General features: G+C 31.2%; 6 protein-coding genes across 7 annotated transcripts; 1 reads left to right on the top strand and 5 right to left on the bottom strand.

Moving 5' to 3' along the window:
- Window positions 1-16,645: 16,645 nt before the first annotated feature.
- Window positions 16,646-28,679, bottom strand: LOC125810883 (transcription factor EMB1444-like). Of its 2 annotated transcripts, XM_049490382.1 has the most exons (11): window positions 28,031-28,679; window positions 27,084-27,245; window positions 26,697-26,781; window positions 22,966-23,007; window positions 20,730-20,789; window positions 20,267-20,383; window positions 19,022-20,188; window positions 18,837-18,938; window positions 17,982-18,122; window positions 17,752-17,874; window positions 16,646-17,179 (listed from the first exon to the last, which is right to left on the bottom strand). In XM_049490382.1, exons 1-11 carry the CDS (start codon window positions 28,123-28,125, stop codon window positions 17,099-17,101), a joined length of 2,175 nt encoding a protein of 724 aa, XP_049346339.1. In that variant the 5' UTR covers window positions 28,126-28,679; the 3' UTR covers window positions 16,646-17,098. The 2 variants fall into 2 exon arrangements, with proteins under 2 accessions (XP_049346339.1, XP_049346348.1); XM_049490391.1 differs by lacking the exons at window positions 16,646-17,179; window positions 17,752-17,874 and having other exon boundaries at window positions 18,857-18,938.
- An 11,340-nt stretch (window positions 28,680-40,019) lies between these two features.
- LOC125810900 (protein KINESIN LIGHT CHAIN-RELATED 1) lies at window positions 40,020-46,651 on the top strand. The gene is made up of 2 exons (XM_049490401.1): window positions 40,020-41,815; window positions 46,260-46,651. The coding sequence occupies exons 1-2, from the start codon at window positions 40,113-40,115 to the stop codon at window positions 46,495-46,497; spliced, it is 1,941 nt and encodes a 646-aa protein (XP_049346358.1). The 5' UTR covers window positions 40,020-40,112; the 3' UTR covers window positions 46,498-46,651.
- Window positions 46,652-47,949: 1,298 nt separating this feature from the next.
- On the bottom strand, window positions 47,950-49,005 carry LOC125811060 (RING-H2 finger protein ATL16-like). Its single transcript, XM_049490554.1, has one exon. It carries the CDS (start codon window positions 49,003-49,005, stop codon window positions 47,950-47,952), a length of 1,056 nt encoding a protein of 351 aa, XP_049346511.1.
- A 461-nt stretch (window positions 49,006-49,466) lies between these two features.
- LOC125813624 (protein MAIN-LIKE 2-like) lies at window positions 49,467-58,512 on the bottom strand. Its single transcript, XM_049493098.1, has 4 exons — window positions 58,159-58,512; window positions 54,300-54,418; window positions 50,246-50,324; window positions 49,467-49,505 (listed from the first exon to the last, which is right to left on the bottom strand). The coding sequence occupies exons 1-4, from the start codon at window positions 58,510-58,512 to the stop codon at window positions 49,467-49,469; spliced, it is 591 nt and encodes a 196-aa protein (XP_049349055.1).
- A 2,021-nt stretch (window positions 58,513-60,533) lies between these two features.
- Window positions 60,534-63,236, bottom strand: LOC125811069 (hyoscyamine 6-dioxygenase-like). The gene is made up of 4 exons (XM_049490565.1): window positions 63,042-63,236; window positions 62,282-62,523; window positions 61,454-61,772; window positions 60,534-60,971 (listed from the first exon to the last, which is right to left on the bottom strand). The coding sequence occupies exons 1-4, from the start codon at window positions 63,234-63,236 to the stop codon at window positions 60,735-60,737; spliced, it is 993 nt and encodes a 330-aa protein (XP_049346522.1). The 3' UTR covers window positions 60,534-60,734.
- A 2,550-nt stretch (window positions 63,237-65,786) lies between these two features.
- LOC125813623 (hyoscyamine 6-dioxygenase-like) lies at window positions 65,787-67,960 on the bottom strand. The gene is made up of 4 exons (XM_049493097.1): window positions 67,766-67,960; window positions 66,805-67,046; window positions 66,148-66,463; window positions 65,787-66,023 (listed from the first exon to the last, which is right to left on the bottom strand). The coding sequence occupies exons 1-4, from the start codon at window positions 67,958-67,960 to the stop codon at window positions 65,787-65,789; spliced, it is 990 nt and encodes a 329-aa protein (XP_049349054.1).
- Window positions 67,961-72,089: the final 4,129 nt, after the last annotated feature.

The raw sequence follows: 72,089 nt of genomic DNA, 5'->3' as shown, positions 1-72,089 counted from the left end.
TTAAAAAAAAAAAGGGAGTACTATATGCTAATTATTATATAATATGGAGAAAGAAAAAAAATAATAAATGACTTATGAGGACAGTGGAATAGAACTATCCAACGTGGGGAAGCACGTATAAACTGAGTTAAAATTATAATTAAAATTTCTTACATCATTATCAAGTTACTTTTATTTATTATTTAGCTTAAAATTATAAATTTCATTTTTTTAATAAGTTGTATTTGTAGGTATTATCTAAATAATCTGATAGTGTAAGAACTTATTTATACCAATGTTGTACAATTGTACACAACTTAAATTAAGGACGGAGTTAAGGTGTATGGTTGCGGATTAGGCCATATATTTTATTCAGATCCTGTATTAGGGTGGTTCAAAATTGAATCGAAATCGATAATTTGGTTATTGAGTCAATGGTTCGGATTAATGGGTTGACAGTTCGGGTCTCGATTTACTATAAACTTCTTATCGGGTTATTGGTTTGGCCATATTTCTAATGGGGTGCCCCGATAACCAATAAGAAGTTTAATTAAGTACATTTATATCACTTAAGGCCATAGGCACTTTTAGCCTTTAGGGTTTACACTTCAAGTCTTCAGACTTTTTACTGTGACTTTATAGTTGACACTCAAATTTTACAATAATATTTCAAAGCTACGACATCACTCATTACTCATTGATTCACTGTCACTGCTCCCACGCCGGCGAGTTATCTTCTCATTACAGTGAATGAGTCAGTGAGATATGCCTGCAATATTGCAATACTACAATCTGCAATCAAAAAGTTTTTATTAATAATGGTTTCATGATCATTAATGGTTTTCGTTAGTAGTGTTGTAGTGGTTTCTCTTTATACTTCAGATTGAAATTGACTTGGTTATTATGAGGAATCCTTTTGAGTTTGCCAGTTTGGACAATATTGACATCTCTGTCCAGGTTAATATGGAGTTTTATTACTAAGTTTTTTATGTAGTAATAGACTAATAGGGAAAATTCCATCAGGGACTATTGGCTACTGCGTACTGTTAATTAGTGATTAGTCCATTAGTAATTCTCAATGAAAACTGTGTGAACTTTTAATGGTTAACCTGATAACCAAACCGGTAACGATCACTAATCGATAAACCAATAACCGATAAACCGATAACTTAATGGTTCCATAATTGTTTAAAATGATTACAAACCGATAGTCGATAAATAAAATCAATAAATTTTAAAATTGAACCAAACCGACCGATATGCAGCTCTATATTTATATAAATCATTAATTTAAAACTTAGAATAATATGTTAGAATTTAAAACTCATAAGCTTTAAATTACGTCTTGATCTGATATAATTTTGGTAAAGAAGAAAGGCTTTTTGTAATTCTCTTTGTTTAAAGCAGGGAGGTCACAGCTTGTCGAGCAATAGTGTATTTGTTATGATTAACTAATCTTATTGTTTAATCATTAATCACTTTCAATCACTATCTTGTGTCACTCTCAGCCACCAACATGTAGACCTTACCCCAAATGTGCATTTTGGACCCACTCTTTACAACTCCTAATTATGACCCCTCACTCCACTTTTTTTATTGTTATATACATACTCCGCTTGTTTTATTTTATATGATATAATTTGACTTGATACGAGTTTAAAAAAGAAAGAAAAAAAGATTTTTGAAATGTTGATCTAAAATAAGTGATGAATGTTTCAGTAATGGTAAAAAAATGAATATTTTACTGTTATTAAATATAAAAATATATCATTTTTTAAGAATGATTTAAAAAAAAAGTGAATCGTATGAATTGAGATAAAGAAAGTATATATCATTGTTTGAAATTTAAAATTTAGTGACTTGATTACTTTGAATGAGTTGAGCTAAAATATTGATTAAATAATCATTCATCTAATTGTTTAAACTAAAAATTAGTCAGTAAATATATAATTTATGTATAATTATTTATAATCAATATATAATTTATCTTCTATATTGATTAGAAAAAGTAAATAGTAAAATCTCTTCTTTTTAAAAAAAATATGTATGAGTGAAGGGATTTTGGTCTATCTCACTAGGTCTCTACTTTTAATATTCATTTCCATCTTTCTTAATCTTTAGCAACTACTAATTGTTTTATTAACCAAATGCCGAAAGGCACACTTAAATTGTTACAATAAGATATATATAATTAGCAACATATGTGGAATTGGAAAAAAGAAATGATTAGCTTTATTACCGTCATAATGGAATTAAATTATCTAGCACACAACGTATATAGATCATGAATATACTCAGGTCTAGCTAGGTATAAAAGTAATTTTCATTTGATTTTCTATATTTAGCATCAACATGGACTTTAATTATATGTGCTTAGTGCCAAAGTCATTTTTTTCTTATATTGTTCAAATTTTATCAAGTATTATATGATGATCTTAATATGATCATTTTGTATTATCAGTTGGTTTTTCTTGTTTTGATCTTTTCCGTAGTTTTGGTATATCGTCATTTGTGAGTTGTGACTTGGGGGATGAATGACTCAATTATCGAGGTGATTGGATGTATTTTTAAAAATATTTTTAATTTTGAAAAATTTGATCAAAGTTAATATTTTTGTTAACGAGCTTAGATTTGAATTCTAATCGTTTACGAGGTCTGGAAGGTAATTTTTGACTTAGTTGAGTGATTTGCACAGATACAAAGGCACTCAAGTTGGCAAAGAGTAATGTATACATGGATAGAATTAAATCTCATTTCGATCTTGGACTTTTTATTTTGATTTTGGGAGCTACAAAGCTCTGTTTTGAAATTGTTGAAGCTACTTAAAGGTTTTTTTTTTCTTCATGGGATTAAGATTCTAACTTTCTACTTGGTATTTTTTTTGTTGATTTATTGTTTGTTTTATTGTTTAATCGCATATTGATAATGAAATTTAAGGATTTTTCTCTTAAAGTTAAGAAATCATAATTTGTCGTTTTGAGGGTTGATTCAAACCACGTTATCGATAAAATTTTAGATTTGAATTTCTTCTCTTATGGATAAATTGATTTTGAGTGAAAACTCCAGTTTTGATTTTGAAAATTAGGATTGACTTTTTGAACCCGATTTTGATCCAGACTTTTACATTTTAAATATGTATATTGATGGACTCGTACGCGGTACGCCCATGAGTATGACTTTCATTTCATTCATACATGGTCAATTCAGCCAAGGGAAAAGGTGTATGATCGATCATAATTTACTTGTCTTTTATAACCTCATTTTTATCAATTTACATGTCGTCCAAAATAACGAAATTTTCAATTAACGAAAACCACGATTAAAATACTAAGAACTTGCAAAGAAGTGATAGAAGTTATAGATGTTCACGCCAAACATTAGTTTTTTAATATTATATTTTCTTAACGACATGCTATAGCTTAATTCCAAATATAGCACTAATTTTTTTCCCCACAAAGTATAACACCACACTACTTCAAGAACCAAAAAAGTGCATGTCACACCTAAAGCAATCGACTTGACATCAAGTTTAAAAGCAAAACTTAATTTAATATAAGATTGATGAGTAGGCTAATCTATAGTTGGGTGTTTTTGGGTGGGATTTGTTCTACATACATTGTTAGTATAAAAAACAAACTAATCCTAACATATATTTTGATAAAAACTCATTTACTTTATCGTTTTTTAAGATGACTAATCTATATATTTACAGTAGTAAGTAATAAAGTTACTTAGTATTATCTTTTAAGTGATCTGATCATACCGAAAGCATATGAGCACTAGTTATTATCATTTGTGCATGGGTGGCCTTTCTGGTTGGCATTATCTCACTGCTTATATCAATGGCTTACTTTAATTTGTTTCATTATATATAGTTTGTGTACTTGTTGGCCACTTGTATAATTAAGCATGAAGAGGAAGAGTGATTTTTGCAGACAAGAAGACATGTTAACCAATGTCAAGATAATAAATTATTTAATTCTTCTTTTTAAGCAATAATGCAGGATTCATTCAACTTCACAACCAATATTACACATTTATCTATCTCGTACAGAGTTTTAATTGGAGTACGTACATATCTTCCATATTTATTATAATAAATAAATAAAATAAAATACACGTATGTTGTCCTTTTGGCATTCCAAAGGCACTTTCTGAATAGACCATTTCAATGTGGAAGTACCATTTGGATTATAAACACCTTAATTATTAGCTTGATGATAATTAACAAATTTCATTGGGTCAAATAAACTTGAATAGGACATGCGATTTTATCTCATAATATGAAATTTTGAGATGAAATCAGGGTGAAATCATGCGATCTCATCTCATGATTTCAATCCAAAATGATTGATATGTGAATTTCATATCATGATTTCACATTTTTCAAATACAAAAATTGACTCATACATTTATATTTTGTAAAAAAATCCATTATTTTATATTTACATTTTTTTTTACGAGAATATCAAAGTAGTGATGAAATATTTACGGAATATGAACATGATAATATAAAGTAGTACACTACAACTCATGTTTAATTTTACCTTTTTATTAAGCTAAAATTTGATCAATAAAAGTTGTATTATTTTTTAGAATAACTTTATGATAGTGTATTGTACTTTTGTTATGAACGTCTTCTTAATTGGTAAGATTGGTCAAAGAATTGAGGTAATTTTGATAGTTTTTACAACTTATGATTTATTTTTTTTATGTTTATGAGCAAAACATACAACTTAAAAAATCAAATTATATATCCAAACAAAACTTTAATTACATCTCATATGATTTTATCTCACGTATATAAACAGGATCATAGTGTTCCATATGTACTAATTATGTTTTTTTTTAAAAATCATTTTTAGTCTGTAAAAAGAGATACTTTTTCATATTTAATTTTAAGTTTCTTATTTATTCTTAATACTTCGTGTTTCGTGTTCAATCAAATAATATTATATAAATTGGGACGGAATAATTTTGAGAGATAAGAGTCTACTAGGAAAGAAAGAAGAGAAGGATCAAACAAAGAAAAATAATAGAAAAAGTATGGATGAGAAGGACGCACGAGGAGAAGATGAAAACGTTAACAAGTGCCACATTCATCAAACTCCCCCGAAAAAAATAATAATGAAAAAAACAGATTCAATCATTTACTTACTAGGAACAGAGTCTGATCCCATTCATTTTGTTCTATACTATATTATATGATTCTTTAATTATTCCTTTTCATGTGACTGAGTGATTGTGTCACTTATGTATAAAGGACATTAGTTTGATTTTTTTTTAATAGACTTATTTTTCTCTAATTCAAGAAAAATATTTTTTCTATCAAAGGTAGAAAAAATATATTTCAAAACTTTCATTCAACTTCACTATCACCTGGCTCTGGAACCCCAACCTCTTGACTTACCACCTCATCACTTGACCTGCCCAGCCCTTGATGCCCACTCCCACCTTCTGCTCAGGCCCACACCCTCTCCCGTGACCCACCACTCACTCAATCCCTTTATCACCCATGCCTCTGCCTTCCTCCTACCTACACCCTCTTTGTAGGGCCCACCCACCCTACATTGAGGCTCGAGTCTTTGGCCATGACCCCACCTGACTCAGGATACAACCTTGATACGATCCTAACACAAGAGTTGACCTTGCCCCAACTCAAAACTCGACCATGACCTCGAACCCAGATCGAAACCTGAACCACGACTTGACTCTAACCTAGAACCAAGACCTGAACTAACATCGACCTGAGACCGTACCCCAACTCAGGAGTCAACCACGACCCTAACTCTAATTCGGGTCCCAACTCTCATCATGACACCCTCTCCAACTTGAGATCTGACCTCGACCCTGACCCAAATGCAAGACCCAACCTCGATCCTACGGTAGGACCTCACCTCGATGAATGACCTAACCCCCGGCCAAACCCTGACTCTACCCCCTTTTTGACCGAACATAGAACTCGACCCCAAGTCAAGATCGTGTCTCGGGTCAAAGTAGGATCCCAAGTAGAGGTCAGGGTTAGGTTCTAGCTTGAGTTTTTCCCTCCAATCAGGGTTTGAGGTTTGGTCTTATTTGGTCAAAGCTAGGTTAGGTTATCAAGTCAGGGTTATTGTCTCGGTCTCGAGATAGGATCAGTTCGGGGTCGGGTCCTAGGTTGGGGCTAGGTCAAGAGATCAAGTTCTGGGTCGGGAATATTGGATCTCAAGTACAGGTCATGGGTCTCGGGTAGAGACTTGGATCAAGGTCATATTTCAGATCTTGGGTCGGGTCAAGGGTCAAATTCTGAGTCGGAGTCTTGTCCTGCGTCGCCGACAGAAGTCCAGCTCTATGGTAAAGGTTGGGGGCCGATCCAGAGTCAAAGTATTTGCCTAAATTATATCTAAATGCTTATGGACAATATTTTCTCCTTACTAATGAAACATTACAAAAAAAAATTAAAAAAAAATCTAGAATAATATTTCCTTGCAAAACATATCCCGTGGAAAACATTTTTTTTTCCTACTAAACACACCCATAATCTTCTTAGATTTTTTTTATATAGGTGATGGTTAGAAAAATAATTGTAAATTTAAGTGGTTTACATGTTGAATTTCCGTACAGTCACCAACTCATACAATATGTATGTTATAGAGGACAGAAAGACATTCCAATCAAATATAAATTCATCTGGTCTTTCATCTTTAATCTCTTTTTAATATCCACCCTAATCAGCTCCAGGTGTTTCAATATTTGTTCAAACTTTTTCAAACTCCCTGGAGATTCTTCATATCTAAAGATGCTTCTAATTTCTTTACTTTAATTATATACTATAGTATAATTATTATTATTATGATTATTATTATTCTCTTTCCCACGCTAAAATGTCTTTATATAATTCACTAACTAGTAACTACACCATATATAATAATTTATTCTCTTTCCCACACTAACTTGTCTCTCTATATTCATTAATTACACAATAAAATCCAATAATTTGGTGAAAATCATTAGTGTCAGTGGCTTTGTTGATGGAATTATTATTTTTGATTGGGTGTTATTTGAAATATAATTGACGAGGACAAGCTTTAGAAGGTACTCCCTTCATCCACTCTTAACGGTTGTATTTGGATTTGACACATCTATTAAGAAAAATAATAATTGACGTGGTTATATTTACCACAGTTTCCCTATTAATTGATGTTTTACTCTCTTGACCAATTCATTATAAGAACATATATTAGATCTTGAAAAATGATTTAGATATAAGTACTTAATACATTCAATCTTCTTTTTTTATAACTTTTTAAAATCTGTATAAACGTGTAGTGTTTAGATTTTGTATAATATAATTTATATAATGTAATTTGTATAACTATTTAAAGTTCATATGTTTATGTTTGTATTGATTCGTTATTTTGAGTTTTATCATATTTGTATAATCCAGATTTTATATTACTCAATTATACAAAAACACACAAACTTACAAACGTACCCGCGAATCATACAAACGAGATGCGAATTATACTAATTATTGCCTCTCTCGGTCGCCTCTCTCCTCCCTCTCCCAATCTCGTTCGCTGATATACAAATACATATGTATACCAGTTACGTATATACAATTATTTTGACAGAAATACATATACAATTAGCCTCTCTCCACTCGTTGCCCTCTCTCACTCGCCTCTCTCCTCCCTCTCCCAATCTCGTTCTCCACTCTCCTCTCTATAACATGTAGCTACGAACCGTAATTTACATACTATAGATATGGAGCATAATTTTACATGGTAGAGGTCTAGTCAAACCCCCCACACTCGTAGGCTCAAAACTTATTGGTGATGGCTTTTGTTAAAAATAAAAAAAATTTAAAAAATGGTTGTATGTGAAAATTCCCCAAGATTTTTTCATATTCAAAACATGAACTCGAGACGTCTAATTAAAAGAGGACCAACTCCATTCACTGCACTATGGCGGACATTAAATTAGACATGGACGTTGTTTGAGTTGAGAAATTCTACACCTTGACAACATTGAACTCTGCGTCTTCCATGAAAACTAGGGAGGAAAACAACAAAGTGGGACTCTCCATACTTTGGAATTTTTTGACATTTGCAAAGTTTGGTTTTTAAGTATCCTCCTTCTATGAATTTAGGTTTAATATGTCATTAACATATTAGAAAAAAATTAATGTTTTATGATCCCAAAGGTTTCCGATAAGAATTTTTTGTTTTTTTTGGATAATTAATTAATCAATAATTGATTCTTGAAACCACTAATTTAAAGTTTTACTGTTATGCGGACAACGAATTGCACGATGTAAACTTATCTAGTAGAATATATATAGTTCAAATCGAAAATAATGAATTTAGTTAAATATGTAGAATTCATTCTAAATTTAGCAACATTAATAGAAAAGAAGGAACTAGTATAAATAAAATTTCATAGTTAAATAACAAAAATCTCATATTAAATTTTATTATCACTGTCTTTTTTATCATAGTGTAACAAAGGAGGAATCTGACACAATTTATATAAGAACTGTTAGACAAGTCTACGATATACAATCGGATGCATAGTGTAAATCTCATAAGTTTTACACATGAATTTCAAAGCATGTTGTCAATATCCCACCCTACACGACGAATCCAAAATTGCCTTTTAAAACACGATGACAAATAATATAATTATTAACAAATAATTGAAAAAAAAAGAAAGTGGGAGATCCAAATTTAGTGATTAAAGGACTCCACCATCATATCAAGAATTCACAAAACACTACTTTATAGCACTTTTGGGTCCACTACGTTATCGGCAACCCCAAACTGACAAATTAGTGTTCGTTTTTCCTCTTTTAGCTCTTTTTTTCCGTTTCTTTCGGAAGTCTATATACATCGAACACAACTTTTCCCGTTTCAATTTATGGGTATTATTAATTTTAGAGAGTCAGTTAAAATTTATTTGAACACTTCTTATTTCAATTTATATGATTTTAGAGTGTCAGTTAAGATATTTTGAACGGTATTTTTTATATTTTTTTAGTTGTCAATTTTCGTGATTTATAACATTTCTTTTAAGTTTTTTTTTTTCTAATATAGAATATTTCAAAAAAATTCAGAGCTTCTTTATATAATTTTTTTTTTGACTTATAGTATACCTAAGAAGATAATTTGGGGCCTCCAAAGCTTTACTCTTCGGCCGGCTATGACTTTGGCATGTGGAATGTTTAGTTATCCCACATCAATTTTGGAACCTGTCTTTTTTATATAATTTTGAACTATTCTTGTCTCATAAGTTAATTTTCATTATTAAATTTCGTTAGCAATGTCCATACCGTAATCCTCACGATCAATTAAAAGAAAAATCGTCCAAAAACTATTTGTTCAAATACATATGGTAGGATAGGGTGAGTAATACTACTTTGCGATCAATCTTTCGAGCTGCACATGGACCATACTTAAAACGTGTGAAACTTATGCTATCTCATAAGGGCATTAAGACTATAACATACTTTCACTAATGTTTATATCGTATATAACACTCATGATCGATTAAAAAGGAAGTCACCTAGAGATATTTGTTCAAATTCAGGTGGTAGAAACCAATCTTCCTAATCGTGTACGGATCAGACTTAGAACGCGTGAAACTCATCACTGCCTCATAAGACCAACATATTATACGAAAGTGTCACTTTCTCCGTAGTGTTTCACATATCTACACTCTGTAATGGGCTCCATTTTACAAATTCAAATTTTGCCTTCTTTAGAAAGGCAACAAATGTCACTCTACAATTGTAATGAAAATAAATATTGATGAGAAGGACTTAGACCCAACATGTTTCCTTAAGGTTACGTATGTATAATTTTTGGTGTTTCTTAATAGTTTTTTTTTTTTAAGGATAAATCATATTTTAGGCAAATTTATTTTCGACAAAAATAAATAAATAAAGTGTTGGAGAATGATGCGGACTTATGTCTTATTCCAAAACTGGTCAAGCAGACACAGAACTTGCACGTGGGCCCATCGCACGTGTACATATATTCTACAAGAATTTTTAAATTTTCCTATTTATTTCTACATCCCAATCTAGTATATTTTTTTGACCAAGAAAAAAAAAACAAGATATTATTGAACCCTACATAATTAAGTTTTCTTCTAGATCTCAATCTAGTATTTAATTAATTGGATGCTAGTTGCTCTTTCATTTTCCATAATTAATTTATTCACATTTTTTTAACAATTCAATAATTGAAAGATGTGAGTTTGAATTTCGAATATGACTTTTAATGAGAAATTTGGAGAAAGTGTTTTTTAGACTTGTCGGAGATATATAATCGAGTGTGGTTGTCTACAAATAGTTAAAGCCATTTTGGTGAAGACTTGTACATACTTTATACACGTTTATACAAGATAATAAATAAATTGCTTATATATAAGCGTATAAATACTACATAATAATGTATAAAGTGTATAAATATTGTGGCAAATAATAACACTATTAGCTTTGCACGATGTAAATTAATTAAAAATATGACTACATGAGTGAATGTATTATTTTGTGTTGGGTTATATATTTGTGTAAATTTATTTCCCTTAAAATTATGATCACAATTTATATCATAGTGTCATGAGTTCGAATATTACATGTCTCCTCATCACTATGTAATCTTCTAATATATGTCCGGAGCCAAAAGGGAAAAAAAAAAATTGTCAAAAATTCCAAAAGGGCACATCAAATTTTTTTAAAATCAAAAGGGCAAAATCGCTCTTGACTAAGCGATTTCTCTCTGACACAATATCTAAAAATCGCTGCCCTATTCATGCCTATTGTTAATTATTAATAATATAAAAATGCCTATTCATGCCTATTGTTAATTATTAATAATATAAAAATGCCTATCCATGCCTATTGCTAATTATTAATAATATAAAAATGCCTATTCATGCCTATTGTTATAAAAATGCCTATTCATGCCTATTGTTAGCAGCGATTTTGAAGAAAAAAAGATTATTTTTTTTGAGAAAATCGCTGCTAAGGCAGCGATTTTTATTTTTTTTATCGGACGACGTCAACTTTTGTCAAAATAAAATCGCTCCTAACGGAGCAATTTTGCCCTTTTGGTTAAAATTCTTTTTGATGTGCCGTTTTAGTTTTTTGAAAGAAAAAAATTGCCCTTTTGGCTCCGGACTCCTTCTAATATACCCCCTTGTTAACAATGTATTCTTTCGGTTCATTTTTACTTGTTCATCATGTTTTAAATAGATTTCCTCATTGCTTGACACGTTTAATAAATCAAGATTCTATTCATGTTTTATTCTTAACATTAATTATTTATTTCTCAAATCATTTTTCAATAACAATTAATGTCGGTATCATAATAAAATACACATATCAATCATTGATTTTTAAAAGATGTGCAAAGTTCAAATATATTAAATATGAGGTTAAAGTGCCGCTCGTGAATAATCTTGAAAGATTAGAGAAGACTAATTAGTTTAGAAATATTATGGAAGTTTTCAATGGGTCACACCGACAAGGAAAAAAAAATACGAATTGTTAGGAAAAATATAGAGTGCCTAATGATTAAGAGACAAAATTAGGGAACTTCATTTTCATAAAAACAATTAATTATAAAGTATATATAATGTCAAATTCACTAATATTAATATGTTTACGTTAAGGTGTAGTTTGAACAGCAGGCAGTTATTCAAAGTCCAAATCCTTAATATAAGGACTTATTTTTAATAAAAATTAAAATTAATGGATTGCGTAATTTAAGCTTATATAAACCAAAGGGATAGTCAGCAAGGTCATTTCAACCTTAAGGTGGTGTATATTTATTTATTGTCTATTTACTGATTCTTTTTATAATAAAAAAAAACTGTTTATGGATAGATTAAACTGGTATAAGAAATTGGAGATGTTATATTTTTAATAGAGTTATAGGTGGATATGAGATGACAATCAACAATAATAATAATGTATTAGTATTATATTAATTAATAATATTGTTGACCAACAATGATTGTGTTGTTGAAGTGAAGTGGTAAGTATTCTTTCCTCCTTAACCAAAAGTTCTCGGGTTTGAAGTTTCCTGGGATACGGAATCACCTAACAGCGCTTTATCCTCTAATGTGAGACTTTTCGATGCAAATCCAAATTTAGTCGGATACTAGATACCAGGCGGGAAAATAAATAAATAAATAATAACATTGTTGGAGTACTGCTTTTGCATTACGTCATAACAAATTAACAATGTATATAATGCAAAGATATTGTACTATATACTTAAATATTTGTACCTTACGACATGTAACTGTTCTTTTATATATTCTCTTCTTTTAATTTATGTTTACATTAAAAATAAATTAATCTTGATATTAATTTATTTTAAAGTTTATAGGCACGCAAATGTTATCATATGGTTAAAATTACATATTTCAAATATCTTTTTTTTAAAAAATTTCTTTTCTAATGAATTTTGGGGTGGCCCAATGTGTAACACGAGTAATCAACTTTCAAGTTTGGAGTTATTGATATATACATATTATATACTTAATGATCCTAAATTATAGTCATAATCGATCTCAAAGCTACCAACAAAGATGAGAAAAAAAATTTATATTTCATAAATCATGATCATCATTTCAAAGTTAAAAATAAGAAAAGGAAAAGAAAACAAGTCATTACAGATCAATATGACTTACGAAATTATATGAAATTGTCACAAGAAATATACATATTTATAAAAGCAAAACTCACAAAATAATTTCTTGAAATTCCTAATATACCCCCGGGCCATACCGACCCAAATTTTAATTTAAAGAAGTAATAAAAGATTTCTTATTCTTCTTTCTTTGCTTGTTTAACTTTTAATAAATGTGTCTCATAGAAAAAGAAAAGAAAATTATATTTTTGTTTAAGGAAATGTATATCAACTTTATTTGACATCCAAACATGAATAGAAAAGGTTGAACATGATTGTTTAATGGGCCGGCAAAAGTGCCCGCATTTAAATGCTTTCATTTTTGGATTATTCCTTTTTTTATGGCCCAACCTGTCTTGTCTTGCCTTATTGTACTTGTAGTTTAATATATAAACTATATCCCACACGAATGGATATATGCATTATTATAGCACTAAGAATAAGTGTTTTGTATAATATTTTTGTCAAGCAAAAGCTAGATATGATTCCAGACAGGTCCATGATTTTGTTAATAAACAAAATTCTTAATGATTTCTACTTTTATGGTATAAATATTAGAATAAATACGGATTGGGCTTCCGCGTCTTAGTTGTTAGCCCAAGTTAGTTTACGCAGAAGTCCATTCTGGCCTTAGCCCAATACTCAAATGCAAAGTTGTAGGGTAATTTACGGAAATCTCACTAGTTTAGGAGCTAATTATTTAGTAGGCGTTTGTCCAAGTATGGTATCGTGAGATGGAATCAACGTTTGGACATGCGATTTTACGCTGATTTCATATCATGAGATGTGATTCCGTATTCTCCAAAAACCATGATATGGAATTATATGGGAATTCCATATCATGATTTGAGATATTTTAATACAAAAATTGATCCACAAGTTTATATTTTGTTAAAAACAACCCCACATTTATATCTACTAACAATTTATTTCATATGATAAAATTTATAATCACATCATTACTTTTTAAAATTTATTATTCTCACCGACATAAAATTTATTATTCTCAACATATAGTCACTTTAACTCACACCAACCGATTGTTGAGTAATAAATTTATTTTATGGCTTTAATAAGTGCACATTTATATTTTATGTGTAAGTTATTAGTATTTAGTTACATATTTCCTATCAACTTTGTTTAAAGAGATAATAGTTATTTTATGACTTTACATTGTCTTGGAAACACTATTTTTATTACTCTTACAAACATTATTTTTATGAAGTGCATTCTATAATGCTTCCAATTTAGTTTATGTTCACTAAACTAATATTGAAGTATTTTTTATTTGATAGGATTGTGTTGGTGCGATTGATGGAACATATATAGAAGGGGAGGTTCCCAAAGCGGTGCACAATTTCCATTTCTGCCATATGGTAACTTTAAATTACATCCTTAGAATTAGAGTTGTCAAAATGGGCTTGGCCCGCTAGGCCGGTCCAACCCAACCCTTGAATTAGATGGGGTTGGGCTCAATTTTTTCAGTCCATATAGGAATGAGGCTTTTTAGCCCAGCCTCATTTGGCCTGCTAGCCTCGTAGGCCCAACCCGCAAGCCTCAGAGGCCAGCCCGCGGGCTGTGAATTTTAAAAATATTTATTATATATATTTTAAGTAGTGTTTTACTTGTTAAGATTTTGTCAATAAATAATTTTAAAATACCAATATAAAATCAAGACTATATTTTTTACATATATCTTTTACAATTTAGGATCATTAGCCCACTAAATTTTCTTATTAGCCCAGGTCCATTACTCCATTATAACTAAGAATCTTTGACCTCTTTTACTTTTATTTTTATGCCTAATTTTTCACTTCTCCTTTATTGTCTTGTTTATGAAAATAGTGATCATGTAATGTTTTTTGCTCGGATGAAACTTATGAATGTTGTATCTTGGCTATTATGTATTTGTTTTGTAAATATTCACTGAAGTATGTGTAATTCATCAACGCTCGCATTCTTTTTTTCTAAGAGGAAAATATTATCCATTTTTTGGTTGAAAGGCCAATCTGTCCCAACCCGTGGCCCAGTTAGGGCTGGGTTGGGCTGCTATTTTATAGGCCCTTCAATTAAAAGGGTCAACCCGTCCCAACCCATTTAACTCTCTAGCCCATTAGGGTTGGGTTGGGCCAGCCCATTTTGACAGCTCTACTTGGAAAAAATATTATTTATTTACACAAAGTTGTCTCATTTACGTCACATATGCTTTTAGTAATTCTTTAAAAAAATATTTGGTGGTAGATAAATATTATGTTGTTGATGCTGGTTTCCGAAATACAAAAGTGTTTTTAGCTCCATACAAAGGACTATGATATCATTTGCAAGATTACTGAGGAAGTGAAAGAGAGCCTCAAAATGCCAAAGAACTGTTTAATTATAGGCATTCATCTCTGCACAATGTGATTGAACGGACTTTTGGAGCTTGAAAAATAGATTTAGAATACTGAAACAAGGCATGAACCATTATGATATTGATACACAAGTGAAAATTGTCATAGCTTGTGCAGTGTTACATAATTATTTGCGAGAATATCAAAGTACTGATGAAATATTTATGGTGTATGAGCATGAAAATATAGTTGTGGATGATATTGACCAGCAAATGGCTCAAAGTAACAATGTTGGTTCGTCTTCTCGGTCACATGATCGAGAAATGCAAGTTCAACGTGAGGAAATTGTCTGTACTATTTGGGAGGATTATATTAAAGACTAGTACACTACAATTTATGTTCAATTTTTTTAAAAATTAAATTAAAGTTAGATGAAACAATTACTTAAGTGGAGAACAAATAGCTTTGTAATAATTTATTATGCGACTTTATAATTTTTTGTTTATTTGATAAGATTGAATAAACAATTGAGGCTATTTTAATAGTATTACAACTTTATGAGAAAATATACTACACAAAAATATCATATTGCATGTCTAAACAAAACTTCAATTTCATCTCATGATACCATATCGCATGGCCAAACGGGCCCTTAGATTCATGTTAGTTTGCAATATAACGAATCTTACTTTGGACTTAGGATACAAGTGTATGGTGTGTCTAGATATGTCTAGATACATGTATTTCATAATACATGGGGGTCAAAATTAGGTATAAATTATTCTAGATACATTATATCCAAGTGAATTTGCATGTATCTGACTCTCTCGCTCACCTCTCTCTTATCTCGCTTGCCACTCTCCAATCTTGCTCTCATCTCTCCTTGTATCTGGTATCCCATATACATGAATCTAGTGTAATTCACATATATCTGGGGATTCCGCTCGCCACCCTCCTATCTCGCTTGCGCCTCTCCCTATTTGAGTGCATCTAGTAGAGAAAATCCATATATTTAGGTGTATCTGACTTGAAATCTGATATGAAATTATTAATTAGTGAGACAATATGTAATTATTTCAAATTATAGAAAGAATTAATAAATATGGTAAGAATATTTGACTAATTAGGTAGTTTTTCCAAAAAGTCAAGGAAGAAGATTAGAGGCGATTTTAACAAGATTGAAGTCAAAACTCACACTTGGGAAAGTGCCACTACTATATGTGTATATCACATTATATATCATGTATATCATACAAATATTTTGTTGTGGATATACATGGTATACATAAGATAAACGGATATACAATGATATACACGGATATGTATGAGGGTATTAAGTAGCATAATAAGAAGTCCAAAATCCTTGATTTGGCCATGTTAGACTGCATTGCTTTGTTTATTAACAGAGTAAAATATCAAATTGAGTTCTGTAATTCATTTCCAATTTTCTTGAAATTTATAACCAAATATTATGAATATAGATTGTAGACTTGTAGGCTGTAACTATGCATTGCAACTAGCTAGTCGTCTTTCTTTTGCATTTTTCTCAAACCAGACAAATTGTCCTATTATTTCGTGGTACAAAACTACTAAGCTGCAATCGTTTCAAATTCGATAAATTCGATTTCATGAATTGCCAAGGCATCTTAGAAGGAACTAAAAAGTAACTTATGTTTAAGGTCAATCAATGATGTACAAAGCTAAAATTCTGGAAAACAATCACACTCTGAAAATGGTTTACATGATGAAGAGCACAACCCTTTACTCTCCATCATCTTGAGGGATCAATACTGATTCATCACTTACCCTCGTTGTGTCTCGAACCACTAATCTACTCTACTGGTTTGACGTGGAGGATCTCTGCGAGAAAGCCTCACCTCATCAAGAGCATAATGCTTCTCCCACGAGAGCATTTCACACATAAAATACAAGAACATATAAACAAACAAACCCGGAAACAAAGAATTTATCGTCTTCACAACTCGTTTAGAAAGGGAAATCGGATATGTTGAACAGAAAACCTTTGAAACATCAGTATCCTGACTCTGAAGATTTCAAGACCTCGGTCTGACTAGTAAAATGTATGTCTATTCTGACCTTCCAGCTCTACACGTTGATCTTTGCTTGCAGTAACTGCATAAGAGACCATAATACATCCATGCGATGCAAGGTTCTATCATTCTGCCCCTAAAGAAAAGGTAATAATATATCAAGAGTCGCGCAAAATAAAAAATGAATTAGTCGATAAGTTAAATCAGATGGGGAAAAGAAAAAAGGAATATGCTAATTCTTGATTCTGCAAGCAGTGTATTGGCATAACAATCTGCAACCTTTCATTTTGGTTGCTTCCATCATATTGCGGACAACATTATCTCCTAAGTCCTAATCGTCTTTCAATTTGGATTTCTTCCTTTTATTCCATAATTGTCTTATTAGCTACGTATGTGTTTATTAAAAGATTATTTAGGAAATACTTAGCATTCTCTTAAAGATAATGATGTATACATTAATGTCAAAACATACTGGAAATATTTTATAAACATAGTAATTCTTTTCATTTTTCTTTCGTTTGATAAAGGACTAGTTGACCCACAGTCCTTATAATATATTGATACGACTCCTTTAAGAGACAATGAGGAATCACACAAGAAGTAAGTAGATAGTGGATACACCATTAGTTGATACGATATCTTGCTGAGCACCAAGATTAATTTCTACTTACGGTTGAGAGAACATCATATCAATAGTCAGGATTGTACCTCAACCACAAAACACATGCGCGTCCTCTCACCATAAGCCTCAGCCAGACCTTTTAAAATTGTAAGACCCAAGCTCCGGATGGCTTCTGCTATGTCAAGGAAATGGCTTCCATCTTCGAAGATCTGCATTGGACTCACATAAGAATGTTTCATCCCTTACTGTTTCACCAAATAGTCTAAACTAAAATTAAAAGATGCTAGAATTCACAATCAAAATTATCATTACTTACTTCGACAAGCATTTGACCATTCATGCCTAAGTTTTCAACCCTCATTGGACAAACTTTTTGGTTATTTCCAACTTCCACTGCCCAGCTTGAACCAACCTCATGGGAGGAAGATCCACAGATATCCGATTCTTTGTCAACCAGCTGTAACATGTTCAACGCAAAATAAATTAGTGGAAAGAATTTGATAACCATAACCAATAAAACTAGCTACTTCCTCAGCCGGTTATAGGCACAATAGAACCATGCAACAGATGCTTAAACTAAGAAACACATTAAAGCACTTCACATCCAATAATTTGGGTCTTTCACAGGGATGCACTTTCAGAAGTCATCACACTGAGCACAGTTTTTCTCTGCTAATTATTTCTAAAGCAATTATTCCCCGGGTGAGGTCAAAAACAAAATAAAACTAAGAGAATTGAGAAGTCAACCTTACAGAAGTCCAAGGACCCGCATTTTAAAAATGACCATATTATTTCAACAGTATTTGCTCCGCCCTTTCCCATCCCCATGTATAAAATGTCAGAAAATATTGATTTTCCTTGAGCTATGATTCATCAGCAAGAGAAGATTGCCACAAAACAAAGAACGGAAGAAGATTTCCATCAGCAAATATCTGCATTTTTTATCTTAGCCCTTCCCCAGCTTCCAATTAGGATATATAAAACAGAAGAAAATAAATAAAAGTACGTTAATTACCAAGGATAAACAATCCGCTTTCAGGTTATGCCTTTCCCTTTCTCAAGGGAAAAAGGAGGTAAATGGGCATCATTTTCAAATACCAGACTTTGACTTAGCATTACTTAAACCATGTCAATTGAAAAAATAAATCACTGACTTGCAAGAGAAGCTCACCTTTGATGCAGAGCATTTACTTAGCTTGTCAGCATGCTTGGTAACACTTTGCATGAAGAGCATGTGTTTGATTGTTCGTTCTAGAAGTGAGTCTATACTGCACTGTGGTATCATCCAAAAGTTTCAGCACATCTGAATAAAAAACTAAGCAACTTCAGAAAGAGGAATATAGCTTATTAGGTTACCTTCGAACCATTTGGAACAAGATCACGGAGCTCCTTGATGCGATCTTGGATCAATTGTCTATCCCTGGGTCTAGGTCGGCAACTTTCACCAGGTCTAGCTCTCTTTTTATGCATTTTAACGGGTTCAAGTGGCCTCTCAACATGTCCGCTACCTCTGCTACAACTGGTTGATGAAAGACCCCTAGAAGACCGAATACTACATGTACCTGATGAGTTGAAGCTGTTCAATGTTTCCCGATCAAATGAATAGGCTGTAGAACTGATTGTGCCGATATCACTGCTACAAGGTTCGGCAGTTATTTCAGTGGTCAAGAGGGAATCAACAGATTTACAGAATGACTTGACACTGCTACAATCATTGTCATAGCGGTTAACATTAGCTATTACTGCTTCTAGAAGATGCTCATTGCCAGTGTTGCTCATTACCAGACTGCTGGTGCCAATTCCCTCAAGCATGTCAACAGCCATTTCTTCCCGCTTCCCTGCCTCCCAGTCCTTGGAAGAATTCCCTTTCTGGAAAACTGGCCCTAATGCTTCATATAGTTCATAGCCAGCACAAAACCTGAAAGGAGTGTCCATTGTGTCATTACACTCGGTCTCAAAACCTAAATTTGTCTCAGCACATTTATCTGCATATGCATTGGGAAGATCCAACAAACCCAACATTCTGTTTCGATCATTGTAAGATTCAGAAGCAAGATTGTTTCTATTTGGCTTAAGGAATTCAGTGACTTGTCCAGCATCATATGAAACACTTCCAACACTTGCATCACTTCTAAACGTTGGCTCACTTTTATCTACCGAGCCCTTCCCCAAGACTCTCAAGTTGCTAGTTTGCCCTTCAAACTTCGGATCAGTTTCTTCCCACATCTGCCCTTCCTCTTGGTGTTTTATAATGGAACTTTCACAGCTTGCCGGAAGCAGATTCTCAGAGTCAACAGATCCTTGAACTGAAGTCCTGTGAAGTCCTTGGTTATGTACCGCTTCAAGTATTTTATTTGGGAAACCTCCAGGTTGCGAGAAGATACAAGAATGGTCAACAGATTTTTCAACAGATGTATACAGAGGAGACCACATATTTCTCCCATCTTCACAAACACTTCTACCTAGATTATTTACGCAGTCTTGAAAAACCTCTGAACCTGAGGTTCTTGTCGATATCTCTGACTGGAAAATGTAACAGCATCAGATAAAGGCGTAAATGATCTGTGATAACAGTAATTCAGTGAGCAATAGGCAATTTACCAAGCAAGAATTTTCCATGCTGTGCTGCATCGAATTCCGCAAGCAACTTGCCATCAACTCCTGGAGCTCAGAAAAGACATCTCTAATATGCTTGATCGCCCTCAAATCCTCAGGGATCTAATAGAAAGAAAATAAGATTTGCAGACAAGGCATATCTAGTTACTGATAGCTGCTGTAGAGATCAATGGTAACATATGATGTTAACTAAGCTAGAAATGATAAAACCAGTTGGAAATTCATTTCACAAGGTGATGAATTTTAAATGGAACTAAATGACGCATTGGAGGCAGTCCAAAATATAGTGAGACATGGGAAATTAAACAAATACAGGTCAAGAAGAGATCAGTCACAAAATTGTCATAAACATTATAAAGTAAAAACTGAAGGTAGTTTGAAATAAAATTCTATTTGTCCTGCACTTTAACCATTTACAGATCTTAAACGATGAGGTTGATCATCTTACACTATCCAAGGATCCAAGTTGTATAACTCCATGTGGAGCAACAGCAGCAACAACAATGGTCTGCATTCAAGAAAAAATGTTTCTTTGAGGCCCCATATTATGTAGCCAATAAAGTTCATGATAAAATTCATACGATAGGAGACAGATAAAATTACAGTTAAGATTGAGAAGTTAAACTATCTTCATAAACTTCACATGTGCAGGTTAGCATCAAGAAGTCAGTTGATGCAAGCCTTGTCATCTCATGCAATGACTGTATTGCCTTGAAGGACTAGCAGCAATGTGAAAACGATCTACTCGTCAGTTGTCACATGCATTTCACAAGAATTTTGTGGAAGAAACTCAATGACCTTCCTTAGAACACACAAAAACACGGTTTACTGATTTAAGTAGGATAAAAATTTAGGAGGTATTTCTTTTCTTTAATTTGACAGTTTTAATACAAAAAACACAGTTCTTCGGCTTTAATCTAATCACTCTGTCAATGATAGAATGTTAGGAGCTCCCTCTATACACCTTAAGTTTAAATGTAACAGATCATCTACACATCATAGTAATGCACAACCATTGCATCCCCTCCATCTCACTCTATTGACCTAAGATGATTCAGCTGAGAGATTTAGAGGAAAGGTTGAATGAAAAATGGTTCAAGTTAGTTGGAAACAATGTTTATAACAGTAAGGGCATCTCCAACCCTATCCTCTATTTTACTCTCCAAATATAAAGTTCTCTATTTTTTCAGACAACCAACTCCAATCCAATTCTCTATTTTACTCTCTAAAAAAGAATCTTTTTCTCTCTCCTCAATATTATATTATTATTTCTATTTCATTCTTATTTTCTTATTTCATAATATATATCATTTCTTTTTCTTTTTTTCCCAAATAATCATTTTATATAATTTTCATGTTATATAATACTTTATTTTTCAAATTCTTTATTTAATATAAATTTACATTTTATTTTAAATTTTTTAATAACATAAATTGCAAGCAAATATTCTATAATATACAAATTAATGGACAATTCAAATAAAAGAAACCATTAATGAAATACAATTACATAAATAATCAACTTTCAAGATTATGACGTTGCTCCCATAAATGCTCTATTAATGCATTACGGAGTTAAAAATGAGCATTTTTGTCTTTAATTTTTCTATGTTTAGCTAAAAATTGTTCAAATCATAGATTTTCAAATTATATTAGTGATAAAAAAATTTAAAAAATTAAAATACTATCAATTCAAGATGAAAATAGTATATATTAAATAATATATTTCTTAAAATATTATATTATATTTAAAAAGAATTACAAATATTAGATATTTAATTAATAGCATTATATGTAAAATAATATGTTCATTACAAAATAATAAAAATAATATTAAAATAATGAAAAAGTGAAATAGAGAGGTGAATAGTAGTTCTCCAAATTAGGAGAACTACTGTTCACCCCTATATAAATAGAGAGTAGAGATTAATATGGAGGTGGGTTGGAATGCCCATTCTCTATTTTACTCTCCAAATATAGAGAATGAAGAGTAAAATAGAGGTGGGTTGGAGATGGTCTAACTGCAATATTTAAAAGGAATTATGACAGAAGGAACAGGTATCACTCAAATACAACTTGTATGCTGATTCTACTTGTGTAGGAAGTAGGCTGTCATTCTTGGTGGTTGTCAATCATCTTTAGAAATGTCAAAATGCCCCGGAATACTCACATATTCTTCGAAATGATAAGTATCAACTCTCACACATTTTAAGTTGCTTAGTTTCTTTATACGCCAAGCATGTTGGTCCCACATCAAGAATTTTTGCACTTCTAACCCTTGCTGGACAATGGGTGATGGACTATCAAATCAAAAATGTTATTGACATCGCAATATTGTAGAGAAAAACTTTTAACTTTTTCCATAAAGTGCTATGTCAAGAAAAATAACGGAAAGATCAGAAGCTGTTGTAAATAGAATAATATGGTGTGAGATATATGCATCAGAGGTGAAGAATACATCAAACACCAAAATATTATAAATGAAAGAAATTCTAATCGAAAAATAGAATGAAAGATTCTAATAAAAAATAGATGTTCATTGGTGCTCTATTAGGAAACAGAAGTGATGCCAAAATCTTAAACTTCCTGACCATCTCCATATCCATATATATGATGCACATGTATGGCAGACTATATCACCATGAAAAATATTACAACTGAGGGATTAAGATAGTTAGCTTTACCTTAATCCCAGCAGAAAATTGAGCTTGCCACCCATCACAGTGCTGAAAATGAAAAACTCATAATGAATAACCATATGTACACAATATACAATCTACCCTTAAATTTACTATCACATTTTCAATTTTAAGCTGGGTAAGTCTGTAATGACCCTAAAGGTCATTTTTGGAAATTTTCATAAAATGACCGTTTTACCCCTCCCGATAGTTGCCCCGAGTCCTAATTGTTGTATTTTCGAAGTTGGTTTGGAGGAAAATTGATGAAAAGTTGAGTTTTTAAGAGTTAAAGTTTGGTTAAAAGTGCTATTTCGAGTCATTTGGAGTTTCGAGACTCGAATTGGATTTCCGTCGATTCCAGCAGTTTTAGAATGTCGAAACGAGTCTATGAGAATTTACGGAGTTGAATTTGGAGTTAAAACGAAGATTTGAGGTCCTAAGTTGCTAAAATTGTGAAATTTTGATCAAGAGTTGACTTTGGTCAACAAACGACGTTCCGGTGCTCGAAATGGAATTCCGAGGGCACCGTTGGATTCAAGGGGTGATTCTAAGTCTAGAATGAGTCTTGGTTGAATTTTTAGAGGCCCCGAGTGCGTTTCGAGTTTTGAGCCTAAAGTTAGTTTCTTGACGCCTTATCGAATACCGGGTCAAGGAGACCTCGAATTCAAATTCCGACGATTTCATTGAGTCCGAAATGTCATTTTCAAGCTAGTAGCATATTTGGTTTGTGTTCGGGAAGTGTCAAATGAGTTTTGGGTGAGCTTTTAAGCTTCATGGATGCTTTGACACTATTTCAGCAAATTGTGGCAACTAAAGGGTTCATTATTAGTTTTAAAGGTCGAAAAATTATTCCGAAGGTTCTGAAATTTTGAGCATGAATTATAGGACTTATCTGCAAATTTTGGTGCATTTTCGCTAACCCGAGATTGGACTTTTATCGCAAATAAGAAATAATTGTTTACCGAGTAGAAATGATATTTGACTGGGCAACGAGCATGAAATTGAGCTCCGATTGAACGAGCAGGTCCGTATCATTATTTAAGACATTTACAAAAAAGAATCGGGTCATTTCACTATCGTATGAGGAAATTACGGCCTTTTTAGTGAAAGATTAACTGCTGTTTTTCTGGTGCATAACAGTCATGTACTGTTTTAAAAATCTCAGACTGTGTTCATTTGGTATTTTGAGCATATCGGGAGTTCTAGAGATCGGAATGGAGTGATTCTTACGGGTTTCTTCTTGAATTAATATGAGGGTTAGTATTCAATCTTCAATTCGACATTTTCTCATAATTTCTTTATCTGGTTTTTTTTTCCCTATCCGTAAACCTTTTGGGAAAAATTGGGGTTTTATCGATTTGGACTCCCTTTTTGATGAAAAAGGTATATTTACGATCCTTATGTTATGGGTAAACTGATTTTAACATAAAATTATTGATTCATCGATTATTTTTCATCATATTAACCGCATACAATTTGGACTTTCCCAGTAAAGTTAAAGTCTGATAAATTGAGAATTTCAAGGTCGATCTTAACTCCGTTTTTGATGAAATTTCATATTTGAACTTATCTAAGCATGGGTAAGATGTTTTTCAAGAGATATTTCATTTTCGAGTCAGGGTTTCGGATCCGAATATTTTAGGCTTCTTCAAGAACGTGAATTTTCCTTCAAATTGAGTTTGTGAATTGATTTCAACTCCGTTTTCAAATTGGTTTTCACCATTAGCTTGCAAATACTTTAAGGATCATTTTACATCAAAAATTTCCAGATTTGGGTATCGTTTTCCGGTATGAGACTTTTGGACCGTTTTGCCCTTTTTCCCTAAATTTCTTGATTTTGGTGTCATTGGACTCGAATTGTGATTGTGAATAATTGTTTGAATAGATTATCGCGATCCGGATTATACTCGAAAAGGAAAGGCTCAAGTCAAGTAACTTTTGGAGTTCGTTTTAAGGCAAGTGGCTTCCAAACTTTGTAAAACTCTTAGACTACGCATGACTACTTTCCTAATTGTGTTGGGGAGTAATGGGTATTGATGATGAGTTTTATTTGTTGATTGAAATTGTTGTAAATGAAAGATGGGGAATAAAACGAGCTAAATGTGTTATATGTGACTTGAATTTGTTGAATAAGTCATGTGATAACTGATATTGAGGGGATAGAAGAGCATGAGTAGGCTATGATTGATACAAACATTGACGTTGAGACAGATGATGTGTAATACTATGATGTGGTCGTGATATGGTTGTGATTGAGACAGGTGATGTGTAATACTATGATGTGGCCGTGATATGGTTGTGATTGAGACAGGTGATGTGTAATACTATGATGTGGTCGTGATATGGTTGTGATTGAGACAGGTGATGTGTAACACTATGATGTGGTCGTGATATGGTTATGATTGAGACAGATGATGTATAATACTATGATGTGATTGTGATTGATGATATGTGCATATTCATTATTCATCCCATGTGTGAACTATCTGTTGCATGAGTTCTGAGACACTGATATAAGGATGGATGGCTATGAGACACAGTTGAGACTAGCTCCGGCTAGAGATATACGAGATGGACTAGCTCCGGCTAGCGATTTGGATGCCGATGGGATCTGGTTCCGGCGGTGATACATGGTCCATGTGTGGCCCCCATGGGTTCTGATTTGAGTATTCAGCGCGGACTGATAACGTCAACAGATGTGTATCGTAGGACAGACATGCATCACGACTACATGACATCATTATTGCATTTTGCATCGCATTTGCCTTATCTTTGTTTGTGATGTGTGGATTGTATCGGTTTACCCTTCTTATGTGGAATTTGATCTACTTGCTCTTATTTGTTGATCTGAGGTTGAAAAGGATATAATGTTGGTTCTGGCTGTTGAATATGATCTGTTTAGTATAGGTTGGTTGGTTTGCTGCTAGATTGAAGTTTCGGTGGTTCGATTGGGATTGAAAGGAGTTGTTTGTAGCTGCTAGTTTTGCTTAGTTTAGAGTTACTTGCGAGTACCTGTGGTTTTCGGTACTCACCCTTGCTTCTACACAATTGTGTAGGTTGACAGTTCTCTCTCAGATTCGGCTTAGTATTTTCTTTAGCAGATTGAGCTTCGGGACATACTCGAGAGGTAGCGGTTCATTCCAAACGTGCCCTTGAGTTATCTTTACTTTCAGTTTTGTTCTATTCGAGAACTATACTCTGAGACTTGTATATTTTTATTCGAATTCTGTATTTAGAGGTTTGTACATGTGACAACCAAATTCTGGGTAGTGTTGAGTCTTAATTAAAGTCTTCCGCTTATTTATTATCTTTTATTCTCGTATTTCTACTTCTCTATCATTGTGGTTGGGTTAGGCTGACATGTCCGGTGGGAAATGGACACGTGCCATCACATCCGGATTTGGGGTGTGACAAAGTCAACTTCTGTAAGATGGAATACCTTTCAAGTTAAAATCAATAAGAAGTCTAATGGAACATACTTTTACTCTATCCACCATCCAAATAGTTCAAGAAGTAAGTCCATTACACAGTTTTGGAGGTAATTGTCACAGAGTAGTTCATATTGAGAATTCGAGTATAATAGATCCTCTCCCAAGTCAATGTACTTATTATTAGAAACTGAAATTTTTTCTATCCATAACATTCACGTTTGCATAAAAGGAAGTATATTGTTGCATCTTAATACATAAATTCATCACAAGCATGCTAATTGTACATACTAAAAAAAAATGGCTCACCTCAGGCGCCAAGCTGGTGATAGCTGCAACTTTGTCTGCTGAAAGCCATAGATGTTTTCCAGTAATTGCAACCTGCCCAACAATACTGTCCAAGGGGATAGTTAGACATTTAATTACCATAATCCACCTCAGAGAGAAATTATATCGTAGATTCAATCTAACTGGAACATATTGCCTACAAAGAATTACTGTGTGACGAACTAACTATACTCTCAAGCTTTCTACTAAAGCTTGCATGCTGAAATGAATTAATCTCATGCAGAAACAGATAGAGAATAAAATGCAATTTCTTCAACGGACATATTTATTTCCTGAAGCTTTAACATCATTAGAATTGACAACATGAGATAAATCATAAACTTGCTCCTGGTCATCTAGATATCATACCCTTCTCCAAGAGAATAAACATGATAGGACATCTTTGCCACAGCTACTCCAAGATGATTGTTGGAATAATGTCCATCATAAAGGTTGCCTGCTGTACTACCAGGAGATTTTTTCCCTGGAAACCCATTGTTATCATAGTAAGCGTCCTCCCAAGTCAACATCCTGCAATGAAATCCACATGATGGACAACAGATAAGAGAGGAATGTTGTTCTTTTATAGTCAAAGGTATTAAATAAAGGCCAAGTTATGCCGGATTACCAACCACAACTAAGAAATCAATTCATCTCAAATGGACCTCGTCCTTGATAAAATCAAGTTTCAGCAATTATATTATAAAATCAATCTTCTAATAAGCTTCACAATCAAGGTCCATTCTTATAAGTCTCATGAAGGCCTAATCAGATGGTGCTATATCCGTAAAAGAGGGATACCAGAATTTTCTAAAGAGGTTGTCTTCGTATGTGTACTCTTTACAAATGCACTAGTCTTGTAGGAGATAGAATTCAAAAACCACAAATAATGTTTCTCTATGGTATGGCCAAAATTTCCTGCAAAGGTAGTTTCTAGTGTATGCAAGCATTTATTTCTCAGTTGAAGGGGAAGCTATTGTAGCTTTATATCCTGAACCTCCTGCTAACTGAGAAAAACAGATTTTGCATCTAGATTCCTTATGTGCATTTTGGAGTCTCAATACTTCAGATTAGATTCTTTTTTCATTAAATGATTATGAAAACACAAGTTGGATGACTCCAGCATTAAATCTGAAAGGAAAAACCTTTTCGTTTTCTGGCCAAGCTAATCAAAGTTCTGAGTTAACTAGAAAAGCAAAAGCATGTCATACAAAAATATATTTTGTTTCACTTTTACCCATTTTGTAGCAATACCAAAAGAAATAATATCAGTAACAGGAAGCTAAAAACTTGATGAATGAGGCAAAAGAACTCACATTCGAGCTCGATATGTGAGCTTCCAGAACACAGCATACTTCCAAGGAGTATTGCAACAAAGGCTCCTCAGTGCTTGTTGCAGTTGGCTTGCCATATTCTTTCCCTAGTCACCAAAAAATTTAACACACAAATCCCCACCACCAACTCTCAAAACAAAACCCAGTCCTAAACCTCAAATAACCCTAACAATCCCCAATTTTCTTCCCTTATCCCAATACCTAACTTCCTCTATATGATCCTCTGCCTGCCTGCTTCCTTCTCAACCCTGCTCGCCGCTTTATTGGCGGTCCTACTGTTGAAAGAAGCAGCATACCATCATCTTTTCCCATTCTCCCTCTTCCCAGAGCTCAAAAAACCAAACCCCACACCAGAAAAAAAAAGGTCAAAATTTTGATTGAACCAACACAACCAACTAACCCTATTCAGTAATCAGCAACACAAAATGAAACCAAGAATCCAAGAAAAGCAATACCCACAAACAGAATTGTACTATCCATGCAAATTTCCATACCAAACAACAATAATCTTGAACAACAGTATCAACTTGGGAATAAAAATCAAATCTTTATTACCCTATAAAGACCAAGAACAAGAAAACTAACAAATTAATTCTTAATTTTTCTACAAAATGACAGTAACACCTCAAAATCTGAAGTGAGTGGATGAAGAAACTTTAAAAAGGAAGAATCTTTAGCTAATTTATCAACAGTAAGCTTTCTGGGAAGAGTAGAAACGGCGTTTTAGAGTTAACTTGTGAATTGCAACATTCACCTCCATCACTATTTCAATATTTTGAATATACTGCTTCTTTGTTTTAAGTTGAAAAGCAATATGTATATAATACTAGTACTAGGAAAAAAAAGTGAACAGATGAGCATATGGACTAGTGATTTTGATTTTCATCTTCTCTTTATATAAAAAAAAAAAACAGCAAATACTATTAGTAATATAGTCTTTCAAATGCACGGCTTTTTGGATCCAAAATTCACTTTTTAGGGACTAGAAAATCACTCCCCTACATAAATTGTTTTTTTAGTTAAAGAAGGTAGTACTATAAAATAAGTTTATTTGAAGTTAGAAATTTTATTTGGAGACGTAATTTCAATCTCAAAAAATCATATTTTTCTCATAATTTCTGAAAATTATTTAAATTTTTTTTTATCAAATGTGCAAATTATAGTCCATACACAAGGTAACAAAATATCGCAAGACGTTGCATTAACAAATCACATATTTTCATGTTCTTTTTTAAAATAAATGTTTGTGTTTATAAAGATCTATTGATCCAATAAATTAATAACAGTAGTAAAAATAGCATAAATGATACAATTCTTCCTATTTTATCAATGAAAATTATTAGCCCTAAAAGTATGAATTTGATCAACATAGAAAAGTTAAATGATTGATTCATGTTCATTGGTCAATTTAATTAATCAAAATAAACTAATTCATGTTCATTTATTGAAAACTTGAGTTCAAGAGAATATTAAATAAGGGTGCAATGATAAACTTATCTTTCTTAAGGAACGTAAACTCTAAAATGGTGACATATAAATAAGAACGGAGAAAGTATTACTTAAGATGTTTATAATTTTCAAGAATAATAAATGTTGTCTTGAACTTTATGATAAATAATTTGAGATAACTATGTTCAGAGGAGTACTCCTTCAAAGTTTTTTTTGTTCTTTTTCTAATTCCAATTGCTTTTAGCCTTTTATTATTTGTAGAAGTGATGATTGAAAAAGAATAAGTGAAAAGGGTTAATGAGATAGTCTACTTATATGGCAAACAATATGATGTCAATGACTATGAAAATGCTACTTATCTTGCCATCAATCTATCCACAAGATATACCTTTGAACTTACCCTCCAACACCCCTTTTCTAAAATGATTTCTACTGCTAAAAGTTGTGACATCTACTCACCTCCCATTTTCATTGTCTCCCTATTCTTAATTAAATCTCTTTCTCTATTTTTCTATCTATTTATCCTAGTGGAAGTTTAGCTGTTAATTACTAGCCAATCAAACCTCTTTCAACTCACACAAATAGCTTAAATTTTTTTAAAAAAAATATATGGTAAAAAATCAAAGTAACAATACATATTATTTAGTTATATAGTAAAGTGACACTACAACAAAAACAACTTTTAGCGGCAATAAATATTGACATTAATAAAGAGTGTTAAAGTCTTTACTGACATTAGTTAAGTGACATTAGAACCGATGTTGCTAAAGGTTTTAGGGACATCTACAAAGAGTGTTAATTGCCGCTAAAAATACATATTTAGCGGCAATTAAGAATTAATTACCGCTAGTGATCATTTTTGATGTAGTGCGATAAATATGTGTATAAGAGATACATGTATTGCACTCATTAGTTTAAGTAAATAATTACAAGTGAAATGGACAGTTATTCGACTCCCAAATGATATATTTTTAGTTTAAGAATTCTAGGCCTAAAACCTAATTTTCTATCTAATTCTTATAGAAGTTAAAAGTCAACGGAATTTTCAACATTTGTAAATTGTTTCTTGAAGAAACTAATCACCTCATTTATTGCGTCTTCTTTATCCTCTAGCTATACTCACCTTTACTATAGTTGAATCAAACAAATGTCATGACCTAATGAATTTTAGGACTAAAGCAGTGAAAGAGATGTCCTTGTCTGAGGACCAAGCCACGCGAACAAAGTTTTAAATTTTATTGATCTTGAATTTTTTTTCTTTTATTTGAGTATGAAAGAATTTAGTGTTTCATTACTTTAAATATTAAAAAAATATTAGAAAAAATAAGGGATATTCCTCCCTAGACGTCGACCTTTAACTTTTAGAATTGTGTTAAACTAATCATTTTAAGTTCCTTTCAACTAAAGGATTGACTTATCCTACTTCATTAAATTTGAGCTAGGTTGAATTGATACAACTCTAGTTTGAAGTCATACTTTGTGAGTATTGCAATATTATTTTCTTACATTTTCTAGTACTCAAATCAAGTTTTCTTTTATTCTTGCAAGCAATATTCCAATTGATCATAAAATATACATTTTTTTTAACTTTGTATCAACCCATAATTTTTTTATGTTAATCCTATATCTATCAACACATCCTTATAAAAAGTGCATTAATAACTATTTCACATGTTGATAAAGGACTTGCCAAGAGTAGTTTTATCTACAATTAATAGAGAGAATTTTGATTTCTGATTTAATCAAATAACCTTTAAAAATCTTTCAACTCCAATAAATTTTCTATGTATTTGTTTAGAGATTTATATGTTAGTAGAAAATATAATTTTTTAAAAATATTTTTCATTTTAATTTTATATAGTATTAGCTTGAGATGAATTTAAATGAAGTAAAAAATATTAATAGAATTCAATATAATTGACCATAATTAACCTTAACTTATTTGAAATTAAAGCACATTTTTTGTTATATTGTCAACTCATGTGTCTCTATTTTTTTATGACACAGTTCAACAATAAAACAAAACATATTTGATTAAGCTTATTATAGTTGTGCCACACCAACTCTACACTATAACAAGATTCCTTTAGCAATGTATATAATCGAAAGGAAATAATTATCATCAATTTCTAATCATTATTACCATATTTTTCTCAACTTTTTTTTTTTTTTTGTGTATATTATAAATTAGAAGAGTGAAAATAGGTGCAGCGATAAATGACAAAACATGCTTAGGAATTAAATAAAGTTTAGAAATGATTACATGCATAACCATCACTTCTAATTACCAAAGGGCTGCTATAATTTGTTAAAAAATAGTTTATTCAAATTTTCATTTAATTGTGTTTTTTTCAACAACCCCAATACAGGATGCATGTAATTTAGCTCAAATGATGTGCTAGCTCTAAAGCTATAATATTTGCAGTTTCTTAAAATTGTGGGGCAAATTTTTCCATAATTAAAAATTAAAATTCTCTTTTTATCCTTAATGAAATAATTTATAGCTAGCCACTTAAATATTTTAGATTTGTGTTAGACTACACGTTTCAAAAATCTTTTTATTGTCCCCCTTAAATCTTGCGTCAAGTTAAATTATGTCACATAAATAAGGACAAATAGAATACTAATTAATTAGGGGAAATTTTCATTAATTGATTAATGAAAAAATTGCTGTCAAGTTAAATTATGTCATAAAAAAATATTGTAACTTTCCATGCATCCTTTTGCTAGATAAAATAAGTGAGTTTTTAGGTAACTAAGAAGGTATTAATTTTTTTTCCTCTGTATAATTTCAAAAGAGATAGATTTAAGTATAAAGTACAGAATTCTCAATAATTTGTGCACCAATTACATCCTATCTCAATTTTTTTTTATAACTCACGGATACATTGTTTCTTTGCCCGATACATAGCAACCGATACATAAGTTATGTATAAGATACATAACTATAAACCAGATACATACTGATTTAGGTTTGAAATAATTGAGGTCATATATCAACATTAATATGTGTATCAAATATATTGTAGACAAACAAAGTTGTACTATATTTGATAGAGGTGGAGTAATGTATTCGGATGTTAAGAGAGAGAAGGAAAAAAGAGATTTTTTTTTATTAATTCAAATGATAGAGATATTTTAGAGATTATGTTATATTAAATCGTATAATTACGAAATTTCCCTAAATTTAATATAGACAATAGCATTTTTAATTCAAATTCCAAAATAGCTTTTTTAATAGGTGTGCAAAAGGCTAAAAGTAAATAAATAAAAAGGAAAGAATGGGGTAACTTTTATCAAAAACTTTAATCTTGGGGTTACTAGTAACAATGTTATTCAAGAAAGAATTCCTTTAATGCATGAAATCATTGTTCTTTTGTCAAAAAAGTTCTCAACTACCTTATAGAGTCCAAGGCATGAATTCTCCACTAAGTAAGATATATTTTTTTAATATAAGATATATCATAGGACTTCAAATCATCTATAGGGCACATTATACGCAATTAAATATATGATATTGTTCATAGTCAATACTATCGTTGATAGGCATGATTGCTCCACTATACTCAGATTATTGGACTTGAACTTCAAACCTACTAAGGTATATCTAGCCAATTAGGCCTAGCCACGTGTAGGGAAGAACGGCCAGTCAAATATTTTTTGTCAAAAAATTATAGTACTATATATGTAAAAAATTATATAAAGTATATAAGTTACAAATTATTTTTCATACGTATATATTAAATTTTGAATATCCTCAACGGAATTTCTGAGCTAGTTGTCATTTGAGAATGAATTGAGTTATATCTAAGGGGGAAAGGACGAGAATATATAATGGTCTAATATTCTAATTTCCTCCTGCGAAGATCAAGAGCCGATCAATTTATATAGACGGAACTATAATCGTGTAAGTGTTCGATATAGTTAATTTAGTAATTTTGATTAAAATTTTTATATTTATATTTTAAAATTTATGTAATATATAAATAATTTATCAAGAATTCAGTAAGATGTCATTTTTATAATCCAAAACTCACAAAATTTAATTAAAATTTTAACGCTGCCTTTACATATAGTAAATATACTCTAATATTTCACTTATGTATACTAAGTTGAACTTATAAAATCACTTTTAATCGGGAGAATGCATATAAATATATAATCAACCCTCATAGTGCAAGAAAATATTTGTAAAATTAAATTAAGTAAATAACTTTAATGACCACTATTAATCGATAACCTAAGAAATATAACATACAATAATATCAAATCAAAATTACACTAATCATACAAGAAAATTCACAATCATTAAATATATATAACTTAAATTCAATACACAATTTTGATTTACTCTCTAAATTTCAACTATATTATATAAAATAAGAAAGTACGTAATATATATTGTGTTCATGCTGGCACGGACTGTTATAAGATGATTGAGTACAAAGAGACAAAGAAGAATGATGCCCTTTTCCCCAATTTTATCAATTTGTTATGTCTTAATTCATGATGTGGTCTTTCATCAATTGTCCATAAATGAGATAAGCATTATGTAACGGTGCACATGATAATAAACAAATTAAGGGTTGGTATGGCCAGTTTTTAATGTCATTTTTGCACTTAGATATGGTAGACCATCTTATATTTTGATCATTCTTGCAATAATTTTGCTTTTTATTATTTCTCATGCACTCAATTATATTAGTAAATTGGGAACCAAAATCATCCCAACTAGATTCTGAAGCTATGCTTTTTAATAGCATGAAATCTTAGACAATGACTATTTAGTCATCTTTGTCATGAGTAATTCTTTGATCTTTATGTTTGTCAAGTCAATTTTCTCAGGCCCTTTTTTTCCTTTCCCATTTTACTTATGTTAATTAATCTCAATTCTTAAGCAATTATATTGTTGCTTGCATTAGTAAATGATTAATTAAGTTCAAGATTTTAAATCATGTTATGTTACCACTTGTTTTGAAAATTTTACATTTTTGGATTTAGAGACCATTTGGATTAATTGAAAATAGTTAATAAGTGTTGAATCATATTTTTAAGTGTTACATTGATTTTATAAATAAATAATTACGTGTTTAGATAGAAATACTGAGAATATTAATAAAGGTGGTATGTTTTGATTAAATAATACTTCGTTCGTCTCATATTAGTTGATTATTTTTTCTTTTTACGCATATATTAAGAAATCATAAATAAAAAGATAATTTAACTAGTACACACCTTAAAAAACTCCTTGGGGAATTTTACAAACAAATGCTTTCAAAAAGAATTAATTGCAAGGATAATATAAGAATAATTTAATTAATGCTTTCTTGATTTAGTAAGGTGAACAACTAATATGAGACAACTACTTCTAGTAAGATGATCAACTAATATTTGACGGAAGGAGTAATAAATTGAAAATTGGTTACTATCTCCGTCCACTTTTAATTGTCATAGTTTCCCTTTTTAGAGTCAAACTATAAAAAATTTGACTAACATTTTATGATGTATTTTTTCATCATATTGATATGCAAATTTTTTTTTTGCAATTTATAGTACTTTTCGTATAGTTTTTGAATATCTAAATTTTTTGTTTAAAATATCGAATTAATGTAATCTAATTTAACTTTAAAAATTAGTCAAATTGACTTTTGAAAAGCGCAACATGACAAATAAAAGTGAACGAGAGACTAGTTATTTTTTTGTCAAAAGAATCTTCCATTCAAAACAATATCGCTATGAAAAAAATATTCTAAAATATTTGTACGTAATCAAAATAGTGAGTGAAATAAAGATGAAGTGTATTGGCGAGTAGAAAGAAGAAAATCTATGTAAAATGTCATTTGCTGAAGAATTTGTTTTTTTACTTCCACTGACAAAATTATTTTTCTCAATTAACAGTAACTTGATTTATTTTAAAAATAAATTCAGAAAAATTTAACGAACCAAATATAAAAAAATTAAAAAATATTTTCCTCCGTAAAATGAACAGAACAGTAGGGCAACCTGCGATCTTTTTTTCTTTTTTCGAAAAGGCATTTTTAAATTTTCATGTGGATCTTCAAAGCAGTATATATATATGTTGATCGTAGAAAGCTTATGATTGATTATGAGTTTAATTTAATTTTACTTTACAAGCAAAGTGACAATTATTATAATGACAACCTAGAAAAGGAACAGTACCAACATGTGGACCAATGTTCAATTTTGATCATGACATGCACTTTTGAATTACGTGTTTATTTATAACTAGCTACTCCATAAGCCTATACTACGTGTTTCTTTTATTTCTTCTTTTGTTTTATTTACTTTTTAAGATTTTTAATAATATTATTGGATTAAAACAATTTAATTAATATGGCGTGATATTATTTACTTTAAATTAAACTTATTCATTTGTTTTAAAATAGGAGTTCTCATATCGATAAATTACGCAAAAAATAGTTATGATTGAATTATACAATATGAGATTATTTTTTATTGGATATTTAGTTTGATGTATTACATGTAGTATATAAGGTATAATTTAAAACTATTTTTGAGGATTAGTTTGATCATTTTATAAATTTTAATCCACATATTATTTAAGGAAATATTATGGAACTAATCAAAACTAGCAACTTATTTATGGAAAATAGCTATAGTTTAAAAATATTATTTAAAAAAAACAATATATTATTTTTAACCAAATGCATATTAGATATATTGTGTTTATAAAAAAGAGCAATATATCTAATATGTATTTGGTTAATGACAAACTTGATACATTGTTAATTAAATCAATACCCTTTAAATTATGTGGAATTAAACAAAAAACTGGAAAATATAATGGTAAAAAATGTCTTTAAACTATGTGAAATTAAACAAAAAATCATCCGTCAATAGTTTGATTCAAAAATACTTGAACAATCAATACTTTGATCTAATAATGCCCTTGGTGTCAATTTTTATCCATAAATGTTTCTATTGTTACTTTTGGGTAGATTGCTTATACTTTGTAATCTGATTACACACAAATTATCTCTCGTTCCATAGATGTGACTGTGCATTAGTGTTTAGTGCAAATGAACTTCAACAGTGTAATAAAAGTGTAAAATTAATATACTTACAATACAAATACAAAATCCATAAATGCAATTTTTGACTTTATAGCGAATGGTTTTGGTTGATTGTGCCTCAAACGAAACAGTATCACGTGACACTCCTTAACCTAACAAAGGGTAAAAAAACAAACAAAAGCCATAACAATGACAAAACCAACACATATATTTGAAAAAAACTAGAGTATTATTCAATAGGAAACCAACAAGTTCACCATATCAACACCAGCCATTAGGCCATCTATTCTTGGGGTCTAATCTTTTAAATACTTTCTTTTTCTTCGAACTACTACCTAGAGATGAGCTCGAGCAAGAAGATGATGGTCGTACTATATTCAACTTATGTCGTGGTCGCCATATTAGCTTCCAAAACTTACCGTTGGATGCAGGGGACTCGTATTTCGAGGCCTCAGCATTCAACATGTTTAAAAAGTTGTCATTTTCCAGCTCCAAAAAAACTTCATCTCTAGTCCTTATAGTATTCAGCCTAACGTACCTTTGCTCAAGAGACTCTTTAGGTACATTTCTTGCTAATAAAGGAGAAGCACCACCCCAATTATTTCTACCTAAAGATGGATGTTGAGGTGTCCTAAACTCTTGTAAATCCCTTTGCCTCATCTCTAATTCACTTTTCAATCTCTTAATTACCTCTTTTTATGTTTACATAATCACTCTTGTTAACATATCATGTATCCAAATTTGATGTCACTCTAATTAACCTCAGTCCAAAAATCTTTTCTTGTGCTTTAAAAAATGGATTTTTTCCAAGATCCAGCTCATATGATTGGTTATAGTAGTAACCCTTTAACTTATTCTAGCCTAATAATGGAGGCAAGAACATAGCCGGGTAGGATCAAGGGGTTCATTTGAAACTCCCTCAATAGAAAATTATACTATTTATATTTGATTAAAATTATGTTTTATATATATATGTTGAACCCCTTTGACTTCTTCGCGTGTTTACTTTTTTATATTTTGAACCTTTATTAAAAATTCCGACTCAGCAACTGAATGGGGTGTATATGGTCATATTCAATCTACTTTGGCACCAAATGGATTTAATTAAGATGGGAAATGTGGGTGAAAAACTCAAGAAAAACCTTGTTAAAACAATGCAAGACAGAAACTTAGATTCTGCAAAATGACAACCAATTGGAACTTCCTAACAAAGCTGTGTACCTAGAAAGATGCTTTCTTTTAACTAGAATCATGATATTTTATAAATGTAGATGAGAACATTGATAATTTATTAAAGGATCTTATTATATTTACTATATCTTTAATTTTGCACATTTTTCTATAAGCTATTGTCAAGGAAAATAGCAAAAATGTCATACATAACTCAGCAAGAAATGACTCTAGGCTAATCGATATACAAGGACTACCAATGAAGCTTAAGGAGGGGAAGATATAACCTTTTCACTACGGATTCATTTGAACTCATAACTTTCGATACGAAGTATAAATATCAAGGTAAACACATGGTAAAATACACGAGGAGTACCGACGAAGCTCAAGGAGGGGCAAATATAACCTTTTGACCACGGGTTCATTTGAACTCATAACTTTCAACACAAAGTATAAAATATAAAGGTAAAATACACAAGGAGTACCGACGAAGCTCAAGGAGGGGTAGATATATTCCTTTAACTACTGGTTCATCTGAACTCATAACTTTCGACATAGAGTATAAATATAGAGGTAAAAACATACTAAAATGTCAAGAAATATTACATTTGAACCCATAATTTAACAGTATAATAAGTACTACAATAATAAAATTATCAAAAGTTGAACGCATTAAATATAAATCTGGAATGTACCTCTGACCTGAGGACTCTAACAAGAACTTTAATTTAGGTTCAAATCTTACAAAATTAATAGTACTCATTAGTCTTACTTTGCTAGCAAACTTAAGTCTAGTTAATTGATAATTCAACTGTACCAAACACAACTTCTACATCCAATGTTGCACTGTGGATCAATGTATTGAATTATCAATCTAATTAAACAAACCCCGTTGATCAGTTCCAATTGTGACGCAAATACAGTATCAAGTCATGATATGTAAACTAAAGGGAGAAATTAAACAAGGCTTTACCATAAGAGAAGATCCCTACTAAATGCCAATTTTCATAAATCCATTCTAGAGGTTCTTCTGGAATTAGCTATTTCAGGATTGTTATCCCAACTTCAATGTGGGATAAAAATAACACGACAATCTCAAAATAATTAATTTCGAAATAAGTATCCCAATCAAACATGGAATGAATTCATTATAAAATTAATTTCGAGACTAGTTATTCTTTATCCCTAGCACCTATTGAGCCCTAAGACTTACAATTCTTCCGTCCATCGATTGATCACATGAGTACGTATCTAGTCAACGCATAGTGAATGGAAAAAACATTCATCCTAAATTTTAGGGGTGTGCATCGATCGGTTCGGTTCGATTTATCGGTTTTCGGGTTATCGATTTTTGTCATTATCGATTTACCCAATAAGAAAATCTCCATAAAATATGTATATGACTTCTCACTTCTCTAAATGCTTTGATATAGTGAAACAAGAAAGATAATGAGAAATTGCATCAATAAGAGAAAATATAGTACAAAGGCTATAATTACATATCACCGCCAAAACATAGTTTGAAATTTCTGATGTTAATCAAATTACAGACCTTTACAAACTTGCAAAAGCTACAACCTACCATTACAAACGAAAACTAAAATCAAATAACTACAATTGCTAACCCTTACTTTAGTCTTTAGGTTTTGAGTAAATAGTAGAGACTAGTATAGCGGCCTAGTGTGAAGTGGCAGAGTACTACTAATTTGATGTAATTAGCGGCCTAGTGTGAAGTGGCAGAGTACTACTAATTTGATGTAATTATAATGTCTAGTTATATATTAAATTATTAATATTTAAAATTTAGGAATGGTAAAGTAGTAAATTAATACAATCTTATTGGGTTATCGGTTTACCCAATAACCCAATAGTAAGAACCAAAATCGAGCCAATAACCCAATAACTTTTTTTATGAACTCATTAAAAACCAAATTACCCAATAACAATAACTCAATAACATTTTTTCGGTTCGATTTTTGCACACTCCTACCGAATTCTCTTCCTCAAAAAAACATGTTTGTCAATTGATTCCTACTGTCAAAGTCTCCACTTTTCATGTCCCTCTAATAAGAGATGCACCATGTTGATAGGAATTGACAAAGACTTCTGGTATACGTCTTCGAAGGCAACATTCATAACATTCATCACTACTTTCTTCCGAGGGTATGGTAATACTTTGTTCTTGGTCCTATTTGATAGATGTCACCCTAAACTAGTCTTCTATTACCAGGGACATTTTTGACCTTTTACCCGAGTGAAAAAAAAAGGAAAAACATCTTCTTTATTAAAAATGAAGCGATGAGGGATTGAACAACTTTGGACCCAAGGGTTTTGCAGGGTTTAACAGAACCAAAATACTACTAGCTAGGTTCCAATCTTGAAAGATCACCATGAGAAAAGTTTCATCTTTTGCTGTTCCACATCTCCAGGAGTACACCAAAACTTCATTCTCTCTCATTTCTAAAGACTTCATCTCCCACTTTTCTTCTCTCCCCAGTACCAGCACCAACCCCATCAATGGAAATCAACCAATTTCCCCTCAATCATCAAATACCCATCTCAAATCTTGCAGCAAGACTCAATCTTTACACTTCTCCAATGTCAAAACCCAACAATTCCAAACTTTCAACACACTTGTGGAGCAAAACCCATCTCAGTTATCCTCAAGACAGAGAAAGATTTATGAAAGATCACAACTTGAAGAGGCTTTTGAGTCAGCAAAGACTATTCAAGAAATGATTCAGGTTTTTCAAGAAATGGAGGTAAGTTTTGATGAGAGGGAACTTGGTTTGCCATGTTTAAGAATAGGTCTCAAACTTGACCAAGAAGGTGAGGATCCTGAAAAGGCTCTGTCTTTTGCTAAAAGGGCTTTGAATATATTGGATAGAGATGATAAATTGTCTTTGCCTCTTGCTATGACTTTGCAATTGTTGGGTTCTACTTGTTATAGTTTGAAAAGATTTAATGATAGTTTGGGGTATCTTAATAGGGCTAATAGGGTTCTGGATAAATTAGTTAAGGATGGTTCTTGTAGTGATGAGGATGTTAGGCCTATTCTTCATGCTGTTCAGCTTGAATTGTGTAATACGAAAACGGCTATGGGGAGGAGAGAAGAGGCCCTGGCTAATCTTAGGAAGTCTTTGGAGTTGAAAGAGATGACTCTGGAAAGAGATAGTAAAGAACTTGGAAAAGCTAATAGGGATGTCGCGGAGGCTTATGTTGCCATATTGCATTTTAAAGAGGCTCTACCATTTTGTTTGAAGGCCTTGGACATACACAAGGCACAACTAGGGCAAAACTCTGTAGAGGTTGCACATGATAGGAGGCTTCTAGGGGTTATTTATACTGGATTAGAAGAACATGAGAAGGCATTGGAACAAAATCAATTATCACAGAAAGTCTTGAAGAACTGGGGTCTTGACACTGATTTGCTTCGTGCTGAGATCGATGCAGCCAACATGCAAATAGCCTTGGGGAGATATGATGAGGCCATAAATACTTTGAAGGTTGTTGTTCAGCAGACTGGAAGAGAGAGTGAGGATAGAGCTATGGTCTTTATCTCCATGGCAAAAGCATTATGCAATCAGGAGAAGTTCACGGATGCCGAGAAGTGCCTTGAAATTGCATCTGGAATCCTAGGAAAGAAAGAAAAAACCTCCCCTGTTGAAGTTGCTGAGGCATACATGGAAATTTCTATGCTGTATGAGACAATGGATAAGTTTGAAGCTGCTATATCACTATTAAAGAGAACACTGGCAATGCTTGAAAAGCTACCTCAGGAACAACATTCAGTTGGAAGTGTTTCAGCACGAGTTGGCTGGCTACTTCTCTTAACTGGTGGAGTGCAGCATGCTATTCCTTTCTTGGAGGATGCAGCGGAGAGGCTGAAAGAAAGTTTTGGATCAAAACACTATGCAGTTGGTTATGTATACAATAATTTGGGTGCAGCATATTTGGAATTAGATAGACCACAATCTGCTGCCCAGGTTTTTGCATATGCCAAGGATATCATGGATGTTTCTCTTGGTCCTCATCATACAGATACAATTGAAGCATGCCAAAACCTTTCAAAAGCATATGCTGCCATCGGGAGGTAAGAAATTCAATCTTTTCTTTTAAGTTATATTGGCATTTATTAGTGTGCATTTTTCTCTTTGAATGCATGTACCTTTACCAAGTACACCGCATGAGCGATTGAAATATGTGTTATATGAATCCTTCATTTGTATTTGATGTACCGGTTAAAATGGGCCTGCAGGGCAGGTATAGGAACTTCATGCCAAATATAATAAAAATTAGCACAAACTGCACGTATTCATGCCCAATACTTGCACACCCCTGTATCATCGTCATGTATGTTTAAATGTATCCATGCAACATTTATTGAATTAAGAAGTTTAACTTTTTAAGTTGATTCTTGAGATTACCTTTCTGCCGTTCTTATTTCGTCTTGCCTCTTGAATTTGTTGATCTGTATCTTATCTGGTTAATTTTTGTTTCCATGCGTTCCACATATAAATCTTATTAGTATGTCAAGGGAATAGGTACTCCTCTTAGTTGCCTTCAGTATCTGTGGTTTATCTGACATGTTATTTCATATGCCAAGCTTCTGCATGCTCTGTATGTTCCCTTGTGCTCTCACACATTTGTCGAAAATTAGTGTTCTAGTTATATAAATGTACTATGGTCCGGGTGGATGCACTGCCTCATATTCTGTCACGTTGGAAGTATATCGATACCAACTTTTGGAGTCTCTCTTTTCTTCGTAGAGATTAGTGGTCTGCTGCTATGCTGTGATAGTGACAGAACAACTTACTACCAATAGATTTGATCAATTATCTATATGAATTATTCATGGTTGGTATGAATTCCTAATATTTTATTAGATGGAGATATGTAAAGGAGGATGATAGATGGAAACAACACCAAAGCTTGTACTTATCCATCTTTGCAAGTGACTTGACACAATTGAAATATTGAGAAGCTTTAATTGCAACTATTAGCTGTTAGAGTTTGATTCACAATATCAACCATCGTAGATCTAACAAACTAATAAAGTTTATCTACCTAAGTAGACAACTTCATATTCGTAGATTTGCAACCAAGGGTGTAGCTTAGTGGTCGAAGAAGTTGGAATAAAAATCAACGGAGATAAGGGTTCAAATCCGAACAGAGGTCAAAAGAATCAGGTGATTTCTTACCATGTGCTTAGATCTTGGTGGATAGAGTTTCCAGTAGCTATATGTAATACCCGAATGGAATAGTCAAGGTATGGAAGTTGGTCCGGACACTACCGGTATCAAAATAGAAGACATATGTAGCTTAGTGGTGAATAATTTGAATTAGTTGATTAGGCCAAGGATTTAAACTCACCAATAACATTTGAGGCAGAGGAGATGTTTTTTCTTTTTTCTTTTTTTTCTGATAAGTAAAAGGTCATTCACAAAAATAGCACCAAGAGAGTGCTGGGAACTGTACATGATGTATGACTTAGTCTTCTATTCAAAATACAAGGAGTCTTAAAGTAAAATGGAGTGTCAATAGATTAAAAGCTCTGTCAACATGATGTACATCTTTCATTTTACACCAACAAAGAAGAAGATTTGAGACAGATAAATATTATACAATGAATTTCAGTAATCCTTTGAATAATCTGGAACTTCTTTCCTTCCTTATTGTCCATATAATGCACAGGGGTATGCTGTTTCATATTGTCTTCAGTTGCTTTGCAGTACTCTTCCTCTCCAGGAATTGATTACATCCTTTACTTTGCTGGTATCATCCATCTAACTCCCAACATCCTTGTAAGCATTTTCCATAGATGGGCATAGTGACAGTGAAGAAATAGGTGTTCCCAGTTTTCTTCTGCACTATTACACAGGTAGCCTCTACAACAATGATATGTATCCCCTCCACGACTTTTTCTTTAGGGTGAAGCAGGCTTTGTGCACCTATCCATGTGGAGCACATTTCTTCTTTTAGGGGTGTCTTGTTCTTCCACAACCTTTCAGGGCTAGTTGCTTCCTCTGCCACTTGTAACAGCAGGTTATAGCAAGAGTTAACCGATGATGAGCTACTCTTACTTGCTTTCCATGTAAGTGAATCTAGTGAACCTAGGCTTGGGGCATTCTCCAGAGGGTGTTGGCATGTTGGGCCACTCTTTTTATTTCCAGATTCTGATTATTTCATTCAGGATTATAGTTCACCTGTCATTTAATCGTCAGCCTTCAGTAGAATTTTTTGCTCCATGGCAATGCAATACTGGTCAGGAATGGTTCCTTGATGGAATTTTTCTAACCATGTTCTCTCCACATCTGATCTTCTTTTCATTAGAAATCTTCAGTTTACCAGTGTTTGAAATTCATGCCATAAGCTCCTTATGCTCTTTCAAAGAGCAAAGTGATATGTTAGGGTTATTGCCCTGGTACACCAAGGGCCGTGCATCCCATATTTTGCACCGAGTACCTTTCTCCAGAGGGCTTCTTCTCTACTGAATCTTCTTAACTGTTTGAACAACATGTATTTGTTCCGTAGACTCTAGTTTTTTTTTAAAATTACTTCTAAGGTCCCCTCTCTTGTGGTTGCTGTTACAATAGATAGTTTCACCGAGTGGATGCTCCTTATTCTGTTCAATGTTTCTGACCATATGCAGACATAGGGAACATGGACACTATAAATGTATGAATGCTATCCAAGATAATATTAGGACTAGCATGATTGCTATGGATACATATTATTTCTTTAATATTGAAAGTCCCTTTTAAAACTTTTCAATCACACCTTGCATATGAGGTTCCACCTGATATTTTCCTCCCAAAGGAAAGTCCAAGCATACTTTTGGTATTTCTTCTACCCTAGAACCCAAAGTGTGCTAATTCCTGTTTGTTTCTTAACCCGTTCGTTTTAAACAAAGAACTCTTTCTAACATTTATATGTAGCCCAAATCCTCAAATGAAATCAAAATGACCCTTAAGTGTTGTAACTTTTTCACTTCTCCACCATAGATAGTAATAGCATTAGCAGCATAAACTAAAGAACCTCTGGTTTTAGTCTTTTAGGGAACTCCTATTTTGCCTAACCAATCCTGTACTAGTATTGGAATGAAATAATTCTGATTAAACCGGAATGGACACATGATTATTTACTGATTGATCTTAGGACAATAGACTAACATCAAGCGGAGTTATTTATATTTGTATACTACATAAAGGATACCCATGTATTGGTTAGATAAACAAACTATGTTATATAAGTTACTTTGATTGAAGAAAGATGTTATGCATGTAAATGCCTTTTTGATTTTCCCTACATTTGGATTTCTCTTTTTTGTCAATAGAGGTCTATACGCCTGAAAAGGAAAAATAAACTTAAGAAAATGGGAAATTCAAACAAAACCTTTTCTGTCCAGGAAGTTTGATCAGTGGAGGAAGTTTATTCAAAATTATTCCTTGAATATTATTTAATGATGTCCAACATCTAATTGGTGTTGATAGGTTGCACCAATCATTCCCACCTCTGTTTTGAGCTTTTCCTACTGGTATTAAGGTAGACGTATTTCCATCTGTAGTGAATTGGCATTAAGACTTTAATAATTTAATTGGAGTCAACCATCCCACTCAATACCGTTTAGGGTCACTGGGGTCCTCCTTGCGCTAAATTTAATTGCAACTTGTTACTGAATTATAACACAAAAGCATCTTACTTTATTCCTTCGCTTTGTCGTACATTAGATTATTAGTTTGTGCAAGGATTGCAGCTGTTCAATCACCACTTGAAGTTTAAACATCAAGTTACTTCTGTTTTTTAATTTTCTTGAGTTAGATAATGGCTTTAAGGGGCCTCTATCACTATGCACCCATAAACAACTTTGGATGACATATTGATAGACAGATTCTGATATTGACTTTCTTTGTACTATTGTTTTATAACTAATTCAAATTGGCTAGATTCATATAATTCTTAGTTGTCATTCTTCTCCGTGCTTTCTGTTATTGCATCTGTCTTAGACTCTTAGGTGGAAACTTGATGTGCGACATAGCGTACTCTCTGTACACCTCTAAATTTGAGGATAAGATTAATTGTCATCATAATGTTTTCACAGACTGTCATTTAAAAAATATAAAATTGTCACAAGCAAATAGACAATCTGGAGAAGGCTCTATGAAAATGCAATATGAGAATCCTGTAAAAATGGGTACAGTGATTTATTCACGCAACTTCAGGAGTGTCAGAACCAATTATGCTTCCAGAGGTTCAGTTGTTGTAACATATGCTTCCATATTCAACCACATAATTACCTAAACCTGCATATGTTATCCTAAAACCTTAGTTATGGAAACCATATTTGTTGAGAACTAAGCGTAAATGACTGTTGCAAGTGAGTTTCGTTATTTATACCTTTATTAAGCTCCTAAAGAGGCTTGCAACTCGAAATTCTTTATCATTAGAAAAGGACAATTGAACGGTTTGTTACAATTTTATGATGTTCTTAGTTGAGCGTTAAAAATATGTCTAACCTTTTATTTTGGATTTTTCAGCTATCAGCTTGCTATAAACTTCCAGGAGAAAGCAATTGAGGCTTGGGAAGGCCATGGTCCAAGTGCAGTAGATGAACTTAAAGAAGCTCATCGACTTCTTGAACAACTAAAGAAGAAAGCTTCTGGTGTATCCGATGGGAATATGATGAAGGCCTTGCCTTTGGCTAATTCTAGTGAACAAGTTGTAGTTTCAGCCATTGAAAGGCAAAGAAATGCAACTAAAATGCTGAATCAATGATGTTCTCCGTAAGTTTATTAATCTGCTCTTTCCCTTTTAGGAATAAAACTATACTTTTGTTAGTTTGATGTATCATTTTCACTGGAACCTCTTCTTATAAAGCTTCACCAAGGATATGAAAGCTACGAGATCAATCAGTCTGCGACTTTCATCTGTCGTAATAGTTGGTTTTCTACATTGAGGTCTCTGTCCTGGTTTGGTTATGAAAATCACATTGATGTGTTTGAATATTCGTTTTAATAGCATGTTTTTGTATCCTTTTTGGTGTTGCTAATATTAGACGAAGAAAGATGAGCTTAAATGAAACGACACAGACAACTAGTATTCATATTGTTCAAGCGAATTTTTTTTCTCACATGGCATGGAAACAAGGAATTGACGATGCTACATTTTCGTTTATTGTCTCTGCAATTTGTGACATAAATATTTGCAACACGCAGAATCTTGCATAAAAAAATATTGTACTGGAGAAAGAGGTTTTGAATTACTTTACTCTTTTTCGTATATTGTGAATCTTGAGGTTTGACTTATTTTGTTAATTAATACTTTATTAGTGCATTCACACAGATTAAAAAAAATCTTTCTAAACAAATTAAGGTCCACTTTTTATCATTTTTACATAGAGTTGTTTAGCTAAATAAGTTAAGAATAATTATATTAGTCAACATAATTAATTGAAATGCGAGCAAATTTGATTCAACACCATAACTAGTTATTCATAGTAAGAGTTTGTTATGATAACCCGAAGAATAGAGTAATAACTGACCGCGTAAATATTTTTTTCATCGTCAATATATGTTAAATTCATTTAATAATAGATTGAAGTGAGTAACGTGGTTGGTTGAGGAAGTTCCTGTAAAGACAGCTTCACATGAGTTTCTGCCTAGAAAAATGTACTATGCTCTTTTAGTTTTGACCAATTCATATACGTGGTAATTATACTACATTATGTAAATATTTACTCTCAATAAATATAAAAATGTTATCTTTTTGTTATATTATTATTAACTCCAGAGAAATATTCATTGATGTTCCCTGGTGTAATGGGTCCCTTGGCATTATTGGACCCTTATCTCATTGGAACACAAAATCATTATCACTCATGAAAAATCATAACTAGTACAAAAATTAAATAAGATATTTTTGCTACCTAGCCATACCGTAGTGACTTTACAATGATTTTAGTTTTCTCAATAATGCTATGTTTCATATATCTTATATTCTATCCTATCCTATTCTTGTACAAAAATAACAAATAAAACATTTTATCATAAGTTAAAAGAAAATAGGAGACTTGGTGAACTTTGAATTGAACTTTGTGGACGTGACGGTCAGTTACAATAGGTAAACTATCAAATATTGATTCTATACCTAAGTCTAAAACCATGTTAATATTTGTGTAAAGTTGCAACAAAGAATGAACAAACAAAAAACAGATTCAAAGATCAAAATTTAAGATTCAAAAGGTAAAACTGATGTCTTGGATCTTCTATGTCCAAATGAAAAGATCGATTTTCGAATCGATCTGCTACTACTTTCACCATTGTTTCTCATCTCACTGATCAGCTGCCTATTATGACGTATCATCTGTTGCACTGATAAGTAAACATGTCGATCTGCTGCTGAATCCATCGAAAACGATCTTCTTATTGGCTCAACTGAAAACAGAGCATCTTTATCTCTTACATTTACACATTCATCTCCCATCATTGAATACTTCCTTGTTTGTTCTTTCTCCGACTTACCAATCCTCTGTTCAAATTTACTCGACGAGTCAGTACTTGTGCTAATAGAGTTACTTCTATTTTGCGCCTCTGTTCCAAGTTCACCACTCAATTCAATCACTACGAAATCTTCCTCACTTCCTAACATTTCACTTCTTCTTCTCAGAAGCGGAATATGAGGATCTTGAGGTGATGAATTTGGCGCGACAATCATATCAATCGGATGTTTAGTTGTTGTACCTGAAATGCTAGTTCTACAAAGAGGGCAACTAGCATTGTTTTGAAGCCAAATATCAATGCAATCTAAATGGAAAGCATGGCTACATTTTGGAAGAAGTCTAAGCATTTCATCTTCTTTAAATTCATTCAAACAAACAACACATCTTCTAAAACTTCTTTCACCAACTCTGTTTTTGCTGTATGGAAAAGTTGGAATTTCTCTTATTACCAATTCATCAAGTCCTCTGCTTTCTCTTGATGGTGTATAGGCCATTAAAGGGTCTTCATATGGGCGTGGACGCGTATTGAAGAAGCGTCTTAAAGGATCAAATTGTTGCCAGTTGATGCAGCATTTTGTTACAAAGATGTAGTAACTGACTAGCACGAATCCTATAGCCATGATTCCTAACATCGCGACGCCAATTATTGGGAAGCCGTTTTCAGAAACTGCACCCATTGGAGTTAAATGAGCTACACTAATGTTGTTGTTCTGCTGGTTTTTGAATGAAACAAGAAACTGGGATACATGAATGGACATATGTTTATCTGATGCTGCTGCATCCATCAATACGATAATGAAATAAAGAATATGATGAGCTTGATTAATTGAAATTGTACGTGTTTATGAATTGAACGAGATTCGAGCTGGAAATGAGATGAGTGATGTTTTTTTTTTTTAAATTATGAATAAGTGAAAACTTGGAAAGTCAAATATGAATAAAGAAATAAGAGCATTGAATGAAGTGTGGAGAGTTTTGAGGAACACATGCAATTAATTATGTGTAATAAGTGTTTGAAAATGCTGAGACATGGAGTGAACAAAAAATGCAAGTTGACTCTATTATTAAACTACTAAAAGAGCAATGGAGTATGAAACAGACTTCACATTTCCACTTGGCCTGTGCTCCATTTCTTTTTTGGCATTTTACTTCCTCCATTTACGTTTACTTGTCCATTATTTTGAAAATAACTTCTTTACTTTTATTTATCACTTTTAACATAGTTAAAATTGCTAAAAAAAAATTCTTAAACATATTTCTCTAGCTCTGTGGAGTCCTTTTCCCTCTGTGTATTCAAGAAAACGATTTATACAAGTGACAAGCCCTGGGTTTAAATTGCTACTCCCGTGACTCAAATTATATGTTGTTCTAAAAAGTTCATATAAAAAATTAATACTCTTTCCGTCCAATAATAGTTGTCCATTATACTATTTTGGGATATTCAAGTATGTCCAATAATAGTTGTTCACTATATTATTTTGGGATGTTCAACAATACTTGTCTACTTTATGAAATCAATGGATAATTTTACACTTGGTTCTTAATTTAGCGTTATCATTAATTGTAGTCGTTTTCCTATTACATTTTTCAAGACATTATATTTATTATATGCAAAGAGTGATATAGTAAAATTATCCTTCTATTTATAGTTTCTTAAGAAATATACAAAGTCAATAGTGGACAACTATTGTTGGACAGATGGAATATTAATTAGCCTCTTATTGGTATCCCAAAATAGTATAATGTACAACTTGTCAAATATAACATAAGCACATTGAAACTTAAATATTCGTTTGCCAAAAACAATGGTATGGAAGTATAAAAAACATTAAAATGTCATATCATTTTCTAGTGTAGATAGGGGAATGGGGTGAGTGATGAGTCATAAAATGTAGAAAATATGGGTGCCTAATCCTATAATCATTCACAAGACATAAAAGTAGTACTTGAAGTATGTTGCACGATTCCTAATTTGAAGTGAAAAAGAGACATGGACCCTAACATCAACATCAACTCCAATCTTACCGACCAAATGGTCGATGCAACTCTAGGCGTGGGTGGCCTCATCAGCACTATGGCTTTCAATCTCCACACTTCAACTAATAAGGGAATCAACTACTACTACTTTCTTTCGCACATCTAATAGCTGAGAGGTGAATTCAAGATTTAATGTGATTATAAGTTGTTATGAATGATTGATGTAAATTATCGTATGATAACTTGTTTGTCAAGGTCCAGATGATTGGATATAGTTTAAATGTGTGAATGCGGACTAAACTTGAAAAAATGAGACATTTCTTTAGTATTATTATTTTTCACTAGGATCATTGTTATAGTCTGAAGTTGTATACATTCATCTAAGTTGGTATCACCTCTTCTTACACTATACAACAAAGTAGTGTGCGGACATTAATTGTTCGAGTATATCAAATAGTTGATTTGTGTATATATATATCAGGTAGTTGTTTTACTATTAGGTTAATATAATTTATTTATTTGTTCTATTAATTAGATTTCTTAATATTTTGAGTCATTCATATGTCATTTTTTTTCAACACGTTGGTTATTCTTATAAATTGATAGGTGAAAATTTATTTTATAATCGCCAGATCAAATACTTTGATTCAAACAAATATTCATAAGTGATATAACATATATAATAGGTAAAATATATTCTAACTAAATCAGTCATGTCTAAATTAATTTTGTTTCCCTTTTTGTTGGTCCTAATTATGAGGGAAAAAAGATTTTTTTTTTGCGGTGGGGGTAGCCTGCGTAAACTTAATAGGTGCCATTGTTATGGTTTGAAGCTTCAAAATTTAAAAATTGAATTTTCCCAAAGAACTCTGTTTCGAGTGGGTATTGCTACAAACGATCGAGTACATAGTGAGAAAATTAAATCTGAAATTTAGAGTGATCTGGTGTAATTTTTTTTTAGATATTCTAGATGGATATGGACAGTATGGTATTGAATTTAAGGAAGAAGACAGTTAATTTTTGTATAATAGTATATAATTTTATATTGTATTGTATATGGGTGAATAAGAACCTCTTGTAGTTTTGTATAATGTTGTATATTGAGTGTATGATATTGTATATCAAGTTTTTAAATATTGTTGTAAAAAATAGGAAAAACTATCTATCTAGACATACTTTACTATCATATATACATATTTTACCTCTAGTTTAAAAATATTACATATAATATTACTTTTTAATAATTATACCATATTTTAAAAAAAGTTAAATTAGATACACAATCCCCTTAAATATGATTTTTAATAATTATCTTAAAAGTATATCTCCTTAATTAATGTGACTTTAACAATTCAAATTACTTCCTCTCTATTCACACCATCAGCCCACTCCCCCACGTTATTCACTGTTTACACACATCTACCATTACCCCCCTTCTTCCTCAACCATTTCAATACATGTTTTGTCACACACATCTACCATTACCCCTTTCTTCCTCAAGCATCTCAATACATGTTTCCATGTACTAAATTTCATAACCAATTCTCTATAATCAACATTATATAAATAGGTAAAGTAAGATTTTGTTTAGTTATTTCGAGATATTGTATTGTAACTTTGTTCTTACCATGTTAATGTATCTAATTCGAAGCTCTAATTCTTTTAAAGTTCGATTTTAGGATTTTTTACATTGTTTGAATCTATTAGTTCTCCATACTTTTTAATGGATGAAAATTTACACTATCATTAATTTCGTACATCGACTTGAATTTTTTTATTTTTTTGGATTAATGATAAGACAAATACTCTACACTCGTGATTTATTCTTAAGTTCCTGCGTTTTAATTACATTCCATATTTAGATACATATAATTATATGAATATGCTTACTATGTATCCGAGATACATGTTCCTGAATATGATGTATGAAATTGATACTTGATACATCAGATTAATACTAGATACATATAAAAGATACATGAAATTTAAAATTAGATCATATAAATATATACATGAAATTAATATTAGGTCATATAAATAGATACATGAAATTAATATTAGGTTAGATAAATAGATACATGAAATTAATACTAGATACTTTTATGATACATATGAATGTACTTGTATGATACTCATGTATCTAGTGTTTAGTTTGTTGGATACGTCATATATTGATAATAGATACATCAAACTAATGAATTTATTATTTTAAGAGTAATAAAATGAAATTAGTCAAATTAAATGACCAAGATATACATGTTTTTGTCTTTTATTAATAATATTAATGAAATTTATTATTTTAAAGAATAGTAAAATAAAATTAATTAAACATATATACACTGCTTGATTTCCGTCTTATATTAAGGGATTTGATTAATTTAAATTTCTAAATTAATTGTCCATGTATTTTGAAAATCTGAAAATCCTCAATGATTCCTCTAATTAAGGAAATCAGTTACAACCAATTAATTTAAACAAATAAAATACGTATCTTGATTTTAAAATTCGGTAGATGCATATATCTTGCGGATTCAAATTCATGTATCTCAAACATGAAATATGGTAGAGGAAGTAATATTTGAAACTATCGAAAATCATAGTAATTAGGACCTAAACTAGTGGAATTTATGTAGTTTACCCTAAAAAATATATGAAAGTTTTGTGTATTATTATATACCAAATATATGTTTTGTATATTGTTGAATATCAAATGTATAATGTTGTAGATCAGTTTCTCAAAGGGAAAATTACATAGTGTGACAAACATGAGTTATGTACTTAATACACATAGCTATAGTACTTAGAAGAAGTACAATTTGTAGCTATACTTAGAATTTTATAGAAACTGTTCTCTCCTATCTCTCTCTCTGTCCTCTCTCTTTGTATCTTCAGCCTAATACAATGTTTCAAATTGCAAAATAAAAAAAAAGTATTTTGCTTTGTGTGTTTATCAATTGTATTCTGTCAAATGTAGGCGAGATATTTATATCAGACAAGAAATGATGGAGACCTCTCTTCTTCCTCTTTGATTTCATATTCAAAACTCTAAGTATGCTTAAATAAGGGAGAGATACAATATTGTATCAATTATATTATGAAAGAGTATACAACACATAATGCAAATGTATAACAAGGACAAAATATAGATTAATACATTGATATAACTCTATAGTCAGTTGTAGTTACACTTAAATATAGTATTTATACAAAGTGGATACACAAGAACAAATGCACCTGATACAAAATGAATACACAAGGAACATATATTGAAGAGTCCGGAGCCAAGAGGGCAAAAAAAGTTTGTCAAAAATTCCAAAAAAGGGCACATCATATTTTTTTTAAAATCAAAAAGGCAAAATCGCTCCTGTCGGAGCGATTTCCCTCTGACACATATTAACGCTGTTTACTTCGTTAAAATAAAAATCGCTGCCAGGGCAGCGATTTTGGTCCAATTTTTTTTCACTAAAATCGCTGGCACAATAGCGATGATTTAACTCTATTATTTTTTCCTCCAACTAATATTGTTGCTATGACAGCGTTTTCATAGAAATAAAAATTTGACAGCTTTTTTGTAAAACTTTTTTTGGAAAATTGCTGCCTGCCAAAGTAGCGTTTTCCTTAAAAAAAAAATTTGAAATATTTTTCTTAATTATTTTTAAAAATAATCGCTAACAGGCAGTCTGATTCCATTCAAAATTTTGGACTTGACGTAGAAATCATTAAAATGAGGCACGAACTGTAATCGGTGTTGAATTAGGCTGCCTTTTTAGCAATTTTTGTTAAAAAAAAATATTTTTTAATAAAAACGCTGCCTTGTTTTCAAAACGAAAAAAAATTAAGAAAAACTATTTAATTTTTTTTTTGAAGAGAAACGAATTTTTTTAAAAAAATTTAACTAAAAAGCTGCCAAGGCAGCTATTTTCAGCCATTTGACAGCTTTTTTATATATAAAAAAATAAATCTTGAAATCGCTGCCAAGGTGGAACTAGTTTTTTTTTTTAAAAAAAAAATAAGGATTTTGGTAGAAATATTCTTTTGATTTATTTTTTGAAATTTCTGTCAACTAGTTAACATCTAATTGTAATTTTTTTCTATTTTTTCAGAGAGAAATCCACAAACTTTATTTGATTTTTTCATTGATGCACGACATAAACAATTATGCAAATATGATAATGCGGCTTCTCCCCATGCTTGTGTTGACATTACATTTAAATTTTTCATGTTGTTGACATTCAATTTCGACCCTTCCCGATGTAAATTAATCATCGAGTTTCTTAAATTTCATATGATTTGAAATAATTGACTTTATAAAATTTAAAATATTTTTCTCAAATTATTTTACATAGTTTTGTCACTTTTTATAATGTTTAAATAATAATATGTCTTTATATAATTATGTATATAATTAGTACATTTTATGAATATTCAAAAATTGTCTCAAGAAGATTTAATTTTATGTAAATATTTGGTTATTTAGTTTAATTAATTAATAACTTATATTTTGAGTTAATTAGTTTATAATTAAGTTAATTATTATATAATTATGTGTCCAATTAGTATATTTTATGAATGTTCGAAAATTGTCTCAAAATGATTTTAGCTTTATTTAAATGCTCTGTTATTTAGTTGTTTATATTGTTAAATTAATTAGTTTATAATTAAGTTAATTATTCTATTTCGTTAAAATTAAGAAGCTCGTTAGTTAATTATATTAATTCGTCTTACTTAATTTTTAATCGAATTCACTAGTTTATTAAATTTGGCCAATTTTTAAATCCGATAGAATTTTTTTTCTTTTAGACCAAATCAAGCCATTTTGCCAACTCCCATAACCCATTGTATTTTTCCAATTCCGAATACCTATTTCTAGCCCAATACTAAAACAAATTTCAGCTACCCCATCCAGCATCAATCAAACCATTCCACACGTACAACCAACACAATTTCCTCCACCGTCCTAGCCCAACTCCACCTAAATTCCAACCCATTCCAATCTTCCCAACAACAAATTAATTCCCAGCCCAGTCCCGGATTTCCCTGACCCGGCCCACTCCCTTTTCCTTCACAAGAAAGACCCAGAAGCAACGTTAATAACACCGTCAAAATACACAAACAGTACATGAAAGAACAGAACGCGGAACAGTACTCTGCCCTTCTTTGGCGTCTTCTTCACGTCGTTCTCACTTGCAGCAACAAAAGCGCCTGCCAACTCGCGTTTTTGTCCTTGCCAGCGCGAGATGAAGACACGTCGAGCAACATGTATGATGGAATTGATCCCAAGCGTCGATTCACCCTTTCTCTTTTGGAATGTGTAGAAATCGCAGAGAAAAGTTGCTTAGCTTGAATGGTGAAAGATTTTGAATTTGCATTTATTGGGCTCTTGTTCTTATCCGCTTTTGACCTAAAATTTCCCCCCGAAATCAGCCCTAAAAAGCTCTATATGTATCCCCTTTTTACTCACTGTTGGAGGAGATTTTTAGTGGGGAAATTTTTTAACCAAGGGCATAAAAAAAAAGCACTAATATCTACTAAATACACTACAAGGAAAACAGAGGAGATACTCATTTTTTGTGTTTTGGGTTTGACATTCTTGCTCAAACTTCTTGGTTGTCGTTCGTGTTCAAGTTTTGTGTGGTGAAGGTCACTATTCCAGCTCGTCTCGTCCTAGTATCGCTGCCCAGGAGAAGGTAATATGTCTTTATCGATAACACCCTTTTTGCCTCTTTTCCTCTTCGAGTTAATATTTCCAATATTGCAAATATATATTCACTGGTTGTTTGTTTGTTAAAATGTTAGTTGGATGGTGATATTAGTATAATGTGTGTGTTCTCGGCCGATTTTACAGTTCAATTTTAGAAGCTTAGCTAAAATTTCTTTTTCTTTTTGATTTTATACTTGAATTGGTTGATTACGATTTCTCTAGTCGAAACTTATGGGTTTGCAACTGGTTGGTACTTGTTGGCTACCCTTTTGAGTTCTGTTCGTTGTTCCCTTTCTTGAATCTATTACTCGATGTTTGTCAAGCCCGTGTTATTTCATCTGCTCTGTGATTCACGTGTTCATTTAAGTTTGATATTGTGTAAAGCTGTCATTTACGAATCTAGGCTTCTAAGATCGATTGATATGGTAAAGCATTCATAGTGTGTCTGCGTTCTTACTCCAATAGTTTGGTTTTGTCTATCTTTCGATTATCTTTGAGGTCTTATGGTCTAATGTGATTTGCTTGAATCGAGTTTCGCCTTTCGATCTAAATTTCAATTGAAAATGCTTACATTTGTCCATCGAGTTGGTTTGAAATTTGTGGCTTTTCTTGTATCTTAGTCCTAGTTTATGTTAAAGTTTAATATGTAAGAATGTTTGGATTGAGATATTTTTGTTGTTGACTGGCTAAATCTTTAGTTCCTCCTACGCCAATTTTCTGCGATTTTGATATATTATATTTGTATTTTTCTACTTGGAAATAGAGAAAGTCCGTTTATGCCCAACCATATTCTAGCAATGTGTAAAATCAAAATTTCGTAAACTATCACGTGAAGTTGTGTTGTTGTAAAGTTTTTTTATCTCTTCTAGTCGGGTGTGGATTTTGTCTAAGTTGTCTACTGCCTAGCTATAGGTTATTAGGTATTTGTTTAATGGTAGCAGATAGCTCATATTGCTTTTTCATACATTTTGTCATATTTTTCAGCATGCTAGATTATGGGTTTATCCGATATGCCTTGTTGATATTTGCTTAATATTGGCATTTCAGAGTGAATAAATATGAGGTGTCCTTTTAATATAATAGGCAGTAAGGCTACTTTCTTAATTTAAATTAAAATTGAGCTTTTCTTATTGTCAAATATGTGTTTTCACCCTTTTCTTGGCTTGTACTTTCCCTTGAATTCCATTTAATACACTAGTAATGACTTTCTATTATTTTAAATTGTCTAAGCTTACCACCTCATAAATTGAAATCATGGCTTAATTGTTTCCTTATTTTGAACATTAATATCGTCTTCCCTTTTGTGTGTTGCATGAACCTCTTTGAGTCCACGACAGATCTCTTTTCCTTGCATTTTCGAATCGAGGCATAAAGACTTTGAGATACAAGTCAAAAATAGCAAACTGCAGAGCCAAGGCCCAATTACTTTTGTTCCAGCAGATTCAAGCAAAAATGGGCCCCCAAAAGGTCCAAGAGAACGACCCAATTGCAGAATTCTAATTTTGAATGGACCCAAGATGAAGTTGACAATTTTTAGTCTTAGGACAGGTTCCTAAAGTTGGGCCAAAAGCCCAAATTTGATATATTTTCTCCTTTGCTCTTTATTTGTTTATTATGTTGACTAACCATTTATTTGATTATGGTTTAATTTAATTAAATTCTCATAGATTGCCATTTCAACTTTTTATCATAATTAAATTAAAAATATTTATAGCCCTATATTTGTTATTAGTCTTGCCATTTAAATTATTCCCCTTTAGAAAATTTTCCCTTAGTTCATTCCCCCTTAAGATAAATAAAGTGATAAAAATAATAATAGTAATAAATAAATAAGTTAAAATAAATGAGTTCTTTTACTTAGTTAAAATTTCAAAAATTAGTTAAAATAAACAAGTTCTTTTACTTAGTTAAAATTTCAAAATTAGTCAAAGTCATGATGAGTTCTTTTACTTAGTTAAAATTTTAAAATTAGTCAAAATCATTTTAAGTCAAATCGCCGGTCAACCGCAAGTTAGCGGGCATTCCGAGGGCCTAACACCTTCTCGGAATGTACATTAAACTTCGAATCCTTTTATTTTCAATTGATTTTATCTGTTTAAATCTTTTGAAAATCTTAAGCTTTTTTCTTGGTTTTTACTAAAAAAATTAAGTGGCGACTCTGTTCTTTTGAAAATTCGATTTCTCTTAAATCATAAGTTTAATCGATTTTTCAAAAACTTAGTCATTTTTCTTTTATATATATTTTCCTAGTAAAACACATGTCAATCAAAAGGTCTAAATTAAGCTTATTATTAGATCTATCTGGAAATATTGATCCACCACATAACCATAATAAATATAATCTATACCTTTGTTGCACCTCATGCTCAGTTGAATGATCAGTAATATCATCTAAACCTTCAATATGCTCAATTAATTTATATGTTAACAATCTACTAACACCAGAAAAACAATCATTCTCGGGTGACCATCCCGTTAATTCAAACATCATTTCTTGTCTACCCAAAACTCCTAAAGTATCAGTGCCATTTAAAATTATAGGACTGCCATCTATTACCATTCCGAATAAAATTTCTACATCTTGTAAAGTTATGGTAGCCTTGCCAGTTCGCATGTAAAAGGTATACGTTTCTGGACGTCACCTTTCAATTAAAGCAGAAATTAATCCAGAGTCATACGACACACATCCTACATCAAGAATTCCTTGAAATCTACAATTTTTAAAATACTGACGAATGCGAGGATGTAAAGGATGATATTTTATATCTTGCCAAAATTCAATATCACCGCGACGCGTATCTAAGCAAGAATTCTCTTCCCTTAAGCTACCGTTTCAAATTCCTTTGGAACGATGATGAACTTGAATTTTTAATACATCATACTCTATTGGACCAGGATATACATACATATTTGACGGATGCATATCTATATACAAAATATAAAAATAAGTGTTAGTGTTAATATAATTACTTAAAGATGAATATATTCACAATACCATATAAAAGTTAAAAATTAATTAATTAAAAATAAAATAAATCCAAACTTACCTTATAGAGGAAGGACCTTTGAAAAAATTGAAAGGAGAGTTGGAAAATTATACTTGAAATTTGAAAGGAGATTTCAACCAATTTATAAGAAAATTTTAAATGAAACACATGAACTTTTTCTATTTTTTAGGCATGCATGTGAGTTGAATTTTATTTTTTTAACATGACATGTGAATGTTAGAACAATTGAAAAAAAAGAAAGTTGGAAGGAAATTTCGCTACTTGTTAGTGAAAAAAATAAATTTAATACGATTTTAAAAAAATATAATTGACAGTGATATTTATAAAAAGAATAAAAACAAATTGGCAGCGATTTCTAAAAAAAAATATTTTTTTTCCACGAAATTTATAATAACGCTGCAACAAGAGCGATTTTTTTTAAAAAAAAAACATTAACGAAAATCGTTGCCAAGGTAGCGATTTCCAAAAAAATAAAATAAGTTTAATTTTATAAAAACACTGCCATAGCAGCAATTTTATAATTTTTTCCTTAAAGAAAATCGTAAAAACGCTGCACGGGCAGCAATTTTCTGAAAAAAAATAAAAAAACTCTATAAAAAATCGCTGCCTTGGCAGCGATTTAAATTTTTTTATATTTTATTTACAATTAGATGTTGACTGGTTGACAGAAATTTCAAAAAAAATAAAAATCAAAAGAATATTTCTACCAAAATCGCTGCCAATTTTTTTTAAAAAAACTAGTTCCACCAAATCGCTGCCAAGGCAGCGATTTCAAGATATATTTTTTTATATAAAAAAGCTGCCAAATGGTTAAAAATAGCTGCCTTGGCAGCTTTTTAGTTAAATTTTTTTCTTTTTTTTATTAAATTCGTTTCTCTTCGATTTTTAAAAAAAAAATCATTTTTCTTAATTTTTTTTTCGTTTTGAAAACAAGGCAATGTGTTTATTAAAATTTTTTTTTTTTAACAAAAATCGCTGAAAAGGCATCCTAATACGACACTGATTACAGTTCGTGCCTCATTTTGATGATTTCTACGTCGAGTCCAAAATTTTGGGTGGAATCAGGTTGCCTGTCAGCGATTTAAAAAAAAAATAATGGTTCTTTCATAAAACTTTTAAAAAATAATTAAGAAAAGATTTTCAAAAAAAATAATAATTAAGGAAGGATTTTCCAAAAAAAAGATTTTACAAAAAATCTGTCAATTTTTTTTCCTATGAAAACGCTGCCATAGCAGCGATATTAGTTGGAGGAAAAAAAATTAGAGTTAAATAATCGCTGTTGTACCATCGATTTTATTGAAAAAAAGAAAAAAAAATTGGACAAAAATCGTTTCCCTAGCAGCGATTTTTATTTTTAATGGAGTAACCGGCGTTAATATGTGTCAGAGGAAAATCGCTCCGGCATGAGCGATTTTGCCCTTTTGGTTTTAAAAAAATATGATGTGCCCTTTTGAAATTTTTGGCAATTTTTTTTTTTTACCCTTTTAACTCCGGACTCATAGATTGAACTACATTAATTTATAAAGGGATTTTATGAAAGAATAGCTAGTTACTACTATTATTGATTTATTAAACCTGTGAATATTCTTTATAAAATTGTGTGTATTTGAAAGTTTGTAATAACATGTAATCACAAATATTCATTTATAAAATGAACGTGTCTATATTTGCTCATTTGGTAAGGTTGTATAAGAGTTAGAGAATTTATTTTATAGTTTTCACAAATTAACTACTAGACATTCAAATTGTTTGTCCATATAAAATTTCTACTTCAAATCAACCTGATATCAAATTACACACTTGAAATCATGTCCAAACGCGCACTAGGTTAAGAGTCATTTTGTATGACATCAGTATGAACACCAAAAGCTTTGGAAGAATTGATAAAATCTTTGTAGAGAATGGATTTGTAGAGAGGTGGATTAGAGTCATTCAATAGGACTTTTGCTGGCTCAACGATGCTGTTGGGAGTCGGATTCACAAATATGGCTATTGATGTTCTTGCTTCCTTTGAATTTGTTACTGCTCTATGCTCCACACTTCTTAGCTTCCCGTTACTGATTATCTATTTCATTCATTAAAATTACACAAAAAAAGATAAAATTAATGTGAGAGAAATCATGTACACATGTGCATAATGTGAATGTTCATAAATAAATATACCCTTTAACTTAACTTCAGCTATCATCTATGTTGTCCTTCAACTTTGGGTGTGCATGTATAAGTAGACATTTAAACTTGTCTAAAATTGAACAAGTAGATACACTGTCCTACGTGGTATAATACACGGAGGAAGCCACATAGGACACAAAATTGTTATGTAGGACGCCACATAGGACGAATGCGTCTATTTGTTCAATTTCTTAATTACAAATATAAGTGACTATTTGTGCACACTCAAAATTGAAGGGCATAGTTATCTTGTAAAACCAAGTTAAGAGACATATTTATGTATATATTATATCTTTTTTATAAGAAAAAACAATCATATAATCTTATATATATAACGTCTATTATCAGTTTAAAAGTATATTAATAGGTACATACCTCTAATTGATTGCCTATGTTGACAACAAAGGCATTAGGCACAGCCTCAACACACATCCACTTTCCATCTACCAAAACTTGAAGTCCACTTACATTATTGCCTTGATATATTATTGTTATGAGGCTTGGATCAAGATGTTTTAGTATGCCTAAAGTCAGGCTTGGATCTGGGCATGCTGGATAATTATTTGCTGATAACAATTGAACTTCACTTTGTTCATTAAAGTAGCCTGATTCAATTCCTAATCCTTGACATATTAGCTCCAAAATTGTCAAACTTAGCATCCTTATTTCCGCTACATATCTTCCCACAACTTCTCTGTTATCAATAACAAAATACATCACTAATTCAATTCGATTTCTACTAGATTATTGTAGTACGTAGTCTGTTTAGCCAAGCTTCTAAAGACTTGAAAGTACTATATATATAAATATTGTTCTTATTTTAGAGATTTGAGATGTTTGACAAATTTTGAGTAGTAGCAGAACTATATTTCAAATACTATTTTTTTTAATATCAGAACTATATCGGAAAACCTTAGTCAAACACAAATTGTTGCTCTAATATTATCAAAAGCGCTTTTAAAATTGATTAACTAAACACAAACTGCTACTTTTCAAAAAGTACTAGAACTACTTGTGAAAACCTTAGTCAAGCACAAATTGTTGCTCTAATATTATCAAAAGTACTTTAAAATTGATTAGCTAAACACAAACCGTTACTTTTCAAAAAGTAAGAAGATTTGAAATTTTAGCCCAAAAAAAATCTGTAGATCCACCAAAATGGGATGAAAAGTGGTTGAACAACTATTATTATTGTTTAATTACCTGTAGGTAGCTGGTTTATCAGGCCAGCTTTGCATGCATTTGTCAAGAGGGTGACAAGGGTGTTTTATATTATCCCTCCATAAATGAACACCATTTTTAACTTCTTCCTCACTCCCTGTGAAGATCCATCCTTTTCTGCTTGCTACATTTACTTTTTCTTCATCAGTCATGTTGTTGAAAAACTCTTCAAAGGTTGACAATGTTTGAGTCGCCACGTTCTCTAGGATTCCATGGTTGATCACCTATATAGAAACAGATTCAGGATTTGAATATAATGAATTCAAGTTTGAAATTCTATCACATGCGTACAATTAAGAAGATTTGGACAATCTATTATTTGTTCACATCAAGTGAAACTTTTAACATATATTAAGGTCCAATATAAAGTTACTAAATTCAAATGAACTTGTTTGACTACATATTCCGCCTTTGATCGCCTGGAATTTTTTAGTCTAGAGATCAAGATATATACAAGATACACATATTATAAATTTTATATACATATAACATATAATATTGAAAATGAGATTTCCTCGCCACTTACAAATTCAATAGAAGAAAATGATATGTTCAGATCTGTTATGTTTAAAAATGAAATACCTCTTATAAAAAGACCATTAGATTTTAATAAAATTGTAAGTGAACTATAAAATTAATTCTCCCTGATGTAAGTGGTGGACAAAGATTTACATATCGGATAGAATCCTTAAAAAATACTAATAATATTATTAGTACTAAAGAAAAGTTGATCTATACATACCTGGAAAAAACCAAATTCTTGACCAGCTTGCAAGAGTTGCTTAATTGTTTCATTTTTTTGTGATTTTCCAAGATCAATAACTGGGATTTTGTTGCATATAGGTATAGGAGCATCACCTGGTCTTTCTTCTTGGGGAAATTTAAAGCAATGAGGCACACATTCAATATTGAACCATTTTGTGTTATGTTTCTCCATAATTGTCCTCAAATCTCCTTCATAATAGTGTATCTTATGCTATAATTAATACTAATAATTAAGTACATGTGCCTACTGCTTATGCAAATAGTTTCTTAATTATTTCTTTATTGATTAAAAGAAAGAGACATTATATATTTTTAATTAATCAATTAGCCCATAACTCACATGACTATTTTATTGCAAAAATTATTTTTAGTTACGTCTCACGTTATCACTCCAACTTTAATTTCATTGACATATTGAACAACTTGCGTTTAAAAAAAAATATAAAGCGTAGCCGGCCATGGAGTTTATTTAAAAACAAATAATTCCAAAAAAAAAATACGTGAGTATTTAATCTATTTGATCTAATTGATAGATACCAAACCCGATCCATTATTTAGATTTGATCAATAAGATGACAAAAAAAATGGATTGGTTCGTTATTGATTCTAAAAAATCTCTATAGTGATTTTAGCAATTCAACTAAAGATTATGATTAAATATCCTTCAATGATGGCGACATTATTTTATATGTAGATCATTTGAAATAATACTTGTCAGTTGTCACATACAATTATTATTTAACTATAACCAAAATTATATTATTTAACAATAATTATTTCTCTTTCATACCAATAATCATACAATTGTAAGTCATAGCCAGTTAAGCATACAATATTTTTAAAATAAGATGAAATTGATACTAGATACAAAGACATAGGATTCAAACAAATAATAACTACAAATTACATTTCTAAGTTTTTTTCATATCCACTTCCAACAAACTAAAACTATTAGTGTTTTGTCATAAATTATCTACAACAGACGAAGCTAATCTGTTACCACCTATAACTTAATTATATTTTGTGACTAATAATACTCAATAAAAATGATGCCAATCTATTTTAATTTTTTTGGGTTGAAAATCTTAGTGGACAAAAATCTTGCTACAAAGTTTGTGTTCTCTCACTAAAAAGATGTGACTCGTGTAATTAAGTATGAAATGGAATATTTTTCACAAAAAATGAATCATTAATGACAATTTTTCTAAAACTTTGTTTGGGTCTCGTAACCTCTGCTCTTTGGTTGATCACTTTGTTGGTAACCTGCTCACTATGCAATCACTCGCAAATCACACAAAGATGTAAATCGTATTAGACAAGTCCCATGCGACAAGCTAATATATAACTGAGTACTTTGGAAGAAATTTTTGCCGTAGCTAGCAATTTCGTTGTTAAAGATCACATCTATTGTAGTGATTTGTAGATGTTGAAGTTATGCCTCATTACATTATATTTGTCCAAATCTATATATCTTGCAGTCATAGAGTAAAGGACAATACTTATTCAATTTCTTTTGTGTTCAAATTCTAAACCGATGAGGCGTTGCTGGATGCTTTTAATCAATAGAGTACGAAGAAATGGAAATTTTTTCATCAAAATTACTATATCATTGCATCAACTCCATAACTTGAACTTTGAAAAATCTGATTTTGATTCTTAGATTCTCACACCAACAAAACTGACGTGTCAGGTGAGAGTAGATGGCTTTCACCAATACTGCTCTAGGTAGGTGAATCTGAGGGAGCAAAATAGAAAGGATGAGAGTCACGTGCTAGAAAAGGAGATTTTTCTCACCACGAATCAACGAGAAATATATATTATAAAAATATGATTTTAATTTCCACTCATTTCCCTCTGAACCGTCTCACTTGAAAAACACATAGGAAATAGATTCTCACTGAACTAATGGAAAGCTTCCTAATTTTTCCATATGAAAACACTACTATTTTTTTCTTTTCTCACTAACTCAATCAAAATATTTGTGAGAATAGCTAGTAAATATTTTTTAATAGAAAAGGTTAATTGAAAAATAATAGTAATTTTTTAGTAGCGAGTTATTAATGATATTTGAAGTAAAAAATAGTACAAGTCACTTCTAAAGTGGATCCTATTATTGTGAAAGTGAAGAAAAGAAAGATTAAAAAACATTTGTTGATGAAATTTCTACTAAGTTTCAACTTTAATTATCACATTCTTTGAAAAGTAGGATTTGAAATTTCAGATTTGACTTATACGTATATTTAATAAAAAAAGACCTATAATTTTGAATTTTATAAAAAACAGACTCATGCCCAACATGCATGTGTTGGAAATCTTATAAAAAACAACTTCTTGAAGAACATTAGTATGAAATTGATAAAAGCTTGAGACGTGCTAGACATTGTTCTTAAGAAGATTTCAATCACTATAGATGTATCTGCAGAATTCAATAAGCACTTCTAGTATAAACTAGGAGCTAAAATCTAACAAAGATTAAAATAGAAATCCAGCTCAAGACAAAAACATATCAAATATCACAAATTTTAAAAAAAACAATAATTCATTTAAAGATAATGAAAATTATTCTTCCAACAACATGAAGAAATTATTTATACACAATAAAGGGTTGGAATAAAAGTTTTGATAGTTTTCACAAACTAAAAATATAACTTAAGAGATCCAAATTTCAAACCAACCTGATTTCAAATCACACATTTGAAATCATGTCCAAACGCGCCTTGGATTACGCATCATTTTGTATGACATCAGTATGAGCACCAAAAGCTTTGGAAGCATTGATAAAATCTTTGTAGAGAATGGATTTGTAGAGAGGTGGATTAGAGTCATTCAACAAGACTTTTGCTGGCTCAACAATGCTGTTTGGAGTTGGATTCACAAATAGGGCTATTGATGTTCTTGCTTCCTTTGAATTTGTTACTGCTCTATGCATCACACTTCTTAGCATCCCATTACTGATTATCTATTTCATTCATAAAAAAAAACACAAAATAATGTTTACTGTTCATATTTTATTGAATACAAATTTAACCGCGAATATATAACAAAGTTGTATACTATATAATAGGTTATAGGTAGCTACATACCTCTAATTGATTGCCTATGTTGACAACAAAAGCATTTGGCACAGCATCAATCCACATCCATTTTCCATCTACCAAAACTTGAAGACCACTCACATTGCCTTGATATATTATTGTTATGAGGCTTGGATCAAGATGTTTTAGTATGCCTAAAGTCAAGCTTGGATCTGGACATGCTGGATAATTATTTGCTGACAACAATTGAACTTCACTTTGTTCATCAAAGTAGCCTGATTCAATTCCCAATCCTTGGCCTATTAGCTCCAAAATTGTTAAACTCAGCTTCCTTATTTCCGCTACGTATCTTCCAACTACTTCTCTATAATTGATAAAAAAAAAAATTCGTCAGTAGTTTAATTCAATTTCTACTTGATTGTAGTAAGTAGTCGGTCTGTTCAGCTAATCTTTAGAAAAGTCAAAAAGTATTTATTGATTTGAGGTGTTTGACAATTTTTTTTGAGGGGGTGGGGGTTGGGTAGTAGAAGAAACTATATTTGAAAAGCAAAAACATTTTTTTTTGTCACCCAAACTATTTATGAAAACCTTGGTCAAGCACAAATTATTGCTCGCTTTTAAAATTAAATTAGCTAAGCACAAACGACTAAAATTGAATGAGTAGTAGAACAAGTATATATTTGGGTATTAGTATTGTTTAATTACTTGTAGGTAGGTGGTTTATCAGGCCAACTTTGCATGCATTTCTCAAGAGGGTGACAAGGGTGTTTTATATTATCCCTCCATAAATGAACACCATTTTTAACTTCTTCCTCACTCCCTGTGAAGATCCATCCTTTTCTGGTTGGCACATTAACTTTTTCTTCGTCAGTCATATTGTTGAAAAGCTCTTCAAAGGTAGACATTGTTTGAGTCGCCACGTTCTTTGGGATTCCATGGTTGATCACCTATATAGAAACAGATTCAGGATTTAAAAATTATGAATTCTTATCACATCACATACAATTTACTAGATTCAGAACGTATATTGTTTGTTCATTCATATCTAGTGAATATTTTAACATATAGTCAAGGTCGTCTAAGATAAGTTACTAAATTTGAATGAGCTTGTCTGGCTACATCCGCCTCTCATAACATATGCAATCTTTTTTAGGCCGGTTAGACTCTAGAAGTGGATTAAAGATTTAGAGACATCGAATTCAAATGAGAATATGCATTGCAATTATCTCATAATTTAGTGAATATTTTAACATATAGTACTCAAGTTCTAAGGTAAAGTTACTAAATTCGAATGAACTTATTTGGGTACATCCACCTCTCATCACCTACAATATTTTTTAGTCTAGACTCTAAAAGTGGATTAAAGATTTAAAGACATCGAATTCAAATGCGATTCAATTTAATTATTTTATACACATACACACACATACATATATTTATTATATTTTTTTTTCATATATATATAACATATACGGGGTTTCAGGTCAACAATTTAAATCCATACTAAAATTTTAAAAACCTGCTTGTTTTTTCTTGAAACAACAACGTATGCAGTACAATCTCATAAGTGTAGTTTGAGAAGGATAAATAGTACGCAAACTTTATCTCTATCTTTACGGGATAGAAAGATTGTTTCCTCATTTGAGAAAAAAGGAAATTAGTATACCTGGAAAAATCCAAATTCTTGACCAGCTTGCAAGAGTTGCTTGATTGTTTCAATTTTTTGTGATTTTCCAGGATCAATGACTGGGATTTTGTTGCATATGGGTATAGGGGCATCACCTGGTCTTTCTTCTTTGGAAAATGTAAAGCACTGAGGCACACATTCAACATTGAACCATTTTGTGTTATGTTTCTCCATAATTGCCTTCAAATCTTCTTCTATTCAAGCAAATTTAAATATGGATCAGTGTATCGAATGAATTAATAATAATTAAGTACATGTGGCTGGTGCTTATGTAAATAGCTATTTAATTATTTCTTTATTGATTAAATTTTAAAAAAAAGAATGAGACATGTATACTTTAATTAATCAACTATAGCCCACAAACTCCCATGACTATTTTATTGCAAACATTACATTCTTAGTTACGTATCATGTTATCACTCCAACTTTAATTATTTTTTTTGACATTGAATTGTTAGAAAATATTATAAACACAACTGTTAATAATTATATAGATCGAGAACACTTATATAATATAGTAAAATAGGCAAATGAGGTGTGTACCTTCATTCGCCATGGCAATGAACAACTGAAAATGAGTTGGCTTGAGTGTTCTTCTACTCAAGCTTATGACGGCTAACACCTTATAAAATATGTCTTAGATTAAGACAGAAGAAGAGATTTAATCTCATATTTATAGACTTAAATGTCTTAACCTAGTGTGTCTGCCCATTACGGGCTTGCTGGTCTTCAACAGGCCTACAATATTGTCAGCCCACACATATAACATGAAATGGATACAGGCCCGTTAATGGAGAGGTAAAAAAAAGAAGATAAAATCATAAAATTTCTCACAAAGACATTTGAATTTCTCACCAAAATTTCATAATAATAGTCATGCCAAAATTTCATCAAGATTGCATGATAAATTATCATGTCAAAACCTCGTTGATATATTGATATGTCTTGCAAAATATCAATCAAGGCTTGGCTAATTTTTTTCTATAAATAGGCATATGTTTGTAGAAGGAAGAATATCCAATTATCATTCATTTAGTATTCTTCCTTTTTAGTTTTTTAAGTTTTCTAAGGAGAAGAAAAGAGTTAGAGGGTGTTTGGATTGACTTAAAAGTTGGTCAAATCTACTTTTAAGTCAATTTTTGACTTCTGAAAGTGTTTGACAAATATAAAAAATAATTTAAAATAAGTAAAAAAATGACTTAAAATAAGTTAGGAAGTGTTTGACAAGGTAAAAAATAACTTAAAATAAGTCAAAAATCAAAAGTAGGTCTCCCCTACTTTTTATTTTTTGACTTAAAAATCATTTCAATTACTTTTTATTTTTTACTTAAAAACTACTTTTTTTAAGCCAATCCAAACGGGCTCTTAATCTTGGTCTCTTTTTCTAGTCTTTTTCTTGTATTAAATTTTTGTTAAATCTATTTTTAGTAATGGAGTAATCTCTTTGTGTTAGGATAGTTGATGAAACTTGATATCTTTATAATACTACCATCTGAATTTTGAAATATCTTGGCCTGATTTTTTTTTTAAAATTTCAAATTGTGCTGGAAGAATAATTTTCAATTAGTCATTTTATCATATTTAAATATTTTTTTCCCTAAGTTAGTTTTATATTAATTTTATGACCACACACCAATGCCGGACTACTAAGTATTAACAATTATACCATGCATTTTGAAGAACAAAAATAAGGTGGAACTACATAAAAACATATACAATCGATTTTCTTGTATGTGATAGATTTTCTTATAATTGTTGAAAACATTCTTTACTTTTCATTTTCATATTATATATGCAGACATTTCTAAAAGACTATGCATTTGCATCCTAATTGAAATCACTCAGAAGTTTTGAAGAAGAGAAAATTAATGCATTAGTTATTATATAGGGATAAGGGTCTAAAAAATACCTCAACTTTGGTCGAATTTGTTGTTACAATACTAAACTTTCATGAGGACCTATTACCCCTGAACTATTTAATAGTGTATTTTTTACCCCCTGAACTATTTAATAATGTATTTTAAAGGTATATATGTGCCCACGTGGACACATTACTATTTATAATTTTGCATTATTTTTTATGTCCACGTGGGCAAATATATATGTTTAAAATATGGTATTAAATAGTCTAGGGAGGTAATAGGTCCTCATGAAAGTTTAGTATCGCAACAACAAATTTGACCTAAGTTAAAGTATTTTTCAAACCCTTATCCCTATTATATATCAACCAATTCTATTATTAAATTGTGCTAAATGATTTACTTTGATAACTTTTTCCAATAACATCATTATCTTATCGTTTTCCTATTAGAATCATTATCTTGTTGTTTTCCTTGTAATCTTTGTCTTGTCTGGTCAATTCATAGTAAAAGGCTACCAACTTATACACACAATATATTTTTTTTAATACAAATAAATTTATTTAAAATTTAGAAAACAATTACAAAATAGTGTTTGTTAAATAGAAAGATTATTAATTATATATATATATATATATATATAAAAAACAATCTTCTATAACAAGTAATGTTGCAGTATACATAGTTTTAAAGTAGATTATATTATCAATGTATTAAAGTTAAAATTCTTTATGTTGAAAATTTACATCGATCCATATAGTCGTTTTGGTATTTGGACCCCCTATCCCTTGATATATCCTCTTCGGAGCTTTATTGTAATTTTTAACTTGCAGAGACGGATGACATTATTTTTGGAGTGATAGGATACATGTCGGGGAAGAATATCTAATTTTAGAAAGAAAACAAAATAAAAATTGAAAGTTTAACTAAAATTAACATTTTGGATTAACTAGATTCAAATTGGATTTTGATTGTTTCATTAATTAGGTCCAGAATAATTTATAACTCGGAAGTAATTCATACCATTGGGTTGGTTATTAGTTGATTTGGAGTTTTGAATGAATAGGTTTGACTATGGTCAACATTATCAATGGTTTCAACTGATTTGCCAATTTTGTGACCCAAAATTAAATTAAATTCCGATGGTTTAACTTCGATTTTCCTATAAAAAGTGTGTAAATTTAGAAGTTGCATCTAGCTCATATTTTAAAAGTTAGTTCAAAAGGGAGAGAATTGTTCAACCCTTATAAAACTACCATATATATATATATCATCAATACTCGATGTGAGACTTTTTTTTATTCTTCAACTCCCCACATCACGTCCAGAACCCTGGATAAACAAAGATCTAAATAGATACAAGATTCAAAAAAAATAATTGAATGGTAAAATTAAAAGGAAAAATTGACTAAACAATAAAAAATGAAAAATAAATGATGATGATGATAAGATGGGCTAGATTTGTAGGATTAAAGGAGATATAGACCTTTAATGAGTATGACAAATAAAATAAAAAATAACGATAAAATGATTAAAATTGAAGCATACACAGACATCGTACCTTAATTTGCGCTAAACAACACACTTTGAAAAGTTGACACTTTCAATTAGCATCGTTTTTAAGCCAAGTTTTGGACAACAAATATTTTTAATTAAGGAGTTTAACACATTGTAATTCCGTAATTTGATAGATCTAACTCGTATTTACTGATCATGCCAATAATTTTACACTATAGGTATATTTTAATAAGTTACGATTCATGTTATCTATCTTAGCATATGTACACTTGCAATATAAAATATTTATATCATCAGATCAATTAAAAGGATAGTTTGAGGTAACTACTCATGTTACAATATAAATTGTCGTGAGTGACATCCACACTAAACTACATGACGGGAGAAATGTTAACTAATCCAAAATATCATTTATTTAAAGCAATTCATCATAAATAAATAGCAAGAAAACAATTTTTAAATAGCTAAATATTGAGTTTCCATAAACCCAATCAATAGTCATACAATTTAAATTAAAGAATTAAGTCCTCATAAGCTCAATTCAATAATCAAAAATAATTATTTGAAAATAAACCCCTAAGAACTGAAAGAGTGGTATCAAAACTTTAATGCCTAAAGTAAAGGGGATGCAACCCCGAAGCTTAAAGCACTAAACAAAATGGAGAATGTCTTAGCCCAGAAAGATGGACAAAAAGAACAAAGGAATGCACGGCAGCATGGAAGAACAACTCACTTTTGGATTTAAAATTAGACGTCCCTTAACTTATAAGGTCTTGGATCAGCCGCATGAAGATGTCTTGGACTTAATAAGGAAAGAACATGTGTCGAGTCGGTACACAAACCACAATATATTGATAGGATCACATGAACAGTCCAAGATATGAATGTAAACAACTTACCATAGTACAATAACTTGGAACAATACA

This window comes from Solanum verrucosum, unplaced genomic scaffold, assembly GCF_900185275.1.
Source record: "Solanum verrucosum unplaced genomic scaffold, falcon-dt-bn FXZP01000235.1, whole genome shotgun sequence".
Lineage (NCBI taxonomy): Eukaryota > Viridiplantae > Streptophyta > Magnoliopsida > Solanales > Solanaceae > Solanum > Solanum verrucosum.
The sequence above is the reverse complement of the archived record's forward strand: the minus strand, read 5'-3'. Positions and strand labels throughout refer to the sequence as shown.

What these genes read in the sequence shown, in the direction of transcription:
- LOC125811069 (XM_049490565.1), bottom strand. Translation starts at nt 63,236, where the DNA reads ATGGAGAAACATAACACAAAATGGTTCAATATTGAATGTGTGCCTCAT. An exon ending in AAGAATTTGGTTTTTTCCAG is followed by an intron (nt 62,524 to 63,041) that starts GTATGTATAGAT and finishes GTTTCTATATAG; the next exon opens with GTGATCAACCATGGAATCCT. An exon ending in GATAAACCAGCTACCTACAG is followed by an intron (nt 61,773 to 62,281) that starts GTAATTAAACAA and finishes TATTGATAACAG; the next exon opens with AGAAGTTGTGGGAAGATATG.
- LOC125813623 (XM_049493097.1), bottom strand. Translation starts at nt 67,960, where the DNA reads ATGGAGAAACATAACACAAAATGGTTCAATGTTGAATGTGTGCCTCAG. An exon ending in AAGAATTTGGATTTTTCCAG is followed by an intron (nt 67,047 to 67,765) that starts GTATACTAATTT and finishes GTTTCTATATAG; the next exon opens with GTGATCAACCATGGAATCCC. An exon ending in ACATAGGCAATCAATTAGAG is followed by an intron (nt 66,024 to 66,147) that starts GTATGTAGCTAC and finishes TGAATGAAATAG; the next exon opens with ATAATCAGTAATGGGATGCT.
- LOC125810900 (XM_049490401.1), top strand. Translation starts at nt 40,113, where the DNA reads ATGAGAAAAGTTTCATCTTTTGCTGTTCCACATCTCCAGGAGTACACC. An exon ending in GCATATGCTGCCATCGGGAG is followed by an intron (nt 41,816 to 46,259) that starts GTAAGAAATTCA and finishes TGGATTTTTCAG; the next exon opens with CTATCAGCTTGCTATAAACT.
- LOC125810883 (XM_049490382.1), bottom strand. Translation starts at nt 28,125, where the DNA reads ATGGCAAGCCAACTGCAACAAGCACTGAGGAGCCTTTGTTGCAATACT. An exon ending in CTCACATATCGAGCTCGAAT is followed by an intron (nt 27,246 to 28,030) that starts GTGAGTTCTTTT and finishes ATTTCATTGCAG; the next exon opens with GATGTTGACTTGGGAGGACG. An exon ending in GCATGTGTTTTGTGGTTGAG is followed by an intron (nt 17,180 to 17,751) that starts GTACAATCCTGA and finishes CCTTTTCTTTAG; the next exon opens with GGGCAGAATGATAGAACCTT.
- LOC125813624 (XM_049493098.1), bottom strand. Translation starts at nt 58,512, where the DNA reads ATGCGAACTGGCAAGGCTACCATAACTTTACAAGATGTAGAAATTTTA. An exon ending in ATTTAGACCTTTTGATTGAC is followed by an intron (nt 54,419 to 58,158) that starts ATGTGTTTTACT and finishes AATGTCAACAAC; the next exon opens with ATGAAAAATTTAAATGTAAT. An exon ending in AAAGTTTGTGGATTTCTCTC is followed by an intron (nt 50,325 to 54,299) that starts TGAAAAAATAGA and finishes GTTGATTCCCTT; the next exon opens with ATTAGTTGAAGTGTGGAGAT.
- LOC125811060 (XM_049490554.1), bottom strand. Translation starts at nt 49,005, where the DNA reads ATGGATGCAGCAGCATCAGATAAACATATGTCCATTCATGTATCCCAG.